Here is a 72,089-nt window from a genome sequence, read left to right on the forward strand (position 1 = left end):
CTCTAGCGGCGGCTGGTGTTCGTCGCATTGCCTACCCTCCAGAGAGGAGGTATCGAGTTGGCATAATGAGCTACGCAAATGAGGGAAGCCCTTGGGTGTTGACAAATGCCCCTCCCCCTTTAGCAAGACTGTTATGCCCCTCAAAGCCCCCTACCACATGCAATGCCTCAGGGTCTGTTTCTCCCCCGATATTTAAAGTGTCTCCTGGGGATTCGGTAATTGGGGCCGAGATGGTGACGACAAGCTGTCCAGGCTCAGGTCCAATGACCACCATGGTTGGTCCCAGCCTAGCCACTCTGGTGAGCTGGACCGAAAGTTGTCTGCCTCACCAGGGAATGTGATCAGGGGTCCGATCTGGAACCTGGTGTATTGGGGTCGTCCCCATCGTTTGGCCCTACTGACACCTCTGCGGGGTCCAGCTGGTCCATAAAGCTCTCGAATTCGTGCAGCGTCGTGCCGCCTGGACGAAATGTGGAATGAGTGGTGGTTGTCTGACGATCAGATGTGGTCATGGGACAAGTATCAGGGGGTGAGCGATCTCAGTGAGGCATGAGGCGATTACTGACTGGATGCCGGTTGGCCTGGGTTGTGGGGTGATTAAGGGTGGGTTGACGGGCATTTCCATTGCCCTCCGCTGGGGTGGTACAGTTGCTTGGTTATGGTACCAGTCGCAGGTCATCCCAGTGGATCTTCGTCGACCTACCATTCGGGAATCTGATCAAGTATGACGTGGGTCCCAGCCGTCGTAGTACCTCCTGGGGGCTGCCCACTTGAGATTCAGGCCCGCACAGTATTTGTTGATGCCGGATGTTAGATGGTGGCATTGGGCATACATTTGTCCGGGTTCTAGTGGTGCTGGGGATTTGGTGACTGGGGAATGTGTGGCCAGGAATTTGGCCTGGTATTGCCATGCCTCCTCCCTAAGGTGAATGGTAGGGGGACAGGTGATAGCTCCTGCCATCCCAGCGACTCGGAGCTCCCAGGGGCGAAGCCAGGGGGGGGGGTTGGGGTTCAACCCCCCCTTACCACCAAATCTTTAATTAATTTCTTATTCATCACTCAAATTTCATATTAAAATTAATAATTTTTTTACCATTTCAATATTTAAATTGAAGTACCGAAAACTGCTAAAATAGCACTATTTTACACCTTAAAATCCAAATTTTCCCGGGGGAGGACCCCCCGACCCCCCGCTTTAATACGGGCGGGTGGGGGGGGGGGAGCGCATGCTTCTTAAAAACCCCTATACACAAATCCTGGTTACGCCACTGGGAGCTCCACAGGCAGGGGCAGGTTCTGACCATGGAGCAACTTAGCAGGGGTATGGCTTGTAACCACATTGGTCCGCTGCCGTAGGCAGTACAGCAGCTTTGGGTGTGCTTTGAGTAATCGTCCCCCAAATGGAGACGCAACTGGATTTTTATGCCCTGGTTGCGGTGCTCTGTTGGGTAGGCCAAAGATGATAGGTTGGGGTGGTGTGCTGCTCCATGTCCCACCTGCGGTATTCGGCTTTCCACTGCATTCCAGTGAACTGCGTCCCATTATCCATTAGCAGTGTTCTCAGGTACCTATACCCATAGGCAGCTGGTGTTCGTCAAGTTGCCTATCCTCCAGAGAGGTTGTCGAGGTGGCATAATGGACTACGTGAATGAGGGCGACGTCTTTTTCGAGTAGAAACCAGGTGAATAATAGTTTAGCTATGGTAGCCTCCATTTCACCATCGTTCGCCAAAAAAGACAAAATAAATTAATGTACAGATGACACTTTCCTGTTGTTTTGATGGATTGGCAGTCATGGAAGTCAAACTCACACGACACTTAAAATGGAATAAGACGCAACCATGATTAAGAACAGCTATCACAAATGTTTACATAACCTATTTAAAGTAACTGTATCTAGCACCATTGTTGGCTGTTGCCACCCAGACTTGGCTTTCCACTGTTGTCAAAATATTACCTACACCCATCACCAAATCTGTGGTGCCGTGAGTGCAGAGAACATTAGAATTATTGTGTAATATACGCAGTCTACAACCAACTGGCCACATTAGCCAGATTAATTGCACAAAACACAGATAAACACTATATTTCTGACATCAGTAAGTTAATATGTTTGTGAAATAAATAACACTCTGTAATTCTCTATATGGATACTGAATGCCTACATACTTTAAATCAATAATAACAATGGAAAATCCCTAATAATTAGCAACATTGCATGATTTAAGTGGTACAGTCACCAATTATCTATATTTAACTAGCTGTACCCTGCCACGCTTCGCGGTGGCACATTGTGGTTGCATGGATGAGAAATAAGGGACATAACAAAGCATACGTTTCATAGAAGTTTAATTTTGGAATACTTGTGGGTATATAATATTTTTTGCTTTTCCATTGTCTGCGTAGATATAAAGGCTATCTGGTTTGCAGACATGGGAACACGCAACATATAGTTGTCCATGAGAGAAGCAATCGGCATCTAAATCTAAACCACACAATTCTAAAGATTAACCTTGAGCTTTATTGATTGTGATTGCAAACGCCAATTGAATTGGGAAATGCAATCTTTTAAATTGAAATGGTGTATCAGTCAGGATCATGGGAATTCGAGGGATGAGAACATCTTCACCTTTGAAAGGCCCTGACAAAATTGTTGCTTCCACTACATTGTTCATCAATTTTTTTAACTGCGAGTCGCGTGCCATTGCAGAGTTTTGGCTGATTAATATTCCACAACATGATAATTGGCACATCTATTTTCAATTTTAATATGTGTGGTGGCATCCCTGGCAGATAAATGAGTTCAAAAAATCAGTTTGATAATTAACTACTTCATATGCTTCCAAAACAGTGTCCATAGACTTATATGTAATTTCATCACTTTGAATGCTGGACTGAATAAAATTATTAATTTGATTGACATCTTTATTCTTCGCGACCAAGAAAACTTGTTCACTGAGCCAATCATGATTCCCATACTTATTTTTAATATTAGGAAATACTTTTTCGATCAGTTCTTCTTTCGATGTTACTAAATTACAAAAATCATCAGGAAATGATATTTGTCTTGACGTCTCATCGACTGGCAGCTGCCGTTCCCAATGTCCAATAACTATCGTGAGAATACCTCGGCTGATTGATCGTTCTTCAGTTGGACACGCATATTCGTAGTCAATTGCAATGTACGTACTTGTTTCCACAATGTTGAATATTTCAGGCAAGCATTTATTTCGTCTGCTGGTGTTGAACAAGAAATTACAGGCAATGTTTGTCTAAAATCTGCTGCGAGTAATATCAATGCATTCCCAAATGGCTGAACGTTTCCATGCAAATCTCGCAACAATCGATCAAGAGCTTCCAGCGATTTTTTATGTGCCATTCTGCATTCATCCCAAACAATGAGCTTACATTTTTGTAATACTTTTCCCATACTGGATGCTTTGGAAATATTGCACGTGGGAGTCTCGATTATCTGCATGTTTAATGGCAACTTTAGAGCTGAATAAGCAATCCTTCCACCTGGTAACAATGTTGCAGCTATTCCAGACGAAGTGAGAGCTAAGGCTATGTAATTTTTTGACTGAACCATTGCCAGAATCAATCTGATAAGGAATGTTTTCCCAGTTCCTCCTGGTGCATCCAAGAAGAAAGTCCCACCAACTTCTCCATTTATCATTTGCATTATGTGATCATAAATGTCCTACTGTTCACGCGTTAATTTGGGAATGTTTGATTGGACATATGACTGGAAATCACCGGCAAATTAATGTATTATTCGGAGTGACGTTTGGTCTGATTCAAACGAAGGAACAGCAAACGTTCCATTTGAATTTTTGCATACATATCCACAATGTACTGGTGAAACAACTGACAGCATTTTAAAATATAATTGTCCTCGTTCCTCTGAATCATTAAGCAATAGGTGTAAAAGTTCATTGCGCTGCACTTTATTGATATCTGCACCATTCACTGGGTTTATCATTTTCACATTGAAATGATATCCATTGGCACCATCCCAGAAGATAACTGAATATTGCAAAGCATTGTAACAACGGTGTGTTTCTGCGATGTGTATCAATTGATTGTTTCTTCGATGGAGAACAATATCTCTAGGTTGGAACTGATCTTCGACTATGACAATTGCTACTTCGCCTATAGTTGGAGCAGTATATCTCTGGACATGTTCTCCAGCGGGCGTTTTGTCGGCATGAATGACTATTTTGTGAGTATCTGATGGCATCATATTCATTGAGGTTTTGAAAAAAATGCAACAAATTTTTCTTTTCGTGAAGGAGCTCCTGCAGTTGCGAAATGATGGATGTTCTTAGTGAGGTATGTATTCCACAACGTGCATCGACTTCAACTCTATCATCACCGATGAAGTACGTTTGGAGGAATTTATGGCAACCACCTGGGAACGGGATATAATTGTCCTTTGATTTTAAAAGTTGGCATGAATTGAGCAATCACAATTTCTGCACCAAACAATGTCATTTGGAAGCAATGTCATTTCCTGATGTTTGATAGGAAATGCTTCGATTCAGCAGTAGATCAAGCAAGTACAGTTTTCAGCGGCTCTGGTAGTGCTTCAAGTTGAGGCAATTTGATTTTTCCGCCAGCGCAACACATCCCTTTCGTTTCATTATTCAACTTTAAGAGCCTGGCAGTAGGTACAGACATTACTCATCTGGCCAATGACAACATGCGGACTTGAACTATAATCAACAGCTGGATTGTACCGGAATGCAAGACGATTGTATTGTAGATTCATATCTGCTGTTCTTTGGGTATGTGTTTCAGTTATCCTCGATACCTCACATTCATTCCATTGAGAACGAACCAAATCTGTTGCTGCAGAACGCGACTGCCGTGCCCGCAATTGTGCAACCTCAAGCCTGGCTGCTCGTCTCTCTGCTGGTTACGTGTTACGCCCCTGGATGGTGCTTAGTCTGTTCGTCTCTCGTACGGATGCCCGCTCTTCCTCAGTTATATTCGAAAGCCGTCTTCTTGAACCTTCTGTGTGGCAAGTGCGATGACCCAAATTCGTTTTTCTGCGAGGCATTATTTCGGTTTTCACTGGAATAGAAAAAGGGATAAGATTATAACCTCTTTTGGCTCTCACAACTCTAGGTTCAAAACCATGAGAGATAGAACAAAAAGTTTAATACAGTAAAACCTTATTGTTGCAACCCCATTTATTGCAACCACCTCTCTATTAAAACCGTGAAAAAATTGCCGAAAATCCTAAGAAAATCGGACAGAAAATAAGTTTCTTGTGGTGAGTAGCGTGTTACTGCGTTTCTCTTGCCGAGTACTGTACTGCCGTAGGCAGCGCATATCTAAAAATAGATACCACTTCCTGTCGACCGCTGTCAGCGCTTGACAACCCCCATTCCACGTCCCTTTGCCGGCAGGGTGCAGATAAAGGTTTTTGTGGCAATGTGTTTACGTTTAGTTTTAGCGAGTGTGTCTAGTGTGGTACGCAGTTAAGGCAAAGCTACCTGCTGGATTTCTCTTGATTTTGATTACTATTGGTTGACAATGTTTGCTTAGTTTTTGAAGTCCGATTTGGTATATTTACTGGCTTGAATTTGTGAACTATTGTTGATGACTTATGCAGGTTTTTTTCTTTCCAATTTTGTGTATTATGACTTAATAAATAAAATTATATTAAATATTAATTACTATTAATACAATGCAGGAAAAACCCTCTGGCCGCAGCGTGTGAACATGGAAGTCGGCTCACCCTCTCCCCGTACCGTGCGCTGCGGCCAATCTCGGATGCTGCTTGTACTTGTTAACAATCTAACAATCACGTTATCTGCTTCATTTTAACGAGGAGAGTAAAAATATATTAAAATTGTCAGCAAATTGATAAAAGCTTTATATGTCCGCAAAACAGGGCACAACACTGGCCCGCCAGTTGTTTTCATTCAAAACGTGGCTAAAGAACTTGCATTGATCAGGCTGAAAACATCCGGCAATACATGTAGGTTATAAGGAATCTTGTTATTAATTGAGATGATATGTTTTTCGAGTAGATACACACAGCGACCGACTGGATGCACGCCCGCCTCGATTTGTTTTAACTGCCGCAGCGATGTTTATTTTGACAGCTCAAGCAATTATCTTTTCCCGTGGGTTGATAGAAAAAGGTCGCTTCACCCAGCATAAAAAAAAGGCTACGCCACTTTTTCCCCACGCAGGAAACACACTGGCTGCCGTCTGTCTCCCTCTAATTTATCTTTTTTCTAACATTCCACGTCTCGCCTCTCGCGCGAGCAATAACGAAGCAACCACGCATTGGGCTGTTTTATGCTTTGTTTGGTGACAGCAGTTTGATTTTATTCGGTATATTTCTTTTCATAGGAACCTTGCTATTAAAATACATTTATATTTAAGTTTGAAAGCTTGTAAATTCCTTGCCAGAGATGACTGAACTCAAACTTGGTGTGAAAAGTGACAAATTTTGACATACATTTTTTTGGGCGTGTTTGGTGGGGAGGGAGGGGTCCGCAAATATTTACAACGATCTTACCCCTCCCTCACCGCTTTAGTACCCCATTCATAATAGCCAAATTTTACGGGAGAAGGGAGGGTGAAAAGATCATTTTCTCACTGAAGATTTTTAAAGGGGAGCGAAGTTGGGGTGTTATATGGGAGGACACTAGATGGTTTGTGTGTCTGGGAGGGATGAGCTAGCTTTGAAGAATGTAACCAAGGGGAGGGAGGGGTGAGCTTATGCGTCATGAAGCCGCTGCCGCCAGCCAGCAGGGTGAGCTTAGTGTGCGCCCACTCGAGTTGCAGAACCTACCGCTGCCATATTTTTAAAGGAAATTTCCCATTATTTTTTTGTTATTCTTACATGAACATTATTGGAAGTATTAAAGCCGACACAAAAATACGCTGTGTGTTAAAATTAACAGATTTTAATTATCTTTCATTTCGTTTTTTATATATATATATTTTTTTGATTTTCACATTTTGGTCAAAATGTTCAATTTTATGACGGTTCCAGAGAATGTATTCGTAAAATCACTTTGTTAAATTCGGGATTCGTGACATCGGGTTCTAGTGTATTTAACTACGGCAAGCAGAAAACGTACATGTAAACTAACCAGTAAAAATAAACTGTCTTTTGACATATTTTCTTTAGAGGTGACCTGTAGGGCGACGGACTTGTCATGAAGGTTGAAGTGGGTTTAAAGCAAAGCCGTCTAGCATTGTGAGTGACAGCATCCTGCCATTGTACGGCTGGTTTCTTAGCGAGTAGCGGTTTGGAAAGGAACATAGAAAAAAAGTGCCCCAAAATTTGCTCTTCAGTAAAAAATTCTATTACATAAATCATTTTGGTGCCTTTTGATGTATCTTAAAATGACAAGTTCATAAACTCATGTTTGATGACATGCTAGCAGGATACAATATAACCACAAATGTCATTTGAAATTTTCTACAGATGACAAACCAATAAAATGCTTGTGTTACTCCAGTTTAAGGTTGAGATGCACTAAAGCTACATGAACTTGTTTCAAATTTATAATTAGGCTATTCTAATCACGTACATGGTACTGACGAAAAAACACATGACTACAGCGGAACGGCCGCCATCTTGCACCACTGTCACACATGGCTAGCTCAGGAAGCTGTAGACCAGGCAAAGGGACATCGTCAAAACAAAACAAATGGTTGCTGCCGAGTGGTCATTACTAGGGCCACGATTATATGGTGAATCGCGAAATCGCGAAATTTTCCGCGAATTTATATGGAAAATGCTAAAAAAAAAAAACGATTTTTAAGAAAAACCTCTAAATAACACCGAAATTACACAATACAAGTCTGTTATATTTTAATGTGAAAAGCTTGATAGTCAAGACTTGCCCGAGCCCTGGTTGATAAGCTGGAAGAATTTCCTGCCTTGCATTTCTACGTGCTTCCTCTAATCAGCTTTAGGGCGCCGTCTGGTCAGCGTGTGTGTTAGTGAAGCAGGATGATAAGAGCGACACTCAATGGTAGTTCTAGCGCGGCTCTGAACTGGCGCGCAGTCATCTCGTTCCCGTCAGATAATAGTGAAATTTGAGCGGTGACTGTAACATTATATGGCGGAAAAATAAAGATAAATGTGTAATGCATTTCCCTCTGATACTTTCAAGAAATTTGTAACGGGTTTTTTACACCTAAAACTTCTAAGACCTGCCTTTTAGCCATTTTATCTCCTCTAAATCCTCTTGATCCGATATCAAAAGAACCAGTTGGGCATTAACAGTAGTATATTATAGTATTTCCTGAAACAGGATTCAGGATGTGGATTGTGATTGTCTGTCCGCCATCTTGGATTGTGACGTCACGGCGGCCATCTTGGACTCAAAAATTCCTCCAAATTCCTCAAAAATGACTCAAAATTCCCGTTTTAAGAAAAAAATTCCCGTTTTCGAGGGAAAAATTCCCGTTTCGAGGGAAAATTTCCCATTTTATTCCTTAAAAATCCCAGTGGCTGAAAATTCCTAAAACTGGCTTAAGCATCCTTAACTCAAGCCACCGTTAAGCCATTTATAGGATTATGACGTCACCGCTGCAGTTTCCGTTACGCCCGCCATCTTGAAAATCCGCAATTTTTATGTTAGAAAATCGGGAAAATTTTTAAAAATCATTAAAAAAATTATTTGATCGAATTAAATAAAAATCTTAAAAACCACTGTTGCAGTTATCGTTACGGTCGCCATCTTGGATTATATAAATTTTACATATTTCGTTACACCCGCCATCTTGGTTGAGTACCATGTCATTCTTACACTTTATGTTACGACCACCATATTGGATCCTATTAATGTTGCAATTATCGTTATGGTCGCCATCTTAAAATTTAGACGCCATCTTGAAAATCCGCAATTTTAATGCTAGAAAATCGGGATAAATTTTAAAAAACATTAAAAAAATTAATCAACCTAATTAAATAATAAAACATCCTTAAAACCACCGTAGCACTTTTTCGTGACGGCCGCCATCTTGAAATCACCCGCTGGAGATCACCATCTTGTTTTCGTCCGCTAGAGTGTGCTGATACCATGTTAGTATAATTATCTGGTCACCATACCTTAGTCCTCAACTGTTGACATTGAACTTTGACCTTGACCTTGAAATTTGACCTTGACCTTGAAATTTGACCTTGAAATTTGACCTTGAAATTTGACCTTGACATTTGACTTTGTCCTTTAAATTTGACTTTGTCCTTGTCGACCATCATGGATCCGTCATTTTGTTTAGTACATGCTACCAGGAGCTACCACCTACTGGAGTACTCCATCTTGTGTGTACTCGTATTATAGAGTACATTTCCATCTGGATAATTTTATTCTAACCCGCTACAGTGCAGTAATCATTTATTACCGAGGTGCCCTCGCCATCTTGAAGTTCGGCCGCCATCTTGAAATCATGTAATAATGTAGCTAGAAAAGCGGGAAAAAATCCAAAATTCATCAAAAAAAACACTCATTAATTTACATATTGATTCGATCCGCTCCAGTCCTTGGTTCGATACTCGATCGATGCAATAATGTTTAATTTTATGAAAAAAATAATAATTTCAATAAACCATGTTCATCATTCTTAAGAGACTTAAAATCATCTACTACCATCATCCTATACGACATCAAGACCAACATATTGGTAATTCATAATTTTAATGATAGAGATTCGGGAAAAAGTTAAAAATTCATTAAATAAAATTGCAAACAATATACTGATTAATTATGTCGATTAAGGCCCTTGGCACGATCCTGGACGAAGCTAAAACAACTTTAATTTTAAAAAATTACCAGAAAAGTGTAAGGTTCTAAAAATAAAACACCACAGTCTTTTACAAACATAATATTTATTACACAATTTCTATCCTACTACAGGATCACTTGTGAAAGCCAGCAAACTTATAAACATTTAGCCCTGCATAGACGTGCAACGACTACTTCTTAGCTCCAACAGCTCCAAATGCTTCAACAGCTTCAATACTCCAAACGGCCTCCAAATGCTTGACAGCTCCAAATGGCTCCAAATGCTCCAAATGGCCTCCAAATTCTTGACAGCTCCAAATGACTCCAAATGCTCCAAACGGCCTCCAAATGCTTGACAGCTCCAAATGGCTCCAACAGCTCCAAATGCTCCAAATGTCTCCAACAGCTCCAAATGCTCCAAATGCTTGACAGCTCCAAATGGCTCCAACAGCTCCAAAGGCTCCAAATGCTCCAAATGGCTCCAAATGCTCAAAAGGCTCCAATTGCTCCACCAGCCTCCAAATTCTCCATCAGCCTCCAAATGATTAAGACAGCTCCAAATGGCTCCAACAGCTCCAAATGGCTCCAAATGCTCAAAATGCTCCAAAAGGCTCCAAATGCTACAACAGCCTCCAAATGCTCCAAAGGCTCCAAATGCTCCAAATGACTCCAACAGCTCCAAAAGGCTCCAAATGCTTCAAAAGGATCCAAATACTCCAACAGCTCCATATTCAATTGGTTCCAACTGATTCCAATTACTTTTCTTATCGAACTTGGCATGATTACTGACATGACTTTATTAGTATACATTTAGACTGGTAGTGGTAACGTTTTTTACACCTTTAAGTTATAAGTTTTATTTAGAAATCAGATTTCGATAAATGGTAGCTTCCATCTGGAAAGAAAATATATTAATTTATCTTCAAGTTTATACACATACATTTAATTTAAGCCATTATTGTATGTAGCCAGCTTACCTCAGTTCTTTGAGTATGAAGGATATTTCTTTAATGTTCGAATAGTTTCCTGCACAAAGCGATCCATGTAGTAGACGTAGCTTGTCAACCAATATGTTAGGATCTTCCCATGAGGTATAATCAATTTCTTCTGCTGCGTTCATCATCCTTGCATGTTTATAATAAATATTATTATCTCTGGTGTCTATCGTTTTAACACCAACCACAAGGTCACTTTTGTCATCTTGCCAGTGATTATCACAAGCTTGATCAGGATAATTTATTTTATTACGACGTTTCCATCGTTTTGGTCTCAAGCCACCATCACAGTCTTCGCTCTTGCTTGCTTTTGGTGCTTCAGCACAGTACTCAATCATGTCAGCCTTAGATGTGTCAGCACAGTCTTCATTCATGCCAGCTTCTGATGTGTCACCACAGTCTTCAATCATGTCAGCATCACATACTTGATCAGGATAATTTATTTTATTACGTCGTTTCCATCGTTTTGGTCTCAGACCGCCATCACAGTCTTCGATCATGCCTGCTTTAGGTGCTTCAGTACAGTACTCAATCATGTCAGCCTCAGATGTGTCACCACAATCTTCAATCATGCCCGCTTCAGATGATTCATCAAAGTCTTCGACCTTGTAAGCTTCAGATGGTTCTCCATCTTTCTCATTTTCATGGAGACGACTAGATATTGGAGTAAATATCTTTTCATTTCTAATGTGGTTACAACTTCCTTCGTTTGTTTTAAATTTTAAATTATTATCTTGATCCAGATCAGTAATTTTAGCATTAGCTTTTTCGCCTTCGTTCCTCTTCCGCGATGTTGTAGCCCAGTCTTCGTTATCTTTATTCATCTTAATTGTACAGATCTTGTAATGTCTATCCAAGTTTTATCTTCTACCAAAGGATTTCTGACACTGACTGCAATGAAATGGTTTTTGACAAGGACCCAAATTACACTCGCTTATTTCATGTCGTTTAGCATTCTTTCTCAAAGTAAACACCTTGCTACAGTATCTACAGTGATGACGTTTTGATACAGCAACAAATCCCGTTTCAGGATTCATATTAGTTACTGAGACTAATGCCAGTTGCAAACTAAGAGTTTTAAATTAGATATATTACTTAAATATAATTTTTTAATTATTTCATCAGCGAGAATTAATTTATCTCATTCAAAGGTACTTGTTGCAAGTAGTTCTGCTTTTCAACAACACATGTCGCCACATGTTACTTGCAGGTAAATAATATTTAGTTCTTTTATGCGGGATGCGGGATGCTCACTAACGATCGCAAAAGAAGGATGGCTTCGCTAGACTCCAAGGAGAAGGAAGTTCGTCCATCCTGTTAGTGCTTCTTAGATTTCTCAGAGATTATTTGACTGAGTAATGATATATTTTTTTTTAAATTTCCACCTGATAAAACAATTACAAGTGCTGATTTATTGGCAGAATTTCAATAATTAAATGCAACCTTGAATAAAAAATGACATGACTCATTAAGTAAAAATTTTTTCATGCAGAGATCAATTCCTCATCAGTAACCAGAAGCACTCGGAGAAAACCATCAGATGTCTAGTCAGGAATATTTAGGAGCACACGGAGAAAACTACTATAATTTTGTCAAGAATAATCAGGAGCACACGGAGAAAACTACCATAATATTGTCAAGAATAATCAGGAGCACACGGAGAAAACTACCATAATATTGTCAAGAATAAACGGGAGCACACGGAGAAAACCACTATAATATTGACAAGAATAATCAGGAGCACACGGAGAAAACTGCCACAAGTTTTCTTTGATATCATAAAATTTCAGGAAAAAATAATAATAAAAAATAAAAATAAATTAATAAAAAATTAAAAATAAAATAAAAAAATACATAAATATATTCTGCTAGCTTGTGAACTTCTCATTGTTGAACAAAGATAGAGTTCTAGTACAAGCCAGAATGTTATGTATTTTTTTATTTTTTTTTTTATTTTTTATTAATTTATTTTTATTTTTTATTATTATTTTTTCCTGGAATTTTATGATATCAAAGAAAACTTGTGGCGGTTTTCTCCGTGTGCTCCTGTTTATTCTTGACAATATTATGGTAGTTTTCTCCGTGTGCTCCTGATTATTCTTGACAAAATTATAGTAGTTTTCTCCGTGTGCTCCTAAATATTCCTGACTAGACATCTGATGGTTTTCTCCGAGTGCTTCTGGTTACTGATGAAAATTTTTTTACTTAATGAGTCATGTCATTTTTTATTCAAGGTTGCATTAATTATTGAAATTCTGCCAATAAATCAGCACTTGTAATTGTTTTATCAGGTGGAAATTTAAAAAAAAAAATCATTACTCAGTCAAATAATCTCTGAGAAATCTAAGAAGCACTAACAGGATGGACGAACTTCCTTCTCCTTGGAGTCTAGCGAAGCCATCCTTCTTTTGCGATCGTTAGTGAGCATCCCGCATCCCGCATAAAAGAACTAAATATTATTTACCTGCAAGTAACATGTGGCGACATGTGTTGTTGAAAAGCAGAACTACTTGCAACAAGTACCTTTGAATGAGATAAATTAATTCTCGCTGATGAAATAATTAAAAAATTATATTTAAGTAATATATCTAATTTAAAACTCTTAGTTGCATCTGGCATAAGTCTCAGTAACTAATATGAATCCTGAAACGGGATTTGTTGCTGTATCAAAACGTCATCACTGTAGATACTGTAGCAAGGTGTTTACTTTGAGAAAGAATGCTAAACGACATTAAATAAGCGAGTGTAATTTGGGTCCTTGTCAAAAACCATTTCATTGCAGTCAGTGTCAGAAATCCTTTGGTAGAAGATATTACTTGGATAGACATTACAAGACCTGTACAATTAAGATGAATAAAGATAACGAAGACTGGGCTACAACATCGCGGAAGAGGAACGAAGGAGAAAAAGCTAATGCTAAAATTACTGATCTGGATCAAGATAATAATTTAAAATTTAAAACAAACGAAGGAAGTTGTAACCACATTAGAAATGAAAAGATATTTACTCCAATATCTAGTCGTCTCCATGAAAATGAGAAAGATGGAGAACCATCTGAAGCTTACAAGGTCGAAGACTTTGATGAATCATCTGAAGCGGGCATGATTGAAGATTGTGGTGACACATCTGAGGCTGACATGATTGAGTACTGTACTGAAGCACCTAAAGCAGGCATGATCGAAGACTGTGATGGCGGTCTGAGACCAAAACGATGGAAACGACGTAATAAAATAAATTATCCTGATCAAGTATGTGATGCTGACATGATTGAAGACTGTGGTGACACATCAGAAGCTGGCATGAATGAAGACTGTGCTGACACATCTAAGGCTGACATGATTGAGTACTGTGCTGAAGCACCAAAAGCAAGCAAGAGCGAAGACTGTGATGGTGGCTTGAGACCAAAACGATGGAAACGTCGTAATAAAATAAATTATCCTGATCAAGCTTGTGATAATCACTGGCAAGATGACAAAAGTGACCTTGTGGTTGGTGTTAAAACGATAGACACCAGAGATAATAATATTTATTATAAACATGCAAGGATGATGAACGCAGCAGAAGAGATTGATTATACCTCATGGGAAGATCCTAACATATTGGTTGACAAGCTACGTCTACTACATGGATCGCTTTGTGCAGAAAACTATTCGAACATTAAAGAAATATCCTTCATACTCAAAGAACTGAGGTAAGCTGGCTACATACAATAATGGCTTAAATTAAATGTATGTGTATAAACTTGAAGATAAATTAATATATTTTCTTTCCAGATGGAAGCTACCATTTATCGAAATCTGATTTCTAAAAAAAACTTATAACTTAAAGGTGTAAAAAAGTTACCACTACCAGTCTAAATGTATACTAATAAAGTCATGTCAGTAATCATGCCAAGTTCGATAAGAAAAGTAATTGGAATCAGTTGGAACCAATTGAATATGGAGCTGTTGGAGCATTTGGATCCTTTTGAAGCATTTGGAGCCTTTTGGAGCTGTTGGAGTCATTTGGAGCATTTGGAGCCTTTGGAGCATTTGGAGGCTGTTGTAGCATTTGGAGCCTTTTGGAGCATTTTGAGCATTTGGAGCCATTTGGAGCTGTTGGAGCCATTTGGAGCTGTCTTAATCATTTGGAGGCTGATGGAGAATTTGGAGGCTGTTGGAGCAATTGGAGCCTTTTGAGCATTTGGAGCCTTTTGGAGCATTTGGAGCCTTTGGAGCTGTCAAGCATTTGAAGGCCGTTTGGAGCATTTGGAGCCATTTGGAGCTGTCAAGCATTTGGAGCTGTCAAGCATTTGGAGCATTTGGAGCTGTCAAGCATTTGGAGCATTTGGAGCTGTTGGAGACATTTGGAGCATTTGGAGCTGTTGGAGTCATTTGGAGCTGTCAAGCATTTGGAGGCCGTTTGGAGCATTTGGAGCTGTTGGAGTCGTTTGGAGCATTTGGAGCTGTTGGAGCCATTTGGAGCTGTCAAGCATTTAAAGGCTGTTTTGAGCATTTGAAGCTGTTGGAGCTGTTGGAGCCATTTGGAGCTGTCAAGCATTTGGAGGCCGTTTGGAGCATTTGGAGTCATTTGGAGCTGTCAAGAATTTGGAGGCCATTTGGAGCATTTGGAGCCATTTGGAGCTGTCAAGCATTTGGAGGCCGTTTGGAGTATTGAAGCTGTTGAAGCATTTGGAGCTGTTGGAGCTAAGAAGTAGTCGTTGCACGTCTATGCAGGGCTAAATGTTTATAAGTTTGCTGGCTTTCACAAGTGATCCTGTAGTAGGATAGAAATTGTGTAATAAATATTATGTTTGTAAAAGACTGTGGTGTTTTATTTCTAGAACCTTACACTTTTCTGGTACTTTTTTAAAATTAAAGTTGTTTTAGCTTCGTCCAGGATCGTGCCAAGGACCTTAGTCGACCTAATTAATCAGTAGGTATATTGTTTGAAAATTTATTTAATGAATTTTTAACTTTTTCCCGAATCTCTATCATTAAAATTATGAATTACCAATATGTTGGTCTTGATGTCGGATAGGATGATGGTAGTAGAGGATTTAAAGTCTCTTAAGAATGATGAACATGGTTTATTGAAATTATTATTATTTTCATAAAATTAAACATTATTGCATCGATCGAGTATCGAACCAAGGACTGGAGCGGTTCGAATCAATATGTAAATTAATGAGTGATTTTTTGATGAATTTTGGATTTTTTTCCCGCTTTTATAGCTACATTATTACATGATTTCAAGATGGCGGGGGCACCTCGGTAATAAATGATTACTGCACTGTAGCGGGTTAGAATAAAATTATCCAGATGGAAATGTACTCTATAATACGAGTACACACAAGATGGAGTACTCCAGCAGGTGGTAGCTCCTGGTAGCATGTACTAAACAAAATGACGGATCCATGATGGTCGACAAGGACAAAGTCAAATTTCAAGGTCAAGGTCAAATTTCAAGGTCACAGTCAAATTTATAGGTCAAGGTTCAATGTCAACAGTTGAGGACAAAGGTATGGTGACCAGATAATTATACTAACATGGTATCAGCACACTCTAGCGGACGAAAACAAGATGGTGATCTCCAGCGGGTGATTTCAAGATGGCGGCCGTCACGAAAAAGTGCAACGGTGGTTTTAAGGATGTTTTATTATTTAATTAGGTTGATTAATTTTTTTTAATGATTTTTAAAATTCATCCCGATTTTCTAGCATTAAAATTGCAGATTTTCAAGATGGCGACCAAAACGATAATTGCAACATTAATAGGATCCAATATGGTGGTCGTAACATAAAGTGTAAGAATGACATGGTACTCAACAAGATGGTGGGTGTAACGAAATATGTAAAATTTATATAATCCAAGATGGCGACCGTAACGATAACTGCATCAGTGGTTTTTAATATTTTTATTTAATTCGATCAAATAATTTTTTTAATGATTTTTTAAATTTTTCCCGATTTTCTAACATAAAAATTGTGGATTTTCAAGATGGCGGGCGTAACGGAAACTGCAGCAGTGACGTCATAATCCTATAAATGGTTTAACGGTGGCTTGAGTTAAGGATGCTTAAGCCAGTTTTAGGAATTTTCAGCCACTGGGATTTTTAAGGAATAAAATGGGAAATTTTCCCTCGAAACGGGAATTTTTCCCTCGAAAACGGGACATTTTTTATTAAAACGGGAATTTTTGAGTCATTTTGTGTCATTTTTGAGGAATTTTGGGGTCCAAGATGGCCGCCGTGACGTCACAATCCAAGATGGCGGACAATCACAATCCACATCCTGTTTCAGGAAATACTATTACATATATACTACTATTAACAAATTCTTAAATGCTTTTCGTTAACAGACTCCAGTCGGATATCTAGTGTAGTTTGGAAATCGCGTAGGTTTTTCGTGGCTGTGCGCGGCACACGATGTAGTTGCCATTAGTCACGCGCAGAGAATGTTGTCCTGCAGGAAGGGAGAGTATAGTTCATTTGCGGTAAAAATGAATACTTTAACGGCCCTGCTAAATTTTTCCATTAAAGAAATTTTGAATTTCAGTGATTTTCCAGCATAAATAATGTTGTGTAACTAACAAACAAATTGTATCAAAACAATTAACGGTAAATGGCTGTCGCGGGGGCCCTTAAAATTTTTTCATTTAACCAGAAATGGACTATACAAACCTGGCTTCCGTCGCATGCAGTTTGGAGAAGGGGAGGAAGGATGGTGACAGTTTCACATGCCAAATGACGTTGAGGGGGAAGGGGGAGAGAGACACGATGGTTTGTATGCCTGGGAGGGATGAACCTTGAAGTCTGGACTAGGGAAGGAGAGGTAATCCGTATGACGTCATGCATCCACCGCCTGTGCTGCCACCAGCCTGTCTAGACGAGATTCCCGCGCTCCCACTTACGTTGCACAAGCTACTGCTTGCGTATTTTTAAGCAGAATGTCCTTTTTTTTTCTCTCTTCTGATACGAACATTAGTACGATTATTATAAACCCACACACAATATATGCTGCGAGTTAAATAATGGCTTTTTAAAAACTTTTATTGAGTTTTACAATATTTTCCCCAATTATTTTTGTTTTGGTGCCAAAATATCAGATTTTTTTGACGGTTCCTGAGAATGTATGGTACTTTTTAAGAGAAAATGTTTAACCATAACATTAAAATGTTGATTACATGTCACAATCGTGAAATATATTGTGTAAGTATCATGAATAGCTTAAAAAAGCCGTATTTTTTTAAAAGACGAAATAACGACGAAATGTGTGGTTTTAAATGACGAAATCAGGTTCAAAATAAAACCATATAATCTTGGCTCTAGTCATTACACGCAGTGACTTGTTGACCTTTTTGTCTAATTGGCTGTATATTATGAGGATTTTATATGCCGGACAGAGTATGTAAAATTTAAATAAAGCCGATGACAATGTTTTTGTTTGGCCGTGCGCGAATAAAAGTAGGTACCTACGTTCTTTGTTTATGTGTATACAGTAAATACTAAATAGTGTACTAACAGTTCTGGAATTTATCTTTTACGAATATAGTACCTACACTACTGTTTGAAACCAAATGAATCAGGTAATTTTTCAAATATTACATGATTTTGTTTTGATATCTAGGCCTACTGTAATCACGTTTGAATTTTGTTTACTTTATCGGCCATGTTTGTTCACATTATGATTTTACCGTATTTTCATTAACGTGAGTTTTTTTCATCACCACGTAAATTAATCTTAACGGAAATCTTTTTTCTTATCAATGTCTTTATATGATTTGCATATGTTATTACGTTATTAGTGATAACATATGCAAATCATATAAAGACATTACATTTTTATTAAATTACGAGCTATTTTTCAACTAGAACAAACGAACTTCGGTAAGCTATTGAACTTTTGTTCGGCTCTAAATATTTAGCTAAAAACGAACTTTGACAGATGAAATTCTTACCGAAATTGAAAATGAAAGTAGCAAAATTTTGATTTTGATTTCGGTATACCGAACATTCGCACAACCGTAGAAAACATCTATTATGACCCCCCCTCCCCCCTCCTCTATTACGACCCTATTCCTGGGAACCGTGAAGGGTCGTTTCAGAGAGGTTTGACTGTAACAAAAAATTTTCATTTTGAATAGGCCACAAAAGTTATTTAATACTTTTTTCACCTATCTCTCTTGGTTTTCATAGCTGCAGCTGAACAATGGTGATACAAAGGACAAAACTTATTGGTAAGATGCAAAAATTTCGATACAAAGTACACATAGCTTAAACTGTACTTACATTTTGGTGAACAGCACAGTGAAATTCTAATGCGACCACAAAAAAGCACTTCAATTAAGATGTTGCCTGTTGTAGGGACAAAAGAAAATTGTAATAAAGAATCTGCAATTCTAAGAGGGCAAAAACTTTTATTAATATTTTTTCTGCCCATCCCGAATCGTTTTCACAACTCCATGTTGACAACAATGAGACACAGAACAGACAGTATTGAAAAGTTGTTAAGAACTAATAGTATTACTTAAATACATTAATTAAAATAAATAAGTAAAATATTCGTTAAATAAAATAGTTTATAATAATTATAAAAAATTTAAATATTTTCTGTCCATATCTTATACAAAACATAACCTCTACTTATGATTTTTGGATACTTTTTTTTTGTCATTAAACACTGTAATTGGGAACAAGTAATGTTTCACATGTGACTGCGGTTCTCATTACATGGTATAGAGAGTGTTCCCCTTGCTTCCGGCAAATGGCGCGGTTGCTGGTACACAGCTGACCATTTAAAAAACCGGTTTCCTCGCGGTCGCGGGTATGTTACTGACGTGAAAAATAGATAAAAACCATCTTTGAAGCAGGTTGTATACCGTGTCAAAATTTGAGCTCAATAAGTGCACAAGGTTTTGAGTTTTTGAAGCGTACACAAACCAACTTAACATTTTTATACATACAGAAGAAGATAGATAGATATGCTATGGTAACTTTAATTATACATCAAAAAATAAAATGTAAGTTAACAACTTATGCTAAGAATTAAAGTTTTGTGACTTTTAGTACTGTTTCTGTTTATTTAGGGGCTTTTTCATTACCTTCATGACCAGTCCTCCAGTTTAGTTACTTTTTCTTGACTTTAAGGACTAGTAGAAATACCTGATAAAGAAAATCTCCACACACTGGGTGATTGCACCCCTTTGTAAAAATATTCAAAATTCTTATAGACACAATATCACATCATCTATTTTGTCAGTCATATTTTAATATATTTTTTACTAAATATAGTTTTTGCCTGCATTGGTTTGAAGTGGAACTAACATGAATTCCAAATATTATTTGGCAAGACAGAGACCTCTTGTGCTACCCTTTTACATTCGCTCTTACAACACGTGTGTCAATGACTTATATTATCACTTAGTGTGTGTAGATCACCAGAACATTTAAAAGGAGTGAAGAGAACCAAGTTGCACTAGGAAGTTGAAACAAAGACCACTTTAATCAGCAAAAGTGCTTCCACATGGGAATCTCCGACAAACTCTGTGTTCACAAAGCACCGGCCGGCAGATGCAGAGCAGCTATGAAACACGCAAGCAAGATGTTCGTGCGAGCAGCGTGGTGCTACGGCTGCTGACTGGAGACACTCCACGAAGACAGCTGCCCATGGTCCTGGAACACAAAGCACTTACAAGTTGTCAACGGGATTTCAGAAACAAAATCCAGTGTTTGATTCCTTGGTTTCTGCAACACCCCCACATAGTTTAACTTACCAACCCCTTTCCTCAAATTACAAAACATTATATTATATATATATATATATATATATATATATATATATATATATATATATATATATATATATATATATATATATATATATATATATGCACATGCAGTCATTAGCACATAGGTTTTTTCAACATCCCGTGCCTAGTACAAAAATTATCTTTCACTAAACAAGAAACACTGCAAAAAAGTTTTAAAATATAACACTGTAAGTATTTTTAACATGCCAGCAAGACATCTTAAAGCTTAGTCATAGCCAATATTACATTTTTTTTAATAGAGAGAAGACGAATACTTTCATTCAGCGTACTGTATCAAAGGTTAACTACAAAAGCATTCTGCGGAATTGTAGGAGATGACATGGGAAGGATGATGAACTGTGCGTAGAGCAAGTCCTCTGAAAGACACGAGCACGGCACGCACCTTGAGTGTCACTCCGGCCAATCGCAGCTCGTCCCTCAGCTCGTCGCAGGCTTGCAGCAGGCGGCAGCGCTGCGCGGCAGGGCTGCCCTCCTGCGGACAAGTCGCGACTGTCACGCTTCCACCAGGCCGTGACCAGCCATGCTGATCAGGGAAGTGCACTTCTTCTTGAGATCAGCACTGTACATGATTAGTATATGCCAAATATTGGCTACTAATTATCTACTTAACATGTCAAATATAAGACAGGTTATTGAATTAAATACTAATATAAAAGTGTCTGTTTTCTTAAAAAATTTTCTTCTAAAAATGGGTCAATTAAATTCTCAAATACGATCAATATTTTAGAATTCAAAATAAATTATATTTTAGATAAAATATTTAAAGAAAAATATTGGAGAAAATGAAGTGCATTTAAATATTTAACACTGACAACACTGAAAGCTATTCACTTTTCTTGTTATTTCTGCAGCTCTGGCATCTCCAGGCTTGAATTTGATTTTGGCATCAAACAAAGATGGAAGAGTACATTGCACAAAACACATTTTTTACTTATGTTTGGTGGTGTTGGACCGGAAAGAACAGTAGGACTGGATGATGCGACAGATTTGGTACTTTTAAACGGTCCGGCAGCTGTTGTCGAACATTCTGGTACACATTCAGTAATGGTTATGGTTCAACCCACACACTCACTGGAGTTCCCCAAAGCAAGATACTTTTGCTGAGTGCGAAAGTGTTTTAATAGGTTGGTTGTAGTCTTTTGTTTTCCCACAAGATATTTTAGTGTTGCAGTAATTGCATACTGCAAATCTATCATTGAATGGATGGACGGTAAAATGATTCCACACTTCAGACATGATATATTATGTATGTCTAATACATCATTATGCATATGTTTCTGCTAGAATAAGTACCGTACTGAATATCACAGAAAGTCGTGTATTATGTTCTAGTAGAAAAAAAAAGGTTCTGATTCCACGGAAAAAAAAAATTAAAACCAAACAAGTTAGTAAATACCGAAGTGAGGTTACGACATATAATATACAACATGGAGGCTTTCGTGTAGTCAGTGCTGAACTGTAATGAAATTACAGTCTGTGTGTAAAGAAATAAAAGTAGTTTATCAAAGGCATAGTAGTAAAAAAAAGTCTCATTATTTTAATTAAATATAAATTGTAATTGTCGATACCCATACGTGTTTTAAACTAATTTTTACCTTTTTAAAAAGTTAAACAAAATTATTATGATCATTAATTTTTTTTTGTGTTGCACGTCCTGTTTGCTGTTAAAAAGTTGACCATTTGTTTAAAGTATGGCGGACATGGTGTGATATATTCGTAGTTATTGTTTTACTTTGTTTATGTATGTCATAATTAACCACAAAATAAGTTAGTGAGAGAATGGTTATAAATCTACACATTGTAAAAAATGTTATATTTTTTTATTCTAAAACGCTTGGCTTTTATAACATATAATTGCAAATCTTATATTGCAACCAACAGAAAAGTGATAACTCTAAAATGATTTACCACATTTTATAACCTAAGTGCATGGCAAGTTGTGTCAACATATTGATATAACCTTCCTAGCTGGGGAAAAAAAAAAAAAAAACCAAAATCACTGGTTTTATTCAGTATAACGTTTTACAAAATTATCAATAGTTTTTACTAAGTATCATTGAAAATATGATAATGATTCATTTAAACTTAGCGAAAGAATCTACAGTTATGATTCCTGGTAGAATCTGTGGAATCGAAGCACCGAAGAATCAACACGCCCATTTCTACTTCACAGCAACCATATGAAAAAAACACACATAAAATACTTTGCACGAAATAAAAAAATATACACATGACTGAAATGGGTAGATTAAAGTTACAGCTTATTAGTTATTAGTGATGAAATGCAATTAAAACTGGAACACCTGACAGTGAGAATAGATGTGGTTGAACCATTGCAAATGTCTGCATGCGAGTTAAGATAAACCGAAGCAGCTTGTTCACTACAGAGACCAAAGTGGACAGTGGCTGACTCACCTGCAAGGCGGTGAGACGCACGCGGCTACGGAACTGCACCACGGCTTCCAGTACAGCCTCCGTGTTCACCGCGCCCCCTCCAGCCTGCACACACGGTACAGCCTTACTTCCACTCCACTCTGTAGACTGCATATTACTAATTCGGGCTTAATGTCTCAAAATCAAGGTCATTTGAGATGATGAGGAGTAACGATAGAGAACGGAACATTGAAATGTTGAGTTAGTGGGAACAACCTCTAAGAAACCCACATACTGAAGAGAATGTCTGCCACTTTTTCCACTTGTGAGAAATCTTGGGTTTGATACCTCCAGGAATCAAACCAGCATCACTTTGTTGGGAGGAAAGTGACCTGACCACTCAACGTTGCTCCACCTTAAGAACGACACTGCCTCTGAGCTCTGATGACAATCCTTCAACCTGGCTATATGATGGTATTAAAAATTAAAATATTAGTAGTTAAACACAGCAATAATTTTCATTACAGTAAAACCTATTAAGAAAATTTCTTGCATGATAAATTAAAAAAACTTTGCACTTGATCTTCGAATAAGTTTTCGTTGTTTATAAGTATAGAAGGGAAAAAATGGTGTAACGATTTTTCCACGAATTTTCGCGAAAAAAACGTGGAAAAAGATTTTTGTAACTATAAAATGTGAAATTCTGAAAATCTCACAAAATATGATGTTCACACATTAGGTTGGAAATACCACTTATTTTAAAACACCTTAGCTGTCTTTTAGCGTCTTCCATTTGCCAGAAATATTACGCCTATCAATTCAGAAAATTACCCATTGCAGTACTTATTCAGCCGGCAGCCTCCATATTTACACACAGCAGTCCTTACTCCTTCCCCTTCGCTTCACAATAGAATACAACATAGTTTTTCGTTGATTAAATTTTTCATTGCTTTACTCCGCTGCTTAATTATGACGTCCCTTAGCTCTATGTCCCTTGGTCCCTGTCGAAGAATGCCCTGTGAACTCGTCCAATTGTCCGCGTAGCTCCAGTCGGAGAGTGATGAGTTCAGGCCTACATGGCTGGGACCGGAATAAGTAGGACAGGGAAGGGTTTTCGTGGAGATTGGAGATACTGGTGAAGGTAGAAGGAAAAAGTACGTCTTGTCCGTTTCCGTGAGCGGGTTTTATTTGCGGAAGCCCTATCACAGCCTGGCCGAACGTTGCGAAATGAACGGTTCTCTCTCGCCGCGACCCGGACTCCCGAATTACAAAAATAGTGAGCACGCGATCTGGTAAGACTGCTGAAGGCAGCCCCGTGACGTATTCAGCTAGTCGCGGAACTGGACCGTACGTGACGTGTACTTCGAATGGAGCGGAGCGAGAGCACGTCTGCTCCGCACGGCAGCTAGTAAGCCACCCACACTCCGCCCGCCCGCGCGCGACGCTACGTGCGGGCCGCGGAGGGGGAGAAGGGGAAGCAGGCCGGCGCGGGAGAACACGAGCTCGCGGCGGACCAGGCTGCGGATCTACATACTAACACAGGCACTGTAATCATATTACATACATAAAATATAAATACAAATACAAATGAATTACACAATAAAATACAAAATATACAAATACGTGGCCGTCCGTGAGCGGTCCAGGGGGCACGCGGGCGCGTCCCTGATCGAAAACGCTACACCACTGCACTACTAAAGCAAGAGAGGGCGCTGACGAGGCATAATGGCCTGAAGGAGCCGGAGAGACACTTGGGTCGACGTCAATTAGTTATTTTCGAATACCTGGTACCGAAAAAATGTTATATAATGTTTTTGTAAACATTTATTACGCCAGCCCGAATTCTGAACTCGATATTCGTTTGTTTTCGTTGACCCCAGATTGCAATGGAAGACAATTGAATGCGCTAGCAGCGAGCACAGCGATAGTACACGTACCAACGTACCAATTTTTCGTTAGCAAAACAACGCGTGACGTGTTTTATCTTTCGGGATACCTAGTTAATTTGCCGTGTTCATTAATATTCTATACTTTTGCAAAAGTTTACACGAGCAGGCAGTTTAAGTAAAACAAGAATCCTTGTAGGTTTCGACTTATTTACTGCTAGGCACAATATAGCGATGCCAAAATTTAAAGCATCTTGCTTATCGCGGGCAACGGAATTTAAATCGGAAGGGCTGTACGTTTCCAAGAACATTTTCTTCTGCAAATGGTGCAATTGCCGAGTTGATTACGAGAGAAGGAACACTGTTGTCAAACATGTTGCTAGTAAGCATCATATGAAAGTGAGGTTAGATGCTGAGGGCACAAGCAGTGGCAGCAAACGTCTTGCAACACTAGAAGAAGTCGCAAAAGTCGGGGAAAAAGTACGAGAGGACAGAGAGACATTTATTTTGGATACAACCGAGGCTTTTATATCTGCCAACATACCACTCCAGAAATTAGACAACACCCAATTACGTGGTTGGATTAATAAAAATGTAAAGGGTGGGGGAGATCTTCCTACAGCCAGTTCCCTTAGGAGAACATATGTTCCAAAATTGGGGGAGAAAGTGGAAGCACAGTTAAAAGATTAATTTGAAGCGGTCGATATATGTGTGCTATGTGATGAAACTACGGATAAAGGAGGAGCATGTGTTTTCAACATCCTTTTCAAAAAATTAGAACCTGCTAGTAGCCAAAACACAAAGTTAGTGGCATCCATTGTTCTTGATGCAGCAAACCATGCAACATGTTCTAAAGCAGTTCTGGACACATTGAACAAGTACAGCATTGATTACAATTCAGTGAAAGCCATAGTAAGTGATTCTGCTCCTTACATGAACAAGTGTTTCACCACACTGAGTGGATTGTTGGTAGAAGCAGTTTATGTGCAGTGTTGGGCACATAAGTTGCATTTAGTAGGCAACACCTTCCAAAGTACACTGCCGCTTCTTAACAAGGCAGTATCTAAGGTTAAGAAGGCATTTCTTAACAGCAGAAGGAGAAGAAACCTCTACTTGGTATTCTTGTCAGAAAAATATGGAACATCCAGTGGCAAAGTCAGGGCTTTTCATGAACCAGTTTTGACAAGATGGAATTCTTGGTTCCATTCTGTCACTTACCTTTCTGAGTACTTTGATAACTTAGTGGAATATTTTGAAAACATTGATGGCAGCTTGGAATCGGAGAACAGTGGCATAAGCTGGTTAAAGGACCGCACTGCTGCAGAGGTGGTTCAAATAAAAATTGAAGCTGAATTTGTTTCAGTCCACTGCAAACAACTGTCTGAACTAATCACATTCCTGGAAGGTTCTGCTTACACAACATCACACATATTAACCTGTAAACTCGATGATTTGGTGAGCAAAATGCAGCTGTTAAGTGTAGGGCAAGTTGAGCAGTTTGGTGAATGTATTGTCCGTTTATTGAAGAGTCTTTCACTTAAGCTTAAGGCGAAACAAGTACGTATCCCTTCTGAAAGCAGCAGCTGTGAAGGCACATACAAAGTTACAGGATTTAAAGAAAAAAAGATCCAGCAGGAAAATTTTTTTCAAGCATGAGTTCATTACTGAATCCTAGAAAAATAACTCAGCAAACTCCTTCCAATGAAATGTTGCAAAGTTAAATGTACAACATTCCTTTCATCAAGCAAATGGAACTGCAGACATTTTTAGAAGGATACCATGCCATGAAGAATGTAGTTGTGGAAGAGCTGGGAAGGCCATATTGTTCGGACATAGACATGGTAACCCTTATGTGCTCTCTGAAAACAGACCACCCACATTTTGCTTCAGTTTGTTTGAAGGCTTTGTGGCTGCCTACAAGCAATGTGGACAGTGAGAGGTCCTTCTCACATTATTCACTCGTAGTAAGTGACCGGCGCCGCAGGCTGTTACCAGAAAATGCTGAAATTCTGACAATGATTAATTTCAACAAGACCTGAAGTGTGTAGCGTTAACATGACTAAAGTTTAACCATTTTTATTGTAACAAAACTTTTGTACATACAGCATTCATTTCTTAATTTTTAATTGTTCGTAAACAGAATAATAGAAACTTAAGAGTGCACAAATAAATTTTGTTCTAAATTTGTGATCATCAGTACGGTGCTTTAAAATTTTGAAGAAAATGTCGTAAGTACCGGTAGTAAAAAATTTTCTTTTCTTAAAATATCATTTAAAAATATGTTTTCCTATAAAAACACAAAACACCGCAATTGCTGATTATTTAAACGAAATTGGCATAAAAATAACACCGCTTTTTCCCATCACTATTTATAAGTAGAGCTAAGATTTGAAGGTGCTATAAAAATTGTGAATTTCATCTTTATCGTCATTAAAGATTAAAATATGTAATAATAAGTACATATCAATATCTAAGCACAATAACATTGATTGACTGCTATAAGAATTGGTTGTAAGATGCTTAAATATTTGTACACGAAAGAAAACTACTTATTGATAAAAGTAAGAAGAATAAAAACTGCAATAAAAACATTCAATATTCTTCAGTAATGTTTCTTAGTTCATAAGGAAGTTCACCATATTTTAAAATTTTAATTTTACTTTTTGTTACTGTCATATTATTTCAATACTAATAATATGAATTAAAAAATGCAATGATAAATACCCAAAATCACGTGTTTCTCTGTAGGCCATGTCTGTAAGTATCAGCTAATTAGGCTACTGCTTTAAATTTATTTTACTTTAAAAAAACAATATGTAGAAACTAAATAAATTTTTTTTTAACTAAAGATTTATGAATCAATTATGTAATTCTACATTATAACAGACCAAATGAGGTGAATTTTGCTGCATTTTGTGTTTTGCTTTGCATTTAGGTGTTTGGCAGTGTTCAATTTTGCTGTTATTTCAGTTTTATCGCTATTCACAATATAATCTTGCCTCTATTTATAAGTCTAAGTACCTAAGTACTTTGAGAAAATACTTAACAGGGTTTTGCTGTACGAGGTGTGTTCAAAAAGTAACAAGAATTTTGTAATTTTGCAAATTGTATTAGTCAGATAGGAGCAATTTTTCATATCTGTGTTGGTAAACATGTCTGTAAAGTATCTGTACATTGTTAGCCATATTGGATGTTTAGTTTATTGTCAGCTGTCAAAAAGGTTAAATGTGTTTGGTACCATCTGCAATTTGTTATTTTAATTATTTGTTTGGGAAAATGGATCAGAGAATTCGCAATAGATGTTATAAGAATGGAATACATAGTAGCAATGTTTCAGAAATGTTAAATATTTTTTTGCAACAGGAACACTCAGCTTCAGACGAGGGCTCAGTTAGTCCGAGAAGCAAACAAAGGCCACACGCCAGCAAGTGCGGCTACCTGCAGAATTCCAGCATGCTGTTAGGAAGTTGCTAACACATAGTTAATACGTAGCACAAATTAAAATATCTGAGGTCTGACTCTTGGTTGGCGTCTTCCCGCCGCACGCTGGCAATAAATATGAATCAGAATAGAGTCGGAAGACAAAGTAATAAATTTCTGGATTGTCAATTTTAAAAGGAACCAGATTGGAACAGCATTGACATTGTGTATGCCATACAAGGGCCAGTTTTGTTGCCAATACACAGCACGGAGGAGCAGAAAAACACAGGCATTGCTTTCAAACAAACAAAGAAAAAAAAATTTTCACCCTGATTTTCAACAATTTAAAAACCTCAATCCCTCACATAGCATGACTAATGCATTCCTAAAAAGGTTTGTGTTATTCAAACTCGCATATTCTGAAGCATTAGTTTCTATACATATATAGAAGACTAATTTATTTAATGTGTTCCAAAATGGGTAGGGAAACATTCTTTATATAATATAAATGCACTTGACTATATGTTACACCATTTTCTTTTTAAGCCTACCACCAAATACTTTACATGATAAATATGACACAGCGTAGTGGGAGATACGTGGTTATGTACTTACTGTAGGTCAGCTGGTTGGCTTGCCCACCCGGACGTGACCTTCAACACTTGCAGAGTGCATCTGACTGCTATCGCAAGCAGCTTGGCCCTTTAGTACTTCGCCGTTATTACAAAACTTGTATTTTTTAACAAATTTTTCAAACCATCCTTTACCCGCAGTAAAACTAATATTACTGTCCAGATATTGACACTTTAATTTTTCAATAATTAAAAATGCTTTTTCACGTATCACCCCTTGGTTCACACCAATCCTGTCATGTCTGTTCTTTTTTTCATGCCACCATTCATTTTAAAACCTTTCCATGAGAATCATGTGTTGTTCATTTCTGTGCCCGCATCCAAAGTCAAATATATTCTTGCTAGTATCACCAACAGCAACACACTTATATAAACGTTTGATGGAGTTCTTATTTCATACAATTGTATGCACAGTTGACTTGCTTAAACCTAAAATGTGAACAATGCATATGTGTCCTTCATTACATTCTGCATGCCGTAATACTTTGAGTTTTGTCTTAAGACAAATAGTTTTACGTTTTTTAACACTACTTCGAACACGATGCATTACTCTCTCGCTTGGAAGCCATGATTCCAACTGCAGCTGTTTGCACACGTAAAGGTACCTGCAGACATTTGTGCGTGCGAGTCCCCTTTTACTTGCTAGACTATCAAGTTCATCACAGCCTGGTCTGTGGCTGGGCGACAACAGTACGTCTCTGCTGCATACACGCGGACCTAAAAACATTTGGTAGTTTACCCTCCATAGCCGCCACTGAACTTACCATTGCTGATGTTTGTAGAACAGCTGATAATATAGGCAGTCTGAATTGCACGCATATTTTCCCCCCTCGTGTAGCTTAACACGCTTCCCCCCACTCTGATCTCTATGCGCCACGGCACATCTGTTGTTTTCCCAGTTGAAGCAGAATGCATCATCGTCATCATAATCATCATCAACTGTTTCCAGCCTGTGGCCGGGTCAGCCAAGTAAAATGCCTCCTCTTCCTAAGTCCTTCTATCATTCCTCATTCTACACTTTATTCCAGTCTTCTTCTCTCTCCTGCACTCTAACAATCTGCTTTTCCCATCTCCTACTTGGTCTTCCTTGGGGTCTTCTTCCTGTGAACTTCAACACCATCATTTTCCTAGGCAGACTCTCTTTTTCCATTCTCTGGACATGGCGATACCATCTCATTCTCGCTTTTTCAATGATCTCATCCACGTCCTGTACTCCTGCTCTTGCTTGCACTATCTCATTCCTGATCCTTGTTCACCCCGTAACCAACAATATACTTCTCATAAACTTAAGCAGCTCGTGACGTTACCCAATTTTGATATTTTTCCTGCTGCGACTTTGTGCTAACTGAAATTTACAGACATACTGTTCAAAACTGGGACAGTTAAATTAACAAAGTGGTAAATGAATTGGCACAATCTGTGGACGTGCTACGTGAAGGAATGGTGTATGCAAGTATAAATAGATGCACTACTATCACACTGTTAATCCTGAAGGTAGATTAACGCTGTAGTACACACTTGTACTGGTAAATGTAATAAACCACTGACTGGCTACGGAGGAGGAAAGGAATGCGCTATCCTACTCTAACAGATTACTGGGTTAATATGTTTTCTCTGGTGCTGAATTGGTTTATAGTGCATTCTGAGCTGTTAGGTGGCATTGTCCTGTCACTGTGCCACTCAGCACTTACTCCTTCGCGCCTCAGGCGGAGCTAGCCTCACAGATGGCCAATGAGGGCGCCTCACCTGGTTTGCGCTGCCAAGAGCTTCGAGCGAGGGAAAGTGCACGCCCAGCCGTGCCAGGCTTTTTCTCACAAAGTCAGCCACTGCAGCCAGCACACCTGCATTGCCGGCCGACGCCTCCGGGCCCTGCAGCACAGCACCATTTAATAGATTAGTTGCCCACAGAACTATCGAAAACAAAGTTTGTCATAATGAACACAGTAGGCATGTCTGCATTATAAAATCTCATACCATTTTGTATGCCAGAGTTTTGGCACATTTAGTGCATTTAGTGTTTGATATTTAGTTCCTTATGTCTTAAGATACAAAACCATGTGTTCACTTCTGCTGCGGTGATGATAAAGATATATAAATCCATTACCAAGTGTGTCTGACATGGTAATAAACAAGATTTAATTGTGAATTGTTGTAACACCGAAATGTGGTCAATACTCCTTACACATGGAAATGCAAGTTAATACGAATTTAACACCAAAATACCAATTTATTCATGAGACAAAACAATTCAAATGAAATGATTAATAAATCTACAAAAAAGTTTTTTTATAACTAAAATTAAATGAATGATATTTTTTAATAAACAGTTTGAAGAACTTCTTCCTACATCTTTTCTCCCTTACAGTTACACACTAATTTTTACTGAATTACTTTTTGTTCCAAGTAATAAAACTGACTTGGTTTACAATGAAAATGATCCAGCTTTTGTTGAATATTGAATCATCTTCATAACATAAATAATATTCATAAAAATATAACCAATAAGAGAAAAATCTTACAATTCAAACAAAACCGAGATAATAAATATTGTCTCTAGAAATGGTAGAACATTAATGAGAGTTTGTATATTTTCAAAAATAGTCTGCAAAGAAATTAATATATGACCACCACTTGTTAAGTACATCTTTCACATTATTCAGCTTTCTTTATTGGTTCCAGTTTAGCTGAGAGAGGTGGTAGCATCTTACTTCGAGGCCATGATAGACAAAATTGAGCCTAAACCCTTTTTATCTAAAAGTTTGAAAAAATTTGAACTTAAAATTTGTCATATCTTCCTTGAAAATCAGTAATTGTATGCAACTTTAAATTTCCGGCAAAATTTGTTACACAATTATTTCATCAAATTAAACTGCAGAATGAAAATATTAACTACACCTCGGACTCGCATAACGCAAACAATTGGTTCCGAGAAATACTTGCGCTAAGTGAATTCACGTTACGCGAGTTCGGCTATCCCCGTTAATAACAATGTTATTTTACATGGTACGGTTTAGTGAACGCACAAAAAAATCCTTTTAAGTATGAGGGGAAGGTAATAAAACTGTCACACATAGTGGTAGAGAGCATCAATCGTATTAACTTTGAGGAAAAAACATCTAAGAACAATAATGAAACATGGCACAACTGTTTGGGCGCACACACACCCCAAGTTACCTTTGAGTTTTCCCCTAAATTCTTATGTGTCTGTTTAAAAAAAATACCCTAAAACAAAACAAAAAACTCATAAACACACATGACATAAGTTGCAAATTGCTTTACATAAATGGAAAGATTAACGTAGATTGTTCAGAGAAAAAGCGGATGTGGATGTAGTCGCTTCTTCCTCCACGAGTGAAAATGTAAACAAGCTGTCTTTGTGTTCGAGTTCAGCAGGGGGTGAATCAACTTCCTGTCCTGAAGTGGGAGGGGTAGTGTGTCACAACCTTCATCTTCTCTTTCCCAAGCCGACGCCGTCGCCTCCTTCACAAGGTCTGCTCTATTGACTTGATGTAAGTTTTTGGACATACGCTATTGCTAAGAACTTTTTCTGTTGAAGAAAAACTAAAAAAAAATAATTAAAAATTAAGAAATAAATAAATAAAACCCAAAAAAGACAAAAAAACACAAAATTAAGCAAAAAATTGCTGTTGTCAACAAGGATATAAACACCACAAAATATTCCGTAACAGGAATATGGTCAACAAAACAAAGAAAAACAAAGAAAAATGTACGAAGAGAACGAAAAAAAAAAAACACATATGATGACGACACAGAAATGTTGAACACAAAAAATTCAGCACAACGGTTGGAACGAAACAAAAACACGACAAAACGAAAAGACGAAACAATCACAATAGTTTTCCAAAACAGAATAAAACGATAAAAAAACCCCACAAATGATGACAGCACAAAAATATTGAACCCAAATTTATTCAGCACAACAGTTGAAACGAAAAAAAAACACGACAAAACGAAAAGACGAAACGAACACAATAGTTTTACCAAAACAGAAACAAGCGACGTTTCAGGAACTGCTATCTGCAACGTCGCACCTGTGTTTCCGTACCATGTGCTTCTTTGCCTAAGGACGGGAGAAGATAGCAGTTGCCGAAATGTCGCTTGTTTCTGTTTTGGTAAAACTATTGTGCTCGTTTCGTCTTTTCGTTTTGTCGTATTTTGACTCGTTTCAACTGTTGTGCTGAATTATTTTGGGTTCAATATTTTTGTGCTGTCATCATTTGTGGGTTTTTTTTTATCATTTTATTCTGTTTTGGAAAACTATTGTGATTGTTTCGTCTTTTCGTTTTGTCGTGTTTTTGTTTTGTTTCAACTGTTGTGCTGAATTTTTTGGGTTCAACATTTCTGTGTCGTCATCATTTGTGGGTTTTTTTTCGTTCTCTTCGTACATTTTCCTTTGTTTTTCTTTGTTTTGTTGACCATATTCCTGTTACGGAATATTTTGTGGTGTTTATAACCTTGTTGACAACAGCAATTTTTTGCTTAATTTTGTGTTTTTTTGTCTTTTTTGGGTTTATTTCTTTATTTCTTTATTTTTTATTTTTTCTTCAACAGAAAAAGTTCTTAGCAATGGCGTATGTCCAAAAACTTACATCAAGTCATGCACTCCCATTGCACAAATCTTTCAAAGATAATGCCTGCTCTTTTGGAAGTCGATGCAGGCGCAAAAAAACTTTCTAGCCGTGTTTGTGTTTTACTTTTTTTTTTGTGTTCGTACAAGTCTTTGTACACCTGACATACCTTATCGATTTCTTTTTTGAAGTTGTCACTTCTTTCTTCGTTAGGGTCATTCTCCTCTACAATCATACAAGCTTCATTTATTTTGCAAAAAAATGTAGCCAGATCTGTTGATGTGAGGACTCGTTCAGCTCTAGGTGACATGTCTTCTGTTGCTTCCTGCACTGCACGTCTCACCTCATCCTGTTCAATAAGTTCTTGTGCGGTCAGTTCTACATCATGGGAGTTAATGTGTTCATTCACATCTGTTGTGTCAATTTCTTCAAATCCAAGTTTTTTTGCCCATATCCACTACATTCTCTGCTATTTCCTCTAGCCGACTCTCAACTGGCTCAAAGCCAGGGAATTCCTCTCTAAAGAATGGACACAGCTTCTTCCAAACACCACTTAGACAAGATTGTTTCATCTCATCCCAGCTTGCAGAGATGTTATCAATGGCATTTTTTATGGAATACGACTTCCAAAATTCTTTCAGTGATCGTTTCCTTTCCCCATCTGTCGCTTTGATTTCCTGCAGAAAAGTGCGTCGTAAATAATATGCTTTGAAAGTTTGAATGTTGCAATCGCCCCTTGGTCCATAGGCTGCATCAAAGAGGTTGTGTTTTTAGGCAAAAATACCCCCTTAAAATTTTCGTTCAGGTCTGTGAGGTGAGTTAGGTGGCCAGGAGCATTGTCTAGAATCAGCAATGATTTGTTATCAAGGTTGTTGTCATTGTTGTACTTTGTAACATTTGGTACAAAATGTTTTGTAAACCAATCTGTGAAGACAGCCTGTATAATCCATGCTTTACGATTTGCTTTCCAGATTACTGGCAAATGTGGTTATGAGCAGCCTTTAAGTGCTCTAGAATTTTCGGAGTGGTACACTAATAAGGGTTTTAATTTATTATCTCTTGTTGCATTAGTGCCAAGCAGAAGTGTAAGCCTATCCTTGGAAGCCTTAAATCCGTGGACAGTCTTCTCCTCTCTTGAAATGTAAGTCCTGTCCGGCATTTTCTTCCAATATAGACCTGTCTTGTCTGCATTATACACTTGTTGAGGACTGAAGCCTCCCTCGGCGATGATGTCTTCTAGAATGCTAGGATATGATGCAGCTGCAACTGAATCAGCACTAGCTGCTTCTCCTTTTTTTTTTAATACAGTGCATATTGTACCTGTCTATGAACCTTAAAAACCATCCTTTACTTGCTGTAAACACTTCACTACTATCGGGGTACTTAGATTTTAAAGCAGTAAAAATGTCTAATGCTTTTTCTTTTATCACGCCAGAATTAACACCACACTTATCTTTACCGTGATTTTTTTCAAACACCCATTCACTGAGCATTCTTTCAGTGTGAATCATGATGGGTGTTCGGTTCCGCACTCTCACCTCCATGGATGTTAATGCATCAGATGACAACAGTTTCTCCAGTTCACTTTTATTTTTGATAATGGTCCGTACCGTAGATTCACTTAGGCCTAATGCGCGACCAATTGCACTGTTACCTTCATGGTTTTTAGAACGCTGTACAACTTCCAACTTCGTTTCTAAAGAAATAGTTTTTCTTCTTGCTACCACTTTATCAGACTGTACTTCTTTTGCACATTTCATAATTATTACATATGTACTGCGAACTTTACCACGCACAACAACAAAATGATTAGCTGATTATAAAGTGTACAACAAAACAAAGCTTGATGATAACTAGTATATCTACAGTCGTCTGGGAAGCGCTTTGAGTCATGAAAACGACACACACACACACACACACACGTGGCGGACGGGTAAGATAACAGTTAGCTGAGATGGCTATTTCCTGCGATAGTTGACGCGCCGAGCTCGGCTAGACACTGCCCGAGCGGCATTCACACGATGTATCCGACGATGCGGCGACACCCCGCGGCAGTAAATTTATACCAAAAAATTAATTCTCACCTTGCTGTACTGCAACATGTTATTTGTTTTGACATATTAATTATTATTATTTACGATTTATTTTGTTTGCTCTATGTCTAATATGTTATTTATTTTCAGAAACAGTAATTTATTTTTATGTGTATCTATGAGAAAGTGACTCTATGGATTTTTCTGGACTATTTGAATTATGTATTGTTGGGACCCCTCTAAGAACTAAATGAACTTTAAGACGGTACACGTAATGTAAATTATTATTTTAATATTTTTTGACTTAAATTTTACGTGAAATTTTGTAATCCGCGCTATTGTTGCGTGCGGATTTCACGTTTTATTAAGTATTTAATGCAACTGATTTTGGTTTTCGGCCAATCGCAGGCCGCCATTTGAAAGTTAAGTTAACTGGCTTAATTTAAGAAGCTAGTAGGAAGAGAGTTCTATAATGGCCAGCTAAGAAAGCTGTAGCTTGTGACGTCGACGGTAATAAATCCTACAATTTAGCTAATTACCGGTAGGCATCCCGAACCGAGGATGATTAATTATGTAATCTAGGGAGTCTAGATCATAATTTAGCATTTATCTAAAAAGATAAATGACCTAGGAGTGTAAAACGTGAGTAATGAAAAGTGCCAAAAATTTGTTTCCTTCACTTATGCACATCGTCACGTAACTCCCGTTTTCCGTCACATCACCGTCAAAAACTATTGTAATCATTGATATTTTGAAGTAATTTGACATTATCTATGATATAAACGTTATTTTGATACGAATTTAATTTTTTTTTTTTTACACACTATTCTATCAACTCAGAGGTCCTACAGAAGAGATAAGTACTCTGAGCTCTACCGACTAATATTTCGAACCTTACTAGCCGAGGAAAATTAATTAAGATCCCTAAAAACTAATAATATAATAAAACTGTGTATTTTCGACGAACCCAAATAAAGACTTTTGTTTATGTATTAAATGTGCGCATCATAACTCCTGATGATTGGAATCCATGTGTGATCTGTGATGCCAAGTAACAGTTAGGAATTTGAATATAGTTACTAAATAAATATTATTAATAAGAGTAAATTTTGAACCCTTTTTCGTTTAAATAAATAATCATAAATTTTATTTATGAGTGTTGTGTTATGTCATTTCTATTTTAATTTGTCCTAGTGTGTATCTATGTGTATTTGTACCTTATTAAATTAATACCTAACTGTGGCTTAGAGCACATCAACACATACCATTGCAGAGACAATATATCGATTTTTTTTTCACAGTTCAACACAGCCCAACGTGTTAAGTATTTTTGTCTCCATAGAGGTGGGGCCATTTGCTTGTAAACACAGTAAGAATTTTCCCCACATACATGTTTGGCTACCCAAGTGGAGCCTATTACCTACACCAACATTTCAAGTGTGTGTGAGAAGCAGCCGTACATTGCGTTATGTGGGTTTTTATTTCGCACTATCTGAAACCATTCCACAAAAATTGTTCTCGCATTATGCACATTCACGTTAATTGAACTCATGCTATGCGAGTCGGAGGTGTACTGTGTTTTATCACATAATCGTCGCACGTGCTTAATCTTCACATCGTTATTTTAAGGCGTCAAAATTTGGAGAAAAAAGTTCTTGCACAAACATCACATGATGTTTTTGGTCCCGCTGTGTTACACTTCACTCTCTCTTGATGACTTGTGTAACTGGTTGATCTTTTAGTTTCAAAAGGCAAAATAATAACTCAAGTGATTTCGTCTGGATATCAGTACCTCTACGTTTATCCAACTCCTAATTACTACTTTCACAATTAATAAATTGATTGACAAATATGTTAAAATTATTCAATTATCTTAACATGGATTCAAAATTACATTATCTTAAGAATGGGCCGGCCCTAATGAGAAAATTACCATTAAGTTTCATTGGACATAATTAAAATAGAATCAGAAACAATAAACAGGTTAGACTGAGCAATCCCAGAGTTGGCACTTAAAACGATTAAAGTCCGGAAAGAAAAATTTCTGTTGTTCCGATCTTTTTATAATAGAGATCGAATTGTTTTTCTGAGGATATAAAAAAACTGGAGGACTGAAGGTTTGACGTTCGCTGGCCAATGTTAAGCTGTTAACGAGGCGTCAGGGCGCCTTAGTCGCCCTGATTGCTGGAGGAAGGACTCGAGGGTGGTGTAGTTAGGTCCGCATCCGGCCCTTGGACCCTGTCTGCAAACAGGTCTGAATCAAACATTATCAGAACTGGTTCACAGACAGTTAGCAAAATAGGCAGAGAATGCCTACCAACAACGATGATGATCAGGGAATAAAGTTTGTCAAAAACTCACCATACAGGGAGATGGCTTCTAGCGTCAGCCAGGGTACGGAGCTCGCGAACATGCAGTTGTCGCAGACATTTCAATGATTTAAAAAGATAGAAAATATTATGAAGTATTATTAAAAAAGCATGACTACTTCTACGAGGTATGCAGACTGACTAATTAATAATTACTAAAAGGTTGTAGGGACCACATCCCTTGCCTAGCTGAATACATTTTGAACAATGACCGGAGTGAAATCTTGATGTGCGGCTCGCAGACGATGCGGTGTGGTCCGTCTGCTCTCGCGGCGCAAAGTAACTTTGGGGCGGCAGCGACTCGTAATTAAAAGACAAAGTCAATCAAAAGAAAGGGGGGAGACTTCGGCTTCCGAGAAATACTGACTTCGATATCTCGAAGTAGGTGGTACTGGCCGATGTCAGCACGATCTACTGAGGGGTGTCCGAAACAAGGAGAGATCGAGTCTAACGAGGCAACTGCTAAAGCATTGGGCTTACGGAGGGGACTAGTGCAGCGCTCTGGTGGTTTGGTAATGAACTACGGGGCACTGTTTGTTGCGTGAGGCGCCAGGGGGCAGGCGTTTAGCGGGCGTTCAAACACCCAGGGGAAATAACTCGCAACTCTGCCACGAGAGGGCAGAGGCGATACATTCGGAGACCGATAGGTGTCCTTGAGATTGGCCTGGGATTGACGGCCGGCCATTGAACTAGGCATGGTTCCCTGGAAAGGCTGTAGGGAGGGGGGATGGGAAATGTGCTGTTGCCAGTGGGAAACACTCTCGGCTGAGGGCCGAAGCGTGCCGAAACGTTAGTTAAGACGACCAGCGGGTGTGCCAGAAATTGCTCGCGTAAGGCTGGCTCTCAGAACCTAGCTGTTCTAATAGCTTGCACGGCTCAGAGGAGAATTACAAGCAATGGATGTGCACCAGGGCGGTGATAAGTCGATCGCACTTGCTGGGTCATTAGATGGTTGACAAAATTAGATTTAATGCTGGGAAAAGATTTGGGAGACTGGCCTGACAAAAGAATAAACGGGAGTGTACAGGAGGCGGAAAAAGTTTAAGTTCTGGCAGCAAAAAATGACTGGCGACATTATTTTTCAAAAATTCAAATTTACAATTGTGCCAAAAATACTAATTGTTAGTATTCCAAGCACTTTGTGTAGGTAGTTTTCCCATACTAAACTATGTATTTTAAAGTTTCAATATAGTATTAATTTTGATATTACTGCTTACTTATTTAATTAACAGAAATACGAAGTTGTCTGATGTGTAAATTTTTTTAAAAATACTTTTAAAACATTATCTTTGACAACGCTGTTTACCGCATATAAAAATGTAGCCAGTGCTAGTTGGCATCATTCATGTTTGATTATGTTGATTCCCGTATAGAGCACGCGCAAGTAGTCGAATATCGATATTGATAGCTCGTTGATTGCATGCAATGCATGCACTTTGTCTAGTGCAGAGTTAAATACATTTGATAACCCTCACTCTTTCATGGTAAGTGTGTACTACGACGATAGTTATGCGCTTGTTTTAGCTCACATTTGGGTCACTGTTTTCATTTTTCTATTTAAAGTTGAATAAAATATTTTTGTTGATTGACTTATTAATTTAAATTGTTTGGCGTGCTTTTATATTTTCTACTTTTTAAATAAACGTACTTTCCATTAATAGGTTTTATTTTTATGAATAACTTAACCTAACAAATAATTTTTTTTTTTACATAAAAATCACACCCCTACTTTTCAAACTTTATTTTGGTATAAAATGTGTGACGATTATGCAATAAAACATGGTAATATATATTTAATTTGTGCTACGATAAAAAAAAATCTTAAATTTTTCTCTTGCCAACAAAATAATTTTGAACATAGGAAATCCTACTGAAGAACTATGTTTTTAAGACCAAACAGACATTTACTGAGATAATGAATATTCTAGAATCTAAGATATCACTGATTCTAAGACACTTACCTTTTAATTTCCTTAAACTCTAAAAGAAAAAGTTTACGTAAAAAAAATTAGGTGTTTCAATTTAAGGAACTTACCAATTTGTCATAGATGAAAAATCATCTTCAACCTTTCAAAATAGACAAAAGCCTCACTTACACCAAAGAACCTATGCCTGTGATTGTTATCATTTTATTGATTGCAAATGTTGACGCTTTTGTCTGAAAGTGTAGAAAGCCATCAATATTAAAAACGGTCTCCATTATCAAATGTCAAAATAAAAATAATAGGAGCATCTTAGATTTGTAAAATTTTTGCAAACGTAAGACACCATTGATTATAAAATGGACCAACATTTTCTAAGCTCACAAAAAAAAAATCACCAAAAAAAAGCACACTTTAGAATCGAACAGATTCAGCATGCCATTGTGCTTTTAAACTAAGATATGGTTCTTTTAATCGTGCTAAACGAACTAAGCAACAGAATAAGAAACACGTCAGTCACCTGCTCCTGGTGCAACTGCAGCTCCTTGTTGGTGTCAGACACCAGGTCCAAGATGGCCGCCAGCGCAGAGCCCGTGTCAAAGTCGTCTGCCAGGGCGCCCAAAAGACGGCGCTGTGTCTCGCTCAGCCTCTGGCATACACCACTTCAAACTGTCACTGGGACTGCGCAAGGGCATACTGAACTCCTTTCCCAAATAAAACTACAAACTCACGTTGATTACACTGCAAACTGATACAAGCCAAATCTGTATTGTAATAATTTAGTCTTCTATCAAGATTAAAAGTTTACATGAGTAACAAATTAGACAATACTCCTTTGAATTAAATTTGTAAATTTGGGAGCAACCTACAGAAAATAATAGTTAATGGAATTTGTCATGGGGAGGTGAATTGATAAGACAGGATTTTAAATAGCTCAATAAGTTTAAACACGAAAATGCAATATCCGCACCTTGAATGGGTCCTGAAAACATGAGCTAACATCACATAATATTGAATAACAGCAATTGTAATTATTGTATTAATATTTTAATAAGTTATAACCATAATGATATTGCTCATTATTTTGTAATTATCATGTTGGTTAACCTTCAGTCTTTAGCTGGAATGCAGACAATTTTGGTAAAATCAGAACAAAAAACAAATCATAGCTATGCAATGAAATTGACTTTCGAGCAAGATGGAATATCATGCAAATAATTTTACAACACATATTGTAAAATTTTACAACCCAATATTTAACTGCATACTTGCAGCAGGAAAAAAGCACTGACGGAGGAGCCAGGGCCACGCTGGGCTGCACGGCAGGCGTGCAGGAAAGCCTCAAGCCGGCGCGACACGGCCACTGCCTTCTCCATGGCAGCAGGGGAGTACTCCACGCCTGCACACACAACGCAACTACCTAGTCATCAAGCTGACCACAGGCTAACTGCTTAAAGACATCATCTCTCTGCATATATTTGTAACACACACAACATAAAAAAAGTACTTGTATACTGGTCGTGGTCATATGTTGTTAACACACATATACACATATTGTCTTGTTCTGCCACACATTTATTTTGATAATTAGTTCACGATACTGCTAGATATTAACTGGACTCCTAACTATATATTTCAGTGAAAAAAAAAAGCACATCAAGTCAACACGCAGTGGGAGCACAGAACTGCAAATCTCTCTGCACACAGCACGAAGCAGGCTTGCTTGGAGGCAGGATAATGGTCTGATTGAAGATGAGGAAAAGTGGAGAGGAGGTTGGGGATGGACAAAGGCAACACAAAAGGGGTGGTGTCTGCCGCCAAGTGGCTGGCAGCATGGGATTAGGGGTTAAAGTCTTGCTGACAGCAAGGTCAAAAGAGACGATTACACAAACTAAGTAAAACAGCGATATCTGATACAAAATAAGCCAACAATTTCCTGGACTGTTTTTGGGAAAAGTCAAAGTGAGGAAGGTGGGACCAGGATTTAAACCTGTACACCACTGGCAGGTCTTGTGAGCCAACACTCGAGCCGTGCACAGAAAGAAAGATCCGGTCACCATCCACAGGGCAGACGACGAACTCACCACGTCGATAGTGCGACAGCAGGCAGAACATGCGGAACTGAGCGGCCGTGTGGCGGGACAGGAACTGGCGCACGGACACTGTGTTTCCCAGCGACTTGGACATCTTGTGATCGCTGTTGACGCGCAGCTGGCCTGCGGGCAACACGGGCAACCTTACAGAAAATAGACAGAATGGTAGTTTTCTACTTCCTTAATTCAAATACATACATACAGTAAATCCCTGTTTAGATGTTTCTCAAGGTATGTACTTAGAAATTTAGTAATATTGACAGGGATATTTTATTAAAGGGATAAAATTGTATGCATTTAAAGGTCCAGTGCTACATTTTTTGAACTTATTATGAAGGAAATTTTTTTAAGTGGGATTTTCTTGAAAGGGTTTTACTTTTTACTGCATTTTAAAGTAAATGTTTTTCAAACCAGGTATTTGTAATTGACTTGGTGGAAATGTAACTAACCAAACATAAAAATTACAGCGTGAAAAAAAAAATGTATGGCATTCAATGCGAAGAAAATTGTGATAAAGAAGGATACTTAAAAGGAGTCTTTTGGTAATGTACTTTAAAGTTTTCCAAATTACTTTTAATAGTGGTCAGGGAAAAACTACAAAGATGGGAATACAAGAAGTCAACGGCCCTGACCTGCGTGCAGCCAGTAGTTGACCCACTGCGGCGTCGTGTGGTAGAGGCAGCTCTGAGCCTCTTCATTCTCGTGATGAGGAAACAACAGGTCCACGCCTCCAGAGTGGATGTCCACACTGTGCCCGAACACTGCACTGCACACATGCACACACCTCAAACTCAGATTTCCTTCGCTCACGCTGAAGCTGAACAAAAAAAAAACTGGGGGTTTCAACGTCCTATTGGCGTCGGGACCATAAGAGTCAGACGAGGTGTAAACTGACGTAAACTGACGAGTCGGAGCAGCGACCGAATGGACTGGTGTAAGGGAAAGAAGAGCGCCCCCAGACAACAACACCGGCTCGAGACAATGTTCGCCCCATTTCCACACTAGCGTGAAACCAGTGCTTGGCTCCGCCATGGATCAAACCTGGGTTGTCACTGTAGTCGATCCCTGGTTAAATTATCAGGGACTGATCCAATATCTCAGCTTTCTTAAAATAATTTGGACAAGGTAAAGAGATTTGGCTTTGGAAACTTGTGAGTCATCAGAGGTCTAGTGTAAATATGACACCTGTAGATGCCCTAAATTATAATTGAATTTTTCCTGGTGATTATAGCCTGGAGTTGTTAATTGTCAACCTTGGCAAAACATGAATTTTTAAATAATTTGCAAAATTACAAAGATTTATTAAAAATATAACTTAAAGCAACAAATTAATTTTAAATGGCATGGCCTAGAGGCTTTTATCCGTACATTACACATTCAAAAGAAAAGAACTGTTACCAATACCTATGTGGGTATTATGAGCATGTTTAATCTATCTTGTTTACAACAAAGAATTAACAATTGTTATGGCCCGGGAATCAAACATTATGGTTTCAATAGAGAATTAGGACACTGACCCCTCAGCTTGCTGCCAACTTAACTTAGTGTACAAAGACACGGCAAAGGTTCAATCCTTTGCAATAATGCACAATTATATTTCCCAACATTACAAGTTCGAAAGCATTAAAATTTCGATGAACATATTAGAGTTTTTAAATAGGCATAATGAAACTTTGCTACAAAGTAGGCCTCTCTTTAAAGAACTAGTTTATGTGTTAGATGTATTTTTCACTCTGTTCAATAAGGAGTACTTACAACATTATATGTAAAACTGCTTGACAGTTGGTGAACTTCATTGAGACTTATTTCACGAATGCAAAATGTAGAGCATTCAGCAAGTAAGACATCATGACGGACTTGTATTTTAGAGATCCAAGGTTGGCCATGCATGCGTTACTACGTGGATACTGTATGGAGCCAGTTTCTGTCCAGCTGGTGGTTCCGCCATGTTAGTTGGACGTCCAAAATATTGGCAAGTGTAGTGTCTGCATTGTGGAAACAGTTTTAAAGTAATGTGTTTAACTATGAAAATTCTAATTCATACCAACTAATTATTATAAGGCATGATCAAGCACCATTTCCGCAATGTTTTGAGCGTTATGATATGGCGCTGACGAGGTAAAATAGTGACTTCAACTACGTCACAGCATGCCATCTCCTGACAATCCATGTAGAGACTGACCATACCATTTTGCTTTATATTTGCCAACCAGGATGCCCTCCAAGCATCTGAGTGTTTATTCCTGTATGAATCAACCATAATCAATGTGACACGCCAATGGTTGACATTTAGCTGTTGAATGTGTAAGTTCTGCATTGTTCACATAAAAGAGAGAAATGACATTGAGCAGGAACAGCAACCAAACAAGCTTTTACCAATTATCAAGTACCTACATAAAGCCTTGGAGTCTAGCCTGGTACCAAATGTATATTGTAAATTGGTGGAGTTTATGAAGAGCACCAACTGTAGACAAGCAAAGACACAAAGACCAGAAGCCAAGATTCATAATCCAGGAAATACTTTAAAACCAACTGATTGGTCACTGTTAACTACAAGTTTACCTCTTTTACTTGGGAACAACATACTATCCTTCTGGCTGAAAGAAAAATATATCCTCTCACCAAGGCCATCAAGGAAGAGGACACACCTGGCCATGGCGGAGCACTCAATGTGCCAGCCGGGTCGGCCCGCACCCCAGGGGCTTAGCCATGCTGCCTCCCCCGCCTTGGCGGCCTTCCACAGCGCAAAGTCGCGAGGGCTGCGCTTCTCCCCGTCCGGACGGACCTCCCTCTCTTCCTCCACGGTCGCACCGCTCAGCTTGCCGTACCTCGCATCACTGCTCGTGTCGAAGTACACCGAGCCTGCAAGGTCAGATATATTTAACTAGGGCTTAATGTCTGGATGACAATGAGGTCATTAGAGATGGCATTGGTGAGAAGTGAGAGATCTGACCATTTGGCTCCTGGAAATGTTATTGTGATGGTACCTTATAAAACACACATTGATGAAATCCACGTATTCCACTGGTTCTAATTACTATCAATCAGTGTCAAAGGCTCACCATTAGCAACGTAGGCAGCCCTCTTGTTGATGAGCACCTGCACGAAAGCCACAATGTCAGGAATGTGATCCGTAACGGCCAGGCGGAGAGACGGGGGCTCCACCCCCAGCGAGGCCATGTCCTCGAAGAACTCCACTGTGTACCTGCGCGCGAGGCTGGCAGCATCCTCCCCTTGCTGCGCCGCCCGCACCAAGATCTTGTCATCGACGTCCGTCACGCTCATGGCCTGCACAATGTGCAGGCCAAAGAAGCCAGTCAGGATCTTGCGGACTATGTCGAACTTCACGTAGCAGCTGGCGAGTAAACACCCCCCTGTCAGCTCATTAGGACTCACAATCTGGGAGGACATAGCAAGTTCAAGAGAAAGTGAAACTGCTATCTGAACCCCTTCTAATTTTGAAAATCATTGCTTCTTTACGTTCAATGGTATGGGTAACAGCTTTTCTGTAATAAAAATTTATAGAATTTTAAATGTTTTGTTTTGAACTCTATAGACGTTCCTCTATTCACCCTGAAAACAGTGTTTTAAAATTCCTACTGGATTCTGAGAAATTACAATTTATAGTTTACATTAGGTAGCCTGTGCAGTGAAACAAACTTATTTTTAGTAGTGGCACGGCCCTTGTGCATTATTTTTTATTAATGTAGCCAAAACTGTTTTCCATGAGAGATAGGCCTGATAGCTATCGCCACCCTACTGTTTACATATACTAGCTGCAAGCTGATCCTGTGGTTCACCACATTTCCTTATGAATATAGTGTAGTGGAGGCTGTTTTTCAATAAGACAGAGATGTTTAATATCTCTACGTTATAGCAGGGGCCACGAATATTTTCTATCCTGTAGACTAGTGTTAAAAAACACATTTGTAATTTTTTCACAGAAAAGCTGCGACCCTTACAATTTATCTTTTTTTCGAAGAAGCCTGGTACTTATAAAATTACCACGAAATTGTGTGATTAGTGCCTAGTTGCAGACTACAGTATTATTTTGATACAAACTTACCTAGCATGTCCTAGGTGGGCAGAATCATACACCGTCGGACCACACATGTACCAAGTAACATAATTCAAATCGTTCAGGATAAAAGGAACTTTAGTCTTTGTTATGGGGTTGTACACACAGATGTCGGTTTTCTGACCGCTTGGTAATATCCACTTTTCTGCTAAATTTTTTTCAGAAAAAGTATTTAGCTTCCTCTTGAAAATAAATGCACCAATAATTCTACAAAATGACATTATTGTTAATTCTTTGACATAAAGTACTACTAATGATAGTTCAAGAGTGTTAACATAACCTCAAAATCAACTACACAAATCACACACTATTTTTAAACACATACTCTGTTCATTCGCCACACAATTGGAGACATCATTTATATGAAGATTAAGTTAACTTTAAAAAATAATACTTCACAATTAAATATTCTTCATTTATATAAAACAAACAACAAAACACCAAAGAAAAAAATCGATATGTTGAGCTAGCATGGTGTACCATTGCACGGTTTACTTGCTAGAAAAGGTTTGGCTTAAGGCAGTTCACTTATAAACATTATTGTAAATACGAAACCATTAAATAAACAAACCAATCACAAAATAATCAAAACCGCATAACTACAGTAGAATCCATGTTGAGGTAACAGGAGGAATTCGACTTGAATATTATAAACATTTTAAAGTTAATTATTTACTTTATTATAATTTAAAGTATTTCTATGCCTTTAGATACTTGTTGGTAATATAGCAATTAATATGAGGAAAATGTAAAGTCTATAGTTTTCATGCAAAATTATATACCCATTTTTTGTGCGGATTCGATGTGAAGTGATGTTATCCTATTCATCCTGCCTATACCTTCCAACAGTATTCGTCAGACTGCGGCCCGAGGTGGCGCTCTTTTCTGTCGGGAGACTGATATTTATATCAGGTATTTATATATGATCTACCCTAAGCCTAAATTAATCACTCCGTGCGTATTCCTGGGTCAATTGGCAGAGCCGGGCAAAACCCGACTTTACTTCGCTGCGGAACCACGCAGCGATGTTAATCACTCACAGGACTATCCGACCCAAGAGTTAAATATTTCTCATTACTATGACGTCCCTCGGCTTTAGTTCCCTGATTTCCCGTTTACGTAATTGTCCTGTTGTGCCCGTACTGCTCTCGTCGGTGAGGTGTGGGTTCAGGCCAACGTGGCCGGGACCAGGAAATACGGGACCTGGAGGGAGAGTGAGGTGAGGAGGAAGAATGGTAGGCTGTTCCAAGGATAACTCGGTGTTAACAGTTCCACGAGCCCCTTTTATTGTCGTTTTGAGAGCCTGCTGCAGCCTGGCGGTCCCATCGCGGAACGAGCGCCCTTCCCGCGACGACCCGGACTCCCGGGAGACCGTCCCGTGCGTTAACACGTCCCGACCCAAACTGGAAATCTTCCCACGTAACAATGTCCCCGATTAAGGTTGCTCCGCAAAGATGCGCAACACGTGAGCGACCCGTTACGTAAAAGTACCGAAAGTAAACACTACTCTTCAGCCAATGTTTTGGTAGGCTAACCAATATGGCGAAAAAATTAGCTAATGAAGAAAAAGTGTGTTCACACACTACCATGCAATCAAACGTGCAACTTTATTGTTCCTAAATAATCAGATACAACATGGAGAATGCTGTAAACAGTTCCTGCAGTAACACTTCATTTGTGTGTGTTAAATCTTATTTTGTTTAACTGAAAGTATTGTATCAGTTTGCATTCTTAAATAAATTAGCATCTTTGAATTGAATAGTGTGTCGTTTCCCTAGAGTAGCATCAGTATATGGCACACATATGAGCTCGCTTACATCAAGGTCGGGAGTGCGCCGGTAGTTATAGTCTGACCACTTCAGCACTCCCTCAACTAGCATCTCCTGAGATCGGCGAGCAATAAGACTCGTTAGCAAATGTTCATCTATTAAACACATTTGTCTATAGTTTGTTTTGTTCATGAGCCAGAGACGAATGTGTTGTTACTGTATTTTGGTATAAAATCTTTGTGAGTGGAGTGCCTCGACATACATTTTTTTTTAACATGTAGGTACTGTTTAAGTGTATATATTCAATTTTGTTAGGTTTAGTATTGTATACTGCCAAGGGGATGTTCCGAGATCAACTATTTGGCTTAGGAATATTAATTTGACAACAATGTTACTTACTGGACTTTCCTGTGACCATCATGTGGTTATGATAATGAAATTATGAACAATGGAGATATATGTTATATAATCTTATTTTCTGTTTTCTGAACCAAATTACATGTGGATAAACTGCATCGTATTCTTGATACAGTAGGGAATGAAAGGATATTTATAGGAGCTGATACTAATGCCAAGTCACAGTTATGTCATTCTCCGTCTAGAGAAGAAAATGTAGATATTGTAACATCATTTGTGATTAAAAAGAGCTGTATGTGATAAATAAGGATGGAACTTTAGGTACTTATGTTTCCTCTGCAACAAATACTGATACTTACATTTATGTCACTCTTACTGACTCGACTCTTAGAAATAAAGTTATTAACTGGGATATATCCCTGGAAAGCTCAAGCGATCATAGATTGAAAATGTATGTTTTAAGATTCGGCAAAGAAGAGATGGTCAGTAGTAGTATGCGACCTAGGTACATTTATAAAAATGCTGATTGGAACAAGTTTGATAAAGACTTGCAGAAGAAATTAAATGAATTAATGCATGACATATGTATAGGACTGATGATGCTGAATATTTAGCTAAATAGTTAACATTAAAACTCATTGAACTTTGTGAGAAAAGTTTGAGAAAGCAAACCAGTAAGATCAACCAGAATGACTGGTGGGATTTTGAACTCGATGACATGAGAAGAGATCTCAAACAAACAAGGAAACTATTGAAACAAACTGGAAATTAATATTACAGGTTTATATTGTTAGAACAATACAGATGCAGGAACAGGGCCTATAACAAGACTTTGAAAATCAAGATGTCATATTGGGAAAGATTGGTAACAATTAAGGGTAATCAAGACCCTTGGGGCTTAGTGTACAAATTATGTGCTGATATAATAAGACCCCCTTTTGAGGTAACAGGTATGAGGCCAATCAATTATAAAAGGGAATATCTAGTAACTATATTGATAGATTTACTACCTGATGACATAGATGAAATTGATACAAAAATACAAATACTTAAAAGGAACTTTATGAGCATTCTACCTAGTACTTGTGATACCAGCTATTTTACCATGGAAGATCTAGATCTTATAATCAAGAATATTAAGCCTAGGAAGGCTACTGGTAAAGATAATGTCCCTGTGGAGCTTATTTGGCGAGTTTATCCACGAGCCAAAAAGTTTCTACTTATGCTGTATAATTTATGTCTTAAGACTGGAGTCTTTCCAAGTGTTTGGAAAAAAAGGATTGCTGAAGATGATATAAGAGGGACAAGAGAAAAATCCCCGGAATCTTAAGTCATATAGACATCTTACATTACTTAAAATACTTGGAAAGATTTATGAACGTTTACTAAACAGAATATTAATGGCTTATCTTGATAGCATTAATGGTATACATAGGCATCCATTTGGATTCAGGTGTGGTCAATGCACTGAGAAAGCACTTTTGGAGATCCAAGAAGCTTTAAGAATAACCGAAGGAAAATATGTAATATCAGTGACACTGGATATTCCAGGAGCTTTTGATCACACCTGGTGGCCTCAAATTCTTTAGAGGCTGAAGATTTTGGAGGTACCAAAGAATCTTCACAGAGCAATATATAGTTACTTTGAAGCTAGGCAATGTGAATGTATGATTGGAGACATATCCCATGTAAAGACATTGACAATAGGTTGCCCACAGGGCTCCGTTTTTGGACCTTTGATGTGGAATTTACTATTTGACGAAATACTGCGGCTTGAGTTACCAGATAACTGTGTCATTTTTAGAAATGCTGACGATGGACGGTTGTTAGTACCAGCTCAGTCCCGTCATGAATTGGAAATGAAGACTGAAAATTCATTGTGAAGAATACAAATTGGATAATAAATGTTCGTCTTCAGCTATCTTCGGTGAAAACAGAATGTATTATTTGGAAAGGAAGCTTTAGAGAGAGAGAGAGAGAGAGAGAGAGAGAGAGAGAGAGAGAGACCGTCTATGATTACAACGAATCAACGAGTGCTTAAAGTGAAGTCAAATGTGAAATATTTAACAGTTAAGAATACAACGGGGACAAGCTTTCATGAATATGCCCGAAAAGTATCATCAAGGGCTCTTGTACGTTTACAGAAAATGTGCCGCATATCCCCTTTGAATTGGGGGATTGATGCTAAGACACTGATGACATTGTGTAAGGGTGTACACAACAGTATTTTGACTTATGCTTGTGTTGTTTGGAGCGACTTGGTCCAGCACAGTCATGTTCGAAGGTACTTATTATCTTCACAACGAACAGCTTTGATTGCCATAACAAAAGCATATTGGACGTCATTAGGACTACAAACGATTGCGGGTACCTTACCTATTGATTTAAAGATCATGGAGAAAGCTGAACTAAGTTGGGGATTATAAGGAAGGTGTCTACCATAGAAGTTAAACAGATAAGATCGACGATGATAGATAACGGGCAAGAATGCTAGGATTACAGTGACAAAGGATGATATACTTATGATATTTTTTCCAGTGTCAGAGACATATTAAGGTATATTTGGATACTACCAGACTAATAATGATACTACTAATGAGAATTTAAGTGGCCATGGAAACTTTAAAGCAAAGTTGTATTCTATGTCATTATCTGATAATAATATGTGCCCAATATGTCAAAAAGAAGATACAGTCTCTTTCTATCCCACCTTCCCATCTTAGTCTCCATCGGTATCCTGTGGTCGCTGATTCCTTCCATCACCATACTGCCTACCACCACCTCCACCAGTATCACATCCAGCATGTTTACACTCTCCTCCTCACCCTTACCATTGCCCTTTCAAGTGTGCACCCCACCACCTACCCCAATCAACAATTGACCAGCTGGGATGCCCATCTTTGCTCTTTCTTCCCAATCTCCTCCTGTCCCTGTTACCACACCACCCCTGGAATGTTAAGATCGCCTGCCACTAATACCCACCTATCCTTTACTAGCACATTCAACCTGTGTTTACCACCTCGATGTCTTCGCCCCCATGCCCCGGGGGTCTGTACACCACCAGCACCCTTACTTGTCTCTTCCAACCTTTGATTCATAATTCCAATACTTCCACTTTCTCCCTCATCCATTAAACCCTTTCAATCAGTCCTTCCAGCGCACATACTATCCCTCCCCCATTTTTGTTTCTGTCCCTTTTGAATATCTCATATTTAGCCCTCCGCAGTTCCTCATCACTGATTTATTCATCCAGTCATGTCTCAATCGCTACAATAATATCATAAATTTTCCTCTACATTGCTTCAGTACATGTCAACATTTCTATGTATATATAAACTCCTTCAATTAGTGTTGCTATCTTCATATTGTTGCATTTTTCCCTGTGTGATTCTGTTCCTTTTCAACCATTATGTGTGCCTTTTTCATGTAATCATTCCTTCATCAGCCCCTTTTCTGCTCTGTTCACCTTCTCTAACACAAATGCTACTCTCTCCCACCAATAATCTCATTACTAACATTCCCTCCTGCCCCCTCCTCTTTACTCCCCTCCGACTTTACACCCATGTGTGTCTTGTCTGTGTCCTCCTCCCTTGCCAGTTTCCCTGCCCTACACTTCTTGATCTCAGCCCCTCCTCGAGCACCTGTGTTAATATTGCCACACCTCTGTTTAGATGGACCTGGTCTCTAGCCATATGCCACCTAGTTATTTTGCTCCTGGCACTCTTCCCCTTATCTGGCACTGTCTCCTCATGATGGCCTCCGCAGCTTTAAGATTTCCCAGATGAATTCCCCTTCTGGGTAACGCTCCGATCACTACAATGGTCCCACTGGTTTTCTCGCCTGATTTCACATAGCATTTCTCTCATGTCATTTTCAGATTTTTTTGACTCTCTGTTCCTGTTGAGGTTATTATTACCTAAATGCACCACCACACTTTTCACACCTTTCATATTGCACTCCTTTACCTTTTCCTGTACATCTGCAATTGTCTCTCTACTTCTGACTGCCTTATAGGCCCTATGAACCTCCACATAAGGGAGCATTGACTGCCCAAACAGTGCTACCATCTCCCTGCCAGTTCTATCCTTTTTGTTGGTCTCGTCTTGTACCCTCTAATTTCCTTTCCACCTGTCTACATTCCCCTTAATAGCCACCTCAACCAACTTTCCTTGTTTCCCTCCATTTTATCGCAAACTCTACTCCGTATTTCTGTCTCTTCTACCTTTCCTTCCTAACTAATGCTGTTTTTCGCCCCCCCCCCCCCCCCATTACAATGCTTCCATACCATCACTTCCTCTTCTAAAGTGCCATTTAGTCTCTTCAATCTGCTGATATCTTCCTCTAGAACCCTCACCATATCCGTATGCTCTCTCAACCTAGCATTTTCTCTCAATTTACTCACCTTCAAATCTTCTCTTAACTGGTCTACCTCCCCATATATTTCCTTTCCTCAGACACCAACACCTTGCTTCTTTGTATTCCTGCCCTCCAATTAATCTAGGGCACTTTTTAGGTTTCCGAATTCCTCCTCAAGTTTATTAAGACTGTTTATTACTTTTCTATATGTCCTATACTGTTCTAACCTTCTCAATATGCAATTTTTATTCTGCTCCCCCTGCTGTAAGATTTCCTCCCTCCATTTCATTACCTAGCTTCCTCCTCTTTCTGCATATACCCTCCTTTAACTAACATCTCACAGAAGATATTCCACAACCATTACCTTCCTTGGTTACACCCGACTGACCTGACTCCCTTCACATCACCTGGAATTTACTCTCCCCATCCACTAGCTCATTCGGCGTTTGACCTAACTTCCTTTGTTAAGGCACACTTCTTGCAAATCCACTCTTTATTCTCGAGACCTTCTAACCCCTCTGACACACTGACGGCAGTCGTTGTACCCTCCTAGATGCAGAGACCGTACCTGTCCGCCGACATGGGCCTAAGGGAGGTAGGTCCCCCCCCCCCCCCCTGTGCACCGACTGTGAAGTGCTACGAGCAGGGATGCACCCGCGTGCCCCCTGGTATGTCAGCGGATGTAAGGGTGTTGTATATAGTTTTGTTTTATAAATACATTTAAATAACCACGAGCCTCCGCAGATATATATAACTCTTACGTCTGGATTAGTGTATGTGAATGTTATGTAAATACTTCGTCTTTATTTTGTAATTTATTAACTGAGTCATTTGTGTTTGCATTTTATTAACTGACTACTTTTTATATCGTTATAATAGTTCTGTAATTCATTCAAGTGTTATGTCAGCCATGTAACTGCAGCCTGGCGCACCACGAGGCGGGCCTCTCCCACGCCAGCCGATTTCCCCTCCCCTCATCCGCGGCCTGCTAGCGGGCGGAGGAGGGCAGTGGCAAACCAGACGCGAGAGCGAGTAGACGTGCGCTCCACTCTGCTCCGCTCGAGAGACGCGTTTTCTTAGCTCTGAGTTCGCAGTCAGTGATAACGTCACGGGACTGCCTTTGCAGATGAGCTGCTCTTCAATAGCATTCGTTATACCGCTGGACTTTCTCAGTTTTACGTATCTTTTCGGGACCTTAGCTGCTTACATCGTAGGCCGTGTAAGTGCCTCTTCGAACCGCCGAACTCTCTCGGTCAGTACGTGTAATTACTGGACCTTTCTCGCTTACGTGACGGGTCGTGTACGCGCTGTGTATCAATACGGAACTTTCGTAACCGGTTTGATTAGCTACGGGGTTACCTTCCCTGTCGTTTCGGGTCGCATCTTGAGGACGATTCTTATTTCCTGGAGTCCAGGTCGCGGCGGGGAAGACGTTTGTTCCGCGACGTGCCGGCCAGAGAGATAACGAGGTGCGGGAAGGCGCGAACTCGAGACGTTTCGGCGAGAGACATCGTGGCGCGGAAACAGCGTCTACCCGAGACGTTTCGGCGAGAGATAGCGCGACGTGGGAGCGACGGAAATTCAAGACGGTGACGCGGCGGGATCACCGGACGAAGATAAAGCGATGGTAAGTATCGGTTTGTATTACTGGGAAAAATTACGATTACATCTAGGATCAGTAGCGCCTGCGTGTAGGATTGCTTGGAAACAGACAGGTCAGGACAGAAACGATCTGATTAGCTTCGGGACGGACATGTACGAGGTAGAGTACTCTGCAAAAATTGACGTGAAAGGCGTAGTGTGCGGGTCCGGCGGCGCGACCGAGAGCGCAGATGGCATGGACAACACAGACAACAGCTGTAAGCAGGAACAGAGTGACAAACCCGCAGATGTTGAGGGGCCGGTAGTGCGATACGTGAATGCGCAGTTCGAGTTGCCAGTGTTCGCAGGGAGAGACAATGAGGACCCGCGGGAGTTTCTGCGGGAGTGCGAGCACCTCCTAAAGCTGTACGAAGTGCGATGGGCAGAGTGGGCGTCGCGAGTGGCGGGACAGCTCCGCGGCGAGGCGAGAAACTGGTTGTCAATGGCCGGGAGTTTTGATACCGAGTGGGGACATTTTGTACGCCAAGTCGAGACTAGGTTCGATAACGATTAGGCGCGTGCGATGTGCCTGCGGACTTTCTATTGCCGGAACCAGGACAAAGACGAGAGCGTGGAACAGTTCATCTACGAAAATCTGTGCATGTTCCGCCGATTGGGGACAAGTGGGGACGTGAGTGCGGCATTACCAACTATCGTCGAACAGTTGTTGCCAGAGTTCCACCCCTTCATGAGGACAACCCCCAGACATGACACAGAGGAGTTCGTGGCCCTCGCTCGCGTGATTGAGCGCTACATGTCGCAGTGGAGGACAGCACTTAGGGGCGCGAGAGTTTCCCGGGCCCTCTCAGGACCACGGGGGGTGACTGTCACAGAAGTCACGGACAATGACATGGCCAGGTAGAGCTGTGCCGATGGCGTGGGACCTCGGAAGACAACAAACCGATGTGGCACCAGGGGAAGCCCAGAGACATTTGCAGCAGGAGGGGAACATCACGAGTAGACAGGAATGCTGGAGAAGGACGAGACCCGCCTCGATGCCGGTTTTGCCCAGAGGCATACCATTGGCATCGCCTGTACCCCACCAGAGCAGCGAGGGAGGAGGCGCGCGAAGGAAACATGTCGCAGGCGGGAAATGTGGGGATGGGGGCGAAGGGACAACTGGGTGTTGCCCCCCAACCCGCCAACCACCGGCAGACCCAGTAACCAGCAGGACTCGTCGACCACCGCCCACACTAACAACACCGACATCATGTCCATTGTCGGGAAATGAGGGGCAAAATAAATGCTCCCCGTCAGCTGTTCCCATGCCGGGGCAACCTCAGGGGCAACTGAGGGTCACCACGACCACAGCGGCCCTGACGGAGGTTTTTCCGGGGTCGGACCAGCCACCTTGTCAACCTGCCGTCGACGAGGTGGGCAACCGGAACATGAATGTGTCAACTCCGGGACGAGCTGAGGACCTCACCGCGAGATCCCCATGCCCGGACGGCCAGGAGGCCGGGGGCAGTGGGGGACAGACGACTGCACAGCTGGGGCAGGTCGGCCCCGAGGTGCAGGAGCTGCTGCGTGTCCCCGTCCATGCTAACGGATGGGAGATGCTGGCCCTAGTGGACGCCGCCGCCAGCCGATCCTACATCGCGGCCCACCTGGTGAGGGAGGAGGCGGTGACCCCACAAAGGGAGCTGGTGCAGCTGGCCACCAGGGACGCCGTCGTCACAGCAGGGGGCATCACTCAGGTAACATTGAGCATCGTTGGTCACGTTAGCCACATCGAGGCCTGGGTGGTCCCCAAGCTCCGCACGGGGCTGATCCTGGGAGTCCCATGTCTGTACGAGGTCGATGCAACCGTGGAAGTACGAGCTGGACGGATGCACTTCGGCACCTGGGGGCACTGGACGGTGTATGGCATACACCAGGTTCCCCCAGTCCCCCTCAGTCAGTCATCCGCCTGGAGGATCTTCAGCACGGTGTCCCCGAGGAGCACGTCGACACCATCAACTGTGTCCTCGCCTCCCAAGCACAGGTATTTGCTGCCGCGGACTGGCTACGACGGACGAATTTGACAGAGCACCAGATACCGATAGTACCGCACTGCCCTCCTTCTGAGAAGGTGTATGGATTTGGCATCCGAGAGCGGTAGGCCATACAGATTTAAATTGACGAGATGTTACGTGACGGAGTGGTTGAGCCCAGCACCTTCCCGTACAACTCGCGGGTGGTGCTGGCCACCAAAAAGGACGGAAGTTTACGCTTTTGCGTAAACTTCAAGGCAGTAAACAAACTGACTATTCCCGCCACGCCCCCGCAGATCAACATCACGGACGCTTTAGCCGAACTAGGGGACGCGACCATCTTCACGACTCTTGACTTTAAATCGGGCTACTGGCAGGTGCCAGTATGCCCGGAGGACCGCCCAAAGACGGCATTCACAGCACCAGACGGCCGGTGATATCAGTTCTGCGACATGCCTTTTCGTCTCATGGATGCTCCTGCCACGTTCCAGGCCCTGATGGTACGTGTTCTGGACGGGTACATTGGTGAATTCGCCAGTGCCATCTGGTCCAGGACATGGGACGAACACGTGCACCATCTGGCACTGGTGCTAGAACGTATGGCCAGACATGGACTGACGTGTGCCCCAAAGAAATGTCACATCGGGGCCACTGATTTCGAGTTCCTGGGACACATTGTGACGGCAGAGGGGTGCCGTCCCCGACCCGAGCAGTTGGAGCTGATCAAGGGGCAGGGGGCACGGAAGACCATGAAGCAGCCCCAGAAGCTGCTGGGGCTGCTCAACTGGCTGCGGTCCTTTGTCCCCGACTTCACCACGATCACGGCCCCGATGACGGACCTACTGTCGCCAAAGACTAAGTTCCGGTGGACCCCCGCCGCGGACGATGCCTTGCGGCAGGTGAATTACCGGTTCAGGAACTGTCACACGCTCTCATGCCTGGTGCCCAGCCGTCCCATCTTCATCCAGACGGATGCGAGTCAGAAGGGGATGGGTGCGGTGCTGTACCAGATGGATGACCAAGGCGTAAGGCCCGTGATCGTGTATGCCAGTGCCAAGTTTGGGCAGGCTGAACAGAGGTATCTGGTGAATGAGCAGGAGTGTCTTGCAGTGGTCTGGGCACTGCAGCGCTACCGTCACCACGTCGAGGGGCGCTCATTCACGCTGAGAACCGACAGCCAATGCCTCTGCTGGCTAGACTCCGCTCAGGGCCGGAAGTCTAAGTTCACTTGGTGGGCCATGCTGATCCAGAAATTTTCGTTCACGGTCGAACACGTTCCTGGATGTGAAAATCAGCTGGCCAATGAGTTGTTCCGGAATCTGGATCCTGAGAATGAGTTCTGCGACTACCAGGGCTGGGAGTAAGTGCTCCTCCCTGAGCGCGAACGCGCGGCTAAAGACTCGGTGCCGCGACCGTGTGCGTTGTATGTGCTGTCCAGCTCCACTGCCCCTGCGCCTGACGCGCGACCAGAGACAATGACTGAACTGCTCACGTGGGTTCACGCTGCGCAGCTCTGGGACCCCGACACCCAGACTCGACTGACGGAGTGCGGGGAATGGGTGGTACTGGGCTGCCGGAGTCTGAACGGGGTGCTCCAGACCAGGGGGGCTCACAGGACGAGCAGGTGGCAGACCCACGAGCCACCCGTGGTTAGGCGCTGGGTCATAGGCTACCTGCATGACCACCCCCTGGCGGGACACCCAGGTGCGGAGCAGATGCTGTGTGAGGTCAGAAGGACGTTCCACTGACCTGGCGACATGGCAGAAGTGAGACACTACGTGCGGACCTGCCTGCATTGCCAGGAGCGGAAGTCCCGACGACCCGATGGCAAGGAGCAACAGGTCCCGCGACGGCCCCGAGATCCCTTCCACACTGTGGCGGTGGATATCATGGGGCCGTATCCTCGCACGTCCTGTGGCCGGCGTTTCATTGTTGTGGTCACGGACATCTTCACCCGATGGCCGTAGGCGTTCGCAGTGCCAAACGTGAAGGCCGACACCGTGATTGCCTTGCTCGAGCGTGAGTTCTTCCCGCGTTACGGGTACCTTGCGGTCCTGCTGACGGACAACGGGGTGCAGTTCACTGGGAGAAACTGGCGAATGTCCTGTGCGGGATGGGGGGTGGAGCATCACATGACGCCCACCTACCATCCACGCGCGAATCCGACCGAAAGGCGGAATCAGGACATTAAGCCTCAGCTGCGCATCCGGTTGGACGAGGACCACACCAAGTGGGACCTGCACCTGCCTACACTGCTGTTTTGCCTGCACCGTCGGACGAACGCTGTCATGGGCCATTACCCCGCTGAACTGGTGCAGGGCCGAAACCTCGCCCTGCCAGGGGAAGCACGCACACTCTCCGACTCGCCCGACACGACCACGGACGATCTGCGCGAAGACGCCCGACGATGCCAGGCTGGCTACCTGGCCCGACGCACGCCGCAGACGCACCAGCCCCCAGGACAATTGGAGCCTGGCCAGCAGGTTTTTGTCAGGTGTCACCACCTGTTGTCTGGCGAGTGGGGCTTCTGCGCCAGCCTGGCCCCTAAGTGGTCAGGCCCGCAGGAGGTAATTGACAGACTTTGGACCACCTCGTACCTCGTCCGTCGCGCCGACGGACGGACGACAAAGGTACATAGAGACGACATCCGATTGGCAGACGGGACGCACGAAGATGACGACCACGACGACGAAAGCGGGCCACTAGTTGAGGATGGAGCCAATGACGACGTCGCCGTAGGAATACTGGTCGACCTCGGCGACCCCGTGGTGACGAAACCGGAGATTGACCAGGGACATCGATTGGATCACGTCCACCCCTGGTCATGGCGGGTGGTAAGCGGGTACGTTGATGGATACGATGACCCATGGGGCACGACGCACGAATGTGACAGCACAAGAATACCAATTCCGCTTCCTGCGAGGAGGCGTCAGAGAGGGGACGACGGCTCCAGACCGGCGAGAGGGGGCGGGGCAAGGACGCCCGACAGGATGGGCGGAAGGGGCCCGCTTGGCGTGACCGTGGTAGAGCTGGAGCGCTTTGTGGACCGGGTACTTCCGCCCGACGATGACAACGCCAATGTCAACGACATACCACTCATTGAGGACGTGACGAATGACGACAATGTCCAGGGTGATCTGGTCGACCTGAGAGACCCTGTGGTGACGTTGCCGGAGCCTGACCACAGACGTGGACGGAGACACGTCCTCCCCTGGGAACGGCGGGTGACGACAAGGACGTGACAGATGGGGTGACAGTCCGGCTCCTCAGTGTAGAGGGTGATGTCGACAGGGCCCAGCAGGTGGTCCTGGACTTGCCTTCCGGGGAGCCGATGACGACCACTCACGCAGGGAGCGGGCCGGCGTTGCGCCGGTCCACGCGTGAGACGACTGCCCCTCACTACCTCCGGGACTACGAGTGGGGGGGTCAGTACAAGCCACGAGACATACGACAGACATAGGCCGGGGGGCTGCGCTGCAGTGTGATTGCAGCTCCTGCCCCGGTTCGCCCGACCCATGCAAACTAACGTAATGGACTGCGACTACTAGACACGTAGCCGGACGTGACCGCGGCTTCCGGTCTAGGCCGACGTCGAGGGCCAGGACGGCTCCGGGAGAGGGGGGCATATGACGACAGTCATCGTACCCTCCTAGATGCAGAGGCCGTACCTATCCGCCGACGTGGGCCTAAGGGAGGTATGTTCCCCCCCTTTGTGCACCGACTGTGAAGTGATACGAGCAGGGACGCACCCGCGTGCACCCTGGTACGTCAGCGGACGTCCGGGTGTTGTATATAGTTTCGTTTTATAAATACATCTAAATAACCACGAGTCTCCGCAGATATATATAACTCTTACGTCTGGATTAGTGTATGTGAATGTTATAAAAAATACTTAGTCTTTATTCTGTAATTTATTAACTGAGTCATTTGTGTTTGCATTTTATTAACTGACTACTTTTTATATCGTTATAATAGTTCTGTAATTCATTCAAGTGTTATGTCAGCTATGTAACTGCATCCTGGTGCACCGCGAGGCGGGCCTCTTCCACGCCTACCGATTTCCCCTCCCCTCCTCCGCGGCCTGCGGGCCTCGGCCTGCTAGCGGGCGGAGGAGGGCAGTGGCGAACCAGACGCAAGAGTGAGTAGACGTGCGCTCCGCTCGAGAGACGCGTTTTCTTAGCTCTGAGTTCGCAGTCAGTGATAAAGTTCCCGGACTGCCTCTGCAGCTGAGCTGCTTTTCAATAGCATTCGTTATACCGCTGGACTTTCTCAGTTTTACGTATCTTTTCGGGACCTTAGCTGCTTACGTCATAGGCCGTGTAAGTGCCTCTTCGAACTGCCGAACTCTCACGGTCAGTACGTGTATTTACTGGACCTTTCCCGCTTACTTGACGGGTCGTGTACACGCTGTGTATCAATACGGAACTTTCGTAACCGGTTTGATTAGCTACGGGGTTACCTTCCCTGTCGTTTCGGGTCGCATCTTGAGGACGATTCTTATTTCCTGGAGTCCAGGTCGCGGCGGGGTGGACGTTCGTTCCGCGAGGTGCCGGCCAGGCTGCGGTAGGATTTCTTTACAGAATAAAAAGGGGCTCGTGGAAACGGACATCATCGCATTATCCTTTGAACTACCTACCGCTCCTCCTACCTACGCAACATTCCCTCCAGGTCCAGTATTTTCCGGTCCCCGCCACGTTGGCCTGAACTCACTTCCTCACCGACGAGAGCTACATTGGCGAAACAGGACATTTCCGCAAACAGGAAATTAGGGACCATAGGCCGAGGAACATCAATACCTTACCAAAAAAGTAAAACTGTCGTCGCACATTTCATGGTGGATGCCATTATCCCTCTTCCTCCACACTTTTCCGTAACTCTTACATTTCACCATCCCACACATTCCTAACCTAGTCACCCAAGTGCTTGTCACCGAGATTTGCCTTTCACACACTTCTACTCCTTACGCCTTCCTAGCCTTTGTGTCACTGCCTGTACTTTTAAAGTACCCGCACCACAGCAACCTCCACCCTACACTGACACCTAAATAGTTAAAAAAAAAAAAATTAATTTCACTCCATCAAATTTGATGCCCAACTACACTAGCCGCTATTTTTACCTTATCTAACCACCATGATATATGCGGGTATTTAATTGTAAATAACTATTTATATACTCGTATAGTTACAAAGAATACAAAAAAAAAACAGAATAATTTGTTTATGTAATAAGAAAACACAAAAATATTCTCATCATAGATTTTTCATTTAAATTTTCGTGCAATCTTCTTGGTATTTTATCATTTCTAAACATGCTAATAATTCTGTATTTCCTACTCATTTCGTGTTACTAAAACACATTCTATTGTGTTCTTATGTGCTCTCTCCTTAATTTTTAAGGAAAATATAAAATATAACCATCTTTTTTAAGTCTTTAGGCTGTGTTCCAAATAGGTTAAAATGCGTGCTCACGTACTCGCTCTCGGAAGTGACGACACGGGAACGTTGTTCCATATAGTCGAGTGTGAGCACGAGAACCAGTGCGCATATCGAGTGCTTTTGAATGCATGCTCGTTGTGTACTCTCGTAACCATTGTTTGTTTACGTTTACGTCTGGACTATTGTTCTAAAAAATGGAAAATGAACAATGCACGTTTCATTGTAAGTACCTGTTCGTAATTAAACTACATGCGATGTCTTCATGTGATATGTAAGACGTGGAACAAATATGCAGCAAAGATAAACAAGTATGATACCGGTAATAGCACGGAAATTGACCTGGAGGTATAGGTTAGGATAGTTAATTTTAACATGATGAAACATAAACATATACATACATGCATTTAGGTGATGGATAAACCAACGTACATGTCTTAATGAAGCTGTTAGCATTGTACATTGTTGTAGGAAACATACACATGGGTGTGTTTACTTTGGAGTATGGTTGTGTTCCAAATGGCGAGCACGCATAGAGCATGCACTTTGCACGAAAGGAATTGTGGGTGTGAGTATGAGCACGAGTGCAAGTGCGAGTGCAACTGCTAGTGCGGATTATTTGGAACACAGCCCAAGTCATCATATGGTTTGCACACGACCTGTTAAAATTTCTACACGGCAATTATAAGCCTAATTTTGCATAAACAATTTTACTAATATAAATAGATTCATACTTTAAGTACACGACTTATTCTTAAATCATAATGTTAATTTTCAATCGTTAACACTGTTTTAGCTAATCTTGCGGGTAATAAAATATTTGCTTTTTTACATTCTTGGAATAAACTTTGAAAAAATTCTTGAAAGACTATTGGCGGTATTCCAAGACGTTTGAGTAAGGTAGCGAATATGCACTGCCTTGTTGGGCCACTGCCGTACCCTTACTCTCGGGTCATATTCCAAAACGTGTCCTAACTGAACCTTTGTAAGGTATCAGATCGACAGCCGTTTTAATAAACTAGGACATGTGCGAGGCTATAAACAGTTGTACTACGTGGAATCCATAGTAATTTTAGCTTATTTTTTTAAAACTATGGAATTATAAAGTGAAATAAAATATTTAATTTTGGTTGTACAAGAATAAACGATGAATTTTTGGCCGTATTTATGTTTGCTGTTTTTTAAGATATTACGGGGGGAAAATTGTAATCGTAAAAGTTCTGTTAAAGTTCATTAAAAAGGTATGTATGTGTGTATGTGTGTATATATATATATATATATATATATATATATATATATATATATATATATATATATATGTATATATACACACACACACAGTTATGGATCAAGTCGGCAACAGACAGGACACCAAAAATCAGTGCCCTAAAAATAAGGGACTGGCCGTGTCCTATCGTGCACTTGGAATATGGTTATGGTACAGGTATAGAATATTCATCACCTAAACCGTTATTTTTGTGGCTTGGAATACGGCCCTATGAGTTTTACTTTATTTACTCTATGTAGTTTATAACTGTGTGAATTGTCTCAGATATAATGTAGTCTATGCATGTTTCATATATTGTTTATTGCAACAATAACAAAAAAGTCTCCAGCGAATGTTGGCTAAGAAGTAAAGATGCAAAGATCGAATTATTTCTAGGGGCATGTATAAAGTTTGAACTAATTCGATATTAGCGGATGTGAACTATGGCTGCAGTTTATCAGGCGGAGAAGGACAAATTAGTGGACAAGCGTCCGTGCGCAGGAGCACGCGCGGACCTAAAGTTGTGTCTGTTGGCTAGCGATTGTGTGATTAAGGTAATTTATTTTTCGAATATTTATTTTCGTTAGATGCGGATCCTGCGAGGGGGCACAAAGGCAAGCGAAACCATCCACCTTCTCAGAATGGTAAAAATAAAATGGATGTAAAGACTTTAGTAGTAATTTTTGGGCTACTTTTATGTTAACTACTTATTAAAGACGAAGTATAACTATGAATAACTTACTTTGGATTTAATATCTGGACTCAGTTATTAGTATCTGGATATGTCAGGTTCCCACGATTTTATTATGTCAGTCTGATCGTGCATCTCCCAGAAGTCAATCCTGTACCTGCTTAAATGTATTCATTCATATTAATCTCTACATACCGAAGAGGAATCACCATTGTGAAATGAAATATGAAAGGATTAGACGGAGCAGCAACAAAATAAATTGTTTGCAGGAATGACATTACCATATCCACCTTGTTTCTCACTTGCAAAAAATCTGCTGAAATTTGTTGCATGAGAGTTCTAGTGGGAAAAATTGAAGGAGAACGTATCTTCTAAAATAAAAAAAAGAAAAAAAAAAAGAAAGGGTAGGGGTTTTCTGTAAAGTCGTTTTATGGACAATATATTTACGTGATAACGTCATAAGAAATCATTGATGAAAAATGGCATATTTTTAATTTTCAAATAATATTTACAGTTTTTGCAAATTTAATTTAAATAATTTGTTTAAATATAAACACGAACAATTAGTTAAAAAGCTCACCTTTACCGGTTTGATATTAGGTATAGAAGATTTTCTCGCACGTTGGTTGGCAGATTCTTGCACGCTTGGCTCAGGCTGAACGTGACAATTTTGTGTGTGCAGCCGGCGTTCATCGATGTATAAGATGTTATCATGTCAAAAAAAAAATGCATCGAGTATCCAAGTTCATCCCTTGACACTAATGGCATGATCCTGAATACATAGATTCTGTAGTACATGATGGGTGCTGTTTTAATTTATAGTACATCGAAAAATCTTGGATACAACAAAAACTGTGATGTAACAATAAATTATGATTGTATTATAAGATCAAGTATAAATGAATTTATCGTAAAATGATTTTATTTTTACTTCCTAACATTGTTACTATTGTAATATTGTTTTGTTAATTCCAGGTTCTTTCGACATACTAAATTAAAACAGCTAGCATCATGTACCATTGGATCAATCATACAGGATCAGGATCTGGATCAAGTAATACGGAACAATTATCAAAATTACTAAGTGCCTTTTTTTTTTATTTACAGAAATGTTTTCAAATAATTTTCGTATAGATTATCGTTATACGTAAAGAAAAGGTTAACCAATGCTTTACTGTTTTAACGAGTAGTTACGTTACATTCATATATTTCAAAATTCAAACACACTAATATTGTGAGAACGGTAATTCCTAACAAACCATTCTTACAATGTTATAATATTTTTAATTTTGCTTATGTAACCTAATGAATTGTTAACATGATTTCATTGTATGTATTTGTATTATTATAAAATGTTTACTTACTAATTTGTCTCATGATTTTATGCTATTTTTAATGTACCTAACCGAACCACTAATTTAAAATGTAAACTATTTTAATTTTCACAACACACACTTAGAGAATTGATAAAAAAAAAATGCAAGGATGTAAAAAAAATTAGAGTTTTTTATTTATTAAATTCTTGGAAACGTGGTTCTCTTTTAGGATAAAATGAAAATTTAAAATTTAAAACCAAATTTTTCTTGACTACCCCAGAATACAGCATTAACGCAGGGTTGGAAAAAAAAATCAGGATTAAAAAAACTAAACCTAGTTTTTTGTTCTAAACAGGTTTATTTGTGTAACCTTTTTTTTTGTTTGAATGATGTTTTTTTTATTACATTAGTTATTTTGATTCTCAGCATATTCAAATGAAAGCCACACAACACCCCACTTTGTGCCACTTATGTTGAACCAGAAATGTTATAACATCAAAGAACTGAAGTCCAGCAAATCTTCACATCTGACTGAGACTGTCGTTACCTCCCCTAAGGTTTTTAATGTTCCTAAAGCTAAATTATTATTTATAGGGTGCCAGCTGGAGAATATATGCAACTGACTGTGCTCCAGCATACAGTCGGGGCATGAGACTACTCAGGGTCAGGCGTTCGACACCTAAAGGCCAAGTCATGCTATTCTGGAGGTATGATGCATGACGAGTTAACTCCGGCTGTTCTGGCCACCGGAATGCCACACTGAAAAATAACACACATGCGGAGACTGAAATACTTTTATTACTACCAACCTTACCAACAAAAGCTACGACTACTTTTAAAAGCACCGTGCGACTGTCTGTTCTCAAAAATACTACTTCAGTTCAAATGTCCACGTCTGACAACAGGTGAGCAACACAATAGAGCTGAAGGCCAGCCCATCACTCTGGTGCCGAGCTCCATCCACATGGCAACAAGGTCAGCTGCTGACTGACTCGTCGCTACTCTTCTGCTCCCCTCCACCGCGCCACCACCGATGGCGCGTGAATCCTTCCCAAGCCTACCTCAGGCAGCACACACACACTATACAATACTATAGAGCTGTAGCAAACCGTATGTATTCGGTACTGAGTAACGGGTGCGCCATCTAGTAACGAGTAAAGAAACGTTACACACGAATGCATTTCGTTACTCACATTTTTCGTATGTTTTACGCATGCGAGCGCTTATTCGTTACAAAGAACTATGTTTGTTTATTTAGTAAAGTATAATTTGGAAATTCGTCGTCCAAGTTTTTTTACTGTTTATTAAAGTTATTCTGTGTGTAGACAAAGTTTGAGATTGGAACATAAACAACGTAAGAAAGTATTTTTTTTACAAATTATAAATATGTATGTTTTTGTTTTTTATTATCGCGTATTTTCACGTTTTTTTGTTCTTATCTTAAAAGAGATATTATAATAAAGCCGCTCTATTGAGATTTAATTGTTTCTTGGTTAACAAAAGCTGTTAATTATCAAATATTTTTAATTGTTTATATTCGATTTATTATTATTTACGCGATGTCATACTGTACGCGTACGCAATACAACTCGATTCGTTGCTGTAACATAACATAACATAGCATGTTATGCGGTATCAGAAGTAACGAGTAACGTAACGATACGAAAGTAACGAGTTCTAATTGTTATAGTAGCGAATACATATGGGTACGCTTTATTTCGTTACTTTTACACCTCTACAATAAAACGGTCCTTCATAATACAAATACACTTATAACCAAATACATTTATGAACTTACAAATCTTAAATACTGTTACGATTTACTGCGGCTTCGTAAAGGATAGCCCAACTAAAGATTTTTATCACACACTGTTTTATTTATTGCCACTATTTTCATTACTAGCTAATAATCTAAAAATGGCAATTAATCAATTGTACTTAAAAAAAATGTTGCTTCCTCCAGTCACTCGTTTCTCACAATCCACATGCCTCGCTGGGTCGCACCTCTGGCGCAACTCACGCTACAGCACCCCTCGTGGTCCTTCGTCGCAGGATTCCGTCGCCGCATTCCACCGCCGCCGTCACACTTCCCCTTCGCCGAGGACCTACTCGACGCCTCGTTCGGAACTTCGCTCGGAACTCCGCCGCGCCCGCGACACTATTGCCCGGAACTGATCTCTTCACCCTGGAACCATCGTCCAGGGACTTCGCCACTCTATCGCCCGGAACTCCACCGCGGGAAAACTCACGACTTCACTCTGAACTCCACTGGCTCCCTGCCCTGACGTCTTCGGGCATGTGTGTAGGCCTCAGCGCAATTTCAGAACTCACGATATCGGCCAGGGCCAGTCGTGTCATTCCGAGCCGTCCCGACTGCAGAAATCTCTCGAAAACACGTGTCAGCGGCTCGCGTAACTCCGCAGCTGGCAGGTTTTGAATGTCAAAGTAACAGTGCCCCCCGGGGGGAGCGGAGTGCTGGAGGGAGATAAAGCGGCGACCTAGGTGCGCATGGCACATCTAATGTTACGGCATGCACCTACGCGTGATGCGGCCTTGTTAATGTTCGTAACAATACTATAGTCCGTGTCCTTTTATCCAATTACTGACGTATACATTGGATGGTGATGCTCAATGGAGGTCTCAAATGTCAGGAGTGCAACGGCATTACACGCCAGGACTTCACCACGGAAAGGGTATTTTCCCATAGGAGAAAGATTCTCCATAGAATGGGTTTTCCCATAGAATAGGAAAATTTTTGAAACTAATTAATATATTTATTTCTTCTTTTTTTCACTTTTGACTACAATTTACTAATTAATTTAATTTTAGAGTAGTATTTAGCTGGGTATAATTTGCAACTTATTCAGATAATTTAAATTACAAGAAACATTAATAAGCAAACTATTGTTGTTATTAGAGTGGAATTAGACCTTTCATTAAAATTTATTAAGATATTCTATTAAAAAATACATTTAAAAAAAAACCACTTGATTTAAACTATGGTTTAAATCAGCCAACCCTGGCATTACGTTTATTTAGGCCCGAATTCAGAGTTGACCTTCGAAAGCGCATCCAACTCTCATTCATCTGGCAGACTCTCCACCTCTCATACTTCAAAAACGCCTTTCGAATGACTGCCAGCTGAAAGCTTGTTCCCATCCACTTTCGGTGAAGATCTGGCAACATGGCACAAAAATTTTCTTAGATCAAGTACTTGGAGTGTGTGTGGAAAAGCGCCCTATTTCATTTTGATTGTCTTTTGTCTGCTCTCCCGCTGAAAATAATATTTTGTTTGGATTGGACACGAGGTTGAGAAATTTTCTATGATGGATACGTTGCCTAAAATTATAGTGTTTTCTCCAGATGAAAAAGCGATTATTTTTGATCTCGTGAGAAAGCACAAAACCGTAATAAAAAAAACAAATGCAGTTTCTTACAGAGAAAAAAAAATGTGTTTCGAACTCTTGATCCCGATAAAAATCAAACGGGTCTGCAAAATTTCTTATATACCTTCGCGGAACTGGATTTTCATTTCCAAGATCATCAAAAAATTCAAAAACCTCGTCAATGTGATTTGGAAATTCATCCAAATCTTCTGCCATTGCTACAAAACACGTGTCTGATGCACACTTTGCGGGCGAAACGCTTTCTTTAAAAACGCATATTTAATTCCAAACTATTTTACATATCTGCCATATGACAAAAATGTTTTAAACAATTACAAACATACATGAACACGTTTTTATGTGGGAATTATTTATTAAAACCATCAACTGCTCCGCCGATTTTCAGCTGAACAGGCATTCGAATGAGCTTCAGACCACATTCACTTTCAAGTGGTTGGCTCTCCTTATCCAGCAGTCAACCAACCACTGAAAAACGTCTCTGCCGAGCAGATTCAATTGAAATTCGTTGTGTGGATAAACGTCGAAAGAGCTCTCTGAATTCGGCCCTTAATGTCGGTTGGTAAAGCAGTTGACAGATGGTTACGTTAGTTACATTGAAAGTACTGTAAAATAGCATAAACCATTGGATTGGAATCACCTATTTTAAACATAGCTTACCTTACCTAACCAACTGTTAAAGTCATTACAAAAATTACACAAACTAAAAAAAAGTTCAAATTTTCTTTATATTTTTGAAAACTCTACTCATTTAGTATTATCAGCTTTCAAGGATAATTACAAAGAGTTCAAAAGTAATTTCCAATTTTTCATACTGTTCAGTCTAGCTTGTGTAATGATTATTAGGGCTTTGTAATATGTTCTTACTTGACACAAAGAATGAATTCCAATCTTCCTTATATATCACTAGCAAGATGTGTAATTTATGTAAAATAGGGGTGCCAGCAAATAGGAAAATATTATGTTAATAAGAAATAAAGCAATATAAAGATTTGTAATTTCTATTGTCACGGGGAGTTGCAGTGAACATGACCAGTACAACTGTTATAATAGTGTATGTAGTAATTGATTAGGAATGATGATTTAATAGAACACTGGACTGGCTATAAAAACATCTTAGGTCCATAAATGTTTAAGTATACTAAATGTTCTTAATAAAACATACTCACTAGGACCCTCTAATGAAAATTTCTGTCCAATCGAATGTTAATTAAATTATAAATAGATAATTTTGACAAAAGAAACCAAAGAATAATGCATAAAATGAAACTATAAAATAACAGAAATGAAAGTTGTGCTTGGAGAATGTCCATTTAACTATAATTTTTAATGAAGCATTATAATTTGTGAACAATTAATGCTAACTACAGTCATATATATCTGGGAAATTACTCCACACTTGTAACCAATCATCAAATTATATTTTGACCCTGTCACAAGAATCAAATCCGGATGGTCTTAGTTAGAAGCAACACTGACATGAAATTATGCTACTGCACTGTTGTCTGAATTAATTTTAGTCCTGTTTGTAAAAGGGGTTGAGAAGACTAGCATTAGTTGTAGAATGTAGGGTATAGTGTTGGTGTTAAGCAGTGGTAAGGGGAGTTTGAATTACTTTGCAGCCAGAGAGTTGTTGTGCCATCTTCTTGGCAGAATTTACTTAGTTTTTCTTGTGGAGTTCAGGAGGAGCAAATAAATGTGAAAATTGTTGTTTTAGTTTCTACAAACGTTTCTCACCTATTTGCCAGACACGTTCTTTGAATGGAAGAGTCGTTACAGACAGCTTTCTAAACTAACAATGGAGCACAGGACTAATCTCCCTGTGTACATTAAATTTATGTTAACCTATAGTACTCAAACTTGTAAAAAAAATTCTGTTAGGCTATATTTTGGACTACAGCTTCTAGGGGTTTGTTTCATGAATTTCCATCTTGCAGGACGGGAATGTTGTGTTGAAGTAAATAAAATATTTAACAAAATTGATGTTGCTTTATTTTTTGACGTGAATTCAATGAACCTCTTACGTCGGGCAGTCGAAAAGAAAAATTGTGACACCAAACCGCAGCAAATTTGGCCCGTCGTTCACAACCACTGGCTCAAATGATATCCATATCAACATCAGAATAATCATTGAGCATATCCACGTCCATTACCAAACAATTTTATGTATTCGCCGTCGCTTTTCGCGAGGTAGATGGCTGAGGCTCGCTCAAGCGGACATTTTGCACCTCGTTTGGGGGCTCGTTTTGTCCCACTGGCTCATTTCTCTGAGCTACTTTTTGCCTCGATGGATACCTACAACACTTCTCTGCATTTTTAATTGCTTCTGCTTGGATGATTTTCCTTTTATTTCTTTACTCCAACATAACCCATTCGCTTAGGCATTTTGCTATTAACTTAATGGCTCCAAAACCAAAGTTAGTAATTTTATAGTTATTCCACTTAACTAGCACCACTCAATGCTTGCTCACGAGCAAATTAAAGTTTCAATCACACAAATTGGTCTAAATCTTTCGGAGTTACGGCTCTTTCTGACTTCAATTTGATGCTCCCCACTACCCTCATTACGTCATATCAGCAAATGTTAACCGGGTGAGTCATACGTAACGACCATGACCAAAGTCTGCTCTACTAAGATACATTTACTTCAACTCTGTAGCTTCTATATTTTACGAGTTTTAAGCGGTGTCAAACCCTCAGCCAACCCGAGATTAAAGACATGCATATTCCTGTTGGAAAGTCATGTCAAAAAACTTGTGTCCGTTCTGAGGATTAGTGGTGGGAGAGTTGTCAGGTTCAGAGAACCAGTACATACTCATTGTTGCGATGTAAATGCTTCTGGTGTGACCCTATCAAATAAGAATGGACTCTTGATGCAGCGTCTACCATGTTTCCTGGTTTTGAACCAAGCCAAGATTTTACAGTCAACTACGACCCTTACACCATAGTGTTTATGCTACCTTTTTCTGATCTTTCCCATAGATAAAAAATTTCTAAAACAAGTTTTTAAAATTTATTTTTGTCATATGTTTCAACATAGGACAGCATGTATGTTTTTTTTTATGCAAAATGTTTAATAATTTCTTGTGGTATGTCATTCACACTGACATTTGTTTGAACGTCTGTTGTTTCGGAGTGCATGCACCTGATTGGAGTACTGGAGGCGATGCTGTTGGCTGTTGGCAGGACAAGAAGACGCCCAGAGAGTGCCTGAGGAGTGGGGGCAGCTCGGTCCCAGACGCTTGCTATGCACTTCGCAACACGTTCTTTGAGTGCAAGCGGTCTCTGGTATGTTCACTAAGAATATTAATTTAAAAAAAAGAAAAAAAATATTTTAAGAAAGTTACTCACATAGTGTATTTCTTCTGGTCTTGTCATATTACATTCAAACAAAAGCTCAGAATGGTGTTTTGTTGTATATTTCACCTCCAACATCTAGATAATTTAATATAAAATTGTCTTTCAAACAATTGGAAGGTTCTCAGTTTGCATTAACAATAGGTCCTATCAGCTAATTCTAACAAATAAATTTTTGAATCAGTGCACACCTTTAACCCAGCCAAGTTCTAAATTTGTTTAAAAATGAGACTTGGTCATACAGTGTAGAAATATTTAACCAGTTTGGTCACAATAACTACACGCAGCATTTTCTTCAATATTTTGGTTCATGGGCTAGTGATTTTGTTTTTCGCCCATGGAAACTACTACTGTCCAAGCCAAACGCATTGGCAGCTAGTCGCACTATTTACTAGCTCGTTGATGCTCAGAACGGCAAACATTGTCGTGGCTGATATTCATGATGGCTAGTTTGAAAATAGACCATTAAAAGATATTACTGGAAGATCACTTTGAGGGTTTCTTGCCAAATTATCACCTGCCATCATTTTTCTTTATTTACTGCAAGTTCTGATGTCACCACTT

The 72,089-nt window shown here is 40.3% G+C and overlaps 2 protein-coding genes across 8 annotated transcripts in view; one reads left to right on the top strand and one right to left on the bottom strand.

Annotated features, from left to right (window-relative positions):
* Nucleotides 1-19,134: 19,134 nt before the first annotated feature.
* On the bottom strand, nt 19,135-46,547 carry LOC134527603 (cysteine--tRNA ligase, mitochondrial). 7 transcript variants are annotated; one of them, XM_063360438.1, is made up of 12 exons: nt 46,288-46,545; nt 45,951-46,169; nt 44,947-45,258; nt 44,533-44,746; nt 42,517-42,650; nt 41,876-42,007; nt 41,060-41,190; nt 40,312-40,440; nt 30,625-30,747; nt 22,983-23,066; nt 20,950-21,039; nt 19,135-20,409 (listed from the first exon to the last, which is right to left on the bottom strand). In XM_063360438.1, exons 2-12 carry the CDS (start codon nt 45,955-45,957, stop codon nt 20,362-20,364), a joined length of 1,404 nt encoding a protein of 467 aa, XP_063216508.1. In that variant the 5' UTR covers nt 45,958-46,169; nt 46,288-46,545; the 3' UTR covers nt 19,135-20,361. The 7 variants fall into 7 exon arrangements, 6 of the variants coding, with proteins under 6 accessions (XP_063216508.1, XP_063216507.1, XP_063216505.1 ...); XM_063360437.1 differs by having other exon boundaries at nt 44,947-45,239; nt 46,288-46,542; XM_063360435.1 differs by having other exon boundaries at nt 41,084-41,190; nt 44,947-45,239; nt 45,951-46,545.
* Nucleotides 46,548-63,044: 16,497 nt separating this feature from the next.
* The window catches only part of LOC134527604 (cytochrome c oxidase assembly factor 5), a 13,494-nt gene continuing 4,449 nt past the window's right edge, over nt 63,045-72,089 (top strand). Inside the window, exons 1-2 of the mRNA XM_063360440.1 lie at nt 63,045-63,311; nt 71,355-71,456. Of these exons, the coding sequence (XP_063216510.1) occupies nt 63,201-63,311; nt 71,355-71,456 (213 nt within the window). The 5' untranslated portion in view covers nt 63,045-63,200. The remainder of the gene's footprint in view (nt 63,312-71,354; nt 71,457-72,089) is intronic.

The sequence above is a fragment of the Bacillus rossius genome, chromosome 1 (genome assembly GCF_032445375.1).
Source record: "Bacillus rossius redtenbacheri isolate Brsri chromosome 1, Brsri_v3, whole genome shotgun sequence".
NCBI classification, from domain to species: domain Eukaryota; kingdom Metazoa; phylum Arthropoda; class Insecta; order Phasmatodea; family Bacillidae; genus Bacillus; species Bacillus rossius.

Excerpts from the sequence above, each read along its gene's own strand:
- LOC134527603 (XM_063360434.1), bottom strand. The coding sequence starts at position 46,183 with ATGTCATTTTGTAGAATTATTGGTGCATTTATTTTCAAGAGGAAGCTA. Across the intron at positions 40,441-41,059 it reads GTGCTTTTTTCCTGCTGCAA|AGGCTGAGCGAGACACAGCG; the intron begins GTATGCAGTTAA and ends GGTGTATGCCAG. Across the intron at positions 21,040-22,982 it reads TGCGTCTCACCGCCTTGCAG|GAGGGCAGCCCTGCCGCGCA; the intron begins GTGAGTCAGCCA and ends ACTTGTCCGCAG.